The 72089-nt window shown below is 35.0% G+C and overlaps 1 protein-coding gene and 1 long non-coding RNA gene across 2 annotated transcripts; one reads left to right on the top strand and one right to left on the bottom strand.

Moving 5' to 3' along the window:
• Positions 1-13675: 13675 nt before the first annotated feature.
• Positions 13676-38169, bottom strand: LOC149805014 (galectin-4-like). The gene is made up of 8 exons (XM_089946519.1): positions 38012-38169; positions 35448-35530; positions 33502-33709; positions 28431-28553; positions 25870-25944; positions 25219-25307; positions 19406-19625; positions 13676-17318 (listed from the first exon to the last, which is right to left on the bottom strand). Exons 1-8 carry the CDS (start codon positions 38033-38035, stop codon positions 17202-17204), a joined length of 939 nt encoding a protein of 312 aa, XP_089802645.1. The 5' UTR covers positions 38036-38169; the 3' UTR covers positions 13676-17201.
• A 10664-nt stretch (positions 38170-48833) lies between these two features.
• On the top strand, positions 48834-63410 carry LOC149805013 (uncharacterized). The gene is made up of 2 exons (XR_016417397.1): positions 48834-49060; positions 59078-63410. It is a non-coding gene; the product is annotated as an uncharacterized LOC149805013 (long non-coding RNA).
• The last annotated feature ends 8679 nt before the right edge of the window (positions 63411-72089 follow it).

The following is a 72089-nucleotide window of genomic DNA, read 5'->3' as shown; positions in this document are numbered from 1 at the left end:
CATAAAATAGTTTTTATTTATTTTTTTTGGAAATGGAGGGGGGGCATCTGTCTGGTGCCCCCCCCCCCCCCCCCAAAGGAAGAATTATAAAGTATTTGGACCTTTATTTAATATCACATTGGTTAAATCTCCGGTCATTTGCAAGTTTGATGCAATATGTTCCCATGCGTTTACCGCTTATGGGAATCTATTTCAATTAATTATACTGACGGTAAATGTAAGAATGAATTACCAGTTACTAGCAAACGATTTAGGTAACTAACTAGCTATATGTCTAGCTGGCTAAGTAATGAACTAACGAGAGAACGAAGTTAAATATAATTATTAACATACAAACAAACAAAACAATAAATGAATTAGCAGGTTCAAATTCAACACCACAAATATAAATACACGTAGGCAACGTACATAACCGTAAGTGAACAGGCAAACGCGCAAACATTAAAAACAATAAATAAACAATAAAACAATAAATCTACTTCTAAACAGAGAAATAAATACTGAAAGAAAAAGTTTGACGATTATGAATACAGAAATATGTAAAATGTTAGCGTGAAAATAATGCCAGAGGAAGACGATAATGAATGACTAATAGCGTAACCTTGTAAACAAGGCTCAGCAAAAGATGATATGTTATATATATGTTATTGTTATTGATGTTGTTTTGTATTTTTTTCTTTTTCTTTTAAATGTATTCTTTATCCATGTTAAGTAAACAGATTGGAAACGTTGCAATGGTACAAGCGAGGACGTTCGCCGATTAGACTGCTGGTTTGAGTGATTTACTGTGCAATGTTCCACACATACTTTTTTGTGTGTACGCGGAGAGTAGTCCCATGAGACCTTTTTCATATTGCACGCTTCGAATACATCTTTAACTGCCGACTGCCAGATTACACCGTGTTGCACAAGAATCAAATTACCAATATACATGCCAACTTTAGTGAACTAAAACTCTTCGAGAAGAACTCTTCATGGTTAGAAAGGCTCAATCATGTGTTATTGGACAAGATGAACATATACGTATACAAGACCAGATGAAAATGACACGAGGCCCCTGAGCAATTTTGAAAGCGGCGTCCCCACACCAGCAATTGCTCCATTTTCTTCCTTTCTTTCTTAATCAGTACAATGCCGCCAAAGCAAGCGAGTGAGAGCAAGGATACCAAGTTTATCATCTAGAAAAGAAGACTCACTTTCCGGAGAAAATACGCCCTTGCTCTAGAAACTGCAACGGAATACGATAGCAACACGGAAAGAAAGAAAGAAACGAGAGTAACAAGTAATAAGGATTTGGACACAACAACAGGACACTAAGTGCTCATCAAACTGCGTGCAACACGGAGTACATGTAGCATCATACAACCATTGCTGGAAAATGGCTGAACTGGAAATATATTTTATGACAAGAAAGATAGAAACTGAAAAAGGGCCATTCTTAGAATGTATGTACTCAGAGGGAACACAGGAAATTCATATGTCAGCAATATGAATTGGACAAAGACCTCACACTGGCGGAAATGTTTAGCAGCTTTAACAGCAAGAATAAAATTTTTTCATATATATGGCAAAGGCACGAAATATAAAGAGAAATAGCAGATGACTTCTACGACCCAAAGGGTAAACAAGACTTCTATCATATGGACCCATGAAGATTCAAAGTGAAACAGTTGCTTTTACAGAATCCGAACCAATCATGATGAAATTAAGTAGAAGACGGGAGAACTTCACAAAATATATCTACCATCGGAGATACCACTGGAAGCCAAAGTAGCAAGATTATAACAAAAATTTGATATAAAAACATACAGCGCTAGAAGGTGAACACTTTAAGGATATGAGATTAAAAACAGAGCAAGAATTATTGAGAAAGAAGAGATGAAGAAAGTGAAACTGGTGTTCTTTTTATATGGCTTCCAAGTAAAATTTGGTATACGGATGCATTTTCCATAAAAATATATAAACATTGTGGGAACACAGGTCATACGCCCGACAAATGTCAGACGAGAACAGAGAGAAAAAAAGAGTCACAAGCAAGAAAATGAGATAAGGGAAAATGGGGAGAGATACAAAACCAAATCCATATAAGCGAGCTGACAGTTTTTTTTTTTTTAAAGAGTCAAACCCCATGAACACACAATGAAAGGGAATCTAAAGAAGAGAGTCAAATGTCGAGAACAAACAGTTGACAAACCCCGAGAACAACAACGACAGAGAATTTGGAGAAGATCAGAAAAATCCATGCCGCGCCCCAAATGAGAAAAGAATTACCAACAGTGGTGGCGTGGGCGGCGGTGGGAAAGGATAAAGAAGAAGAAAGAGCCCCCCCCCCCCCCCGACCTAAAGAAACACATCGAACCAGGAAAGCCTCAAAAGAATCACCAAAAAAGAATACATCGCCGGAAGAAACAGAAAGGGAAACGAAAGGAAAGAAGAAACAAAAGGAAGAAAAGAAACCAAGAAGCAGCCATAGAAATTACAAATTGTACTTTGATGAGGAACGAGAGGAAGACATATAAGTGAATCAGAAAACTTACTTCGACAGCTTTGCCAATTCTGTTGATACTGTTTGAGTAATACCATAAATATGTAATCATCTATTTAATTAACAAAAACGGGAAAACCAATAACAAACAAAGGAAAAAAAAAAAGAATTATCACCATCAAAAGATAACGAGAAAGAAATAAATACTCAAATTCTGAGCTCAACCAATACAGCAGAGTTGGGGGATGTGGCACCATGCTCTTTTATTTGTACTCTCCTTGGGAGCTGCGGACAGAACAAAAAAGTGTTCGTGTAAACATTTTTATACTGGACATGCCTCCGAGCCCCACTGTGAGTCTGACACGTTTACGTTCGAGGATAGCGAAAGGAACTGTGGTGGTTTTATCAGCCAGGACGAAGTATCACGCTTATCAAATTCGCCCTCTTGCATTATTGATTATTATTACGCGTCTGCCTGAAATAAATTGGCTGGGGCTTACATCACCCAGTCTGGTTATGTACAGTTATATATAAACTGAAGGTCAACTTGACGAATGTAGCGATCACTTTAATTATACCCCCAGTCATTAGTTAGCTTGGGCGTTGTGAAGGGGGTTAGTTTGCTTGAGCATAGTACTAGCAGCTGCCTCGCTTGGCACTCAGCGTTAAGAGATTAGCGTTAGGTCTGGTCCGTCTGGTGTCAGGATAATGTGACTGGGTGGGACATCATGCTACATGTCTACGACATGATGCCCCATTGCTAGACATAACTATAAACTGCCGCACTGCAGACATCGTAGCGGCATGACTGAAAACTTGCTAAAGCTACGTTAAAAATAAAAATAACACAAACACACACTCTTCTATTAATGTTCTTGCATGTAGGGCTTCTAAAACTTCCGCGATTGTTGGTCTGGGTGCAGTGGGTTTCTCGGGCTGTTCCTCCACCAGATATATTTCCCGCAAGGTGTGGTCTATCATAACAAACAACATGTATTTCTAATACTCAACGGTCACATAGAGGAAAAATGACAAGTTTAAATAGTTGGAACAATTAGTTCCTTAAGATTATCAAAGCGCAGTCACGCAATTAACATCGATTAACCAGATATTCACACATTGTTGGGCTTGTATAATATCACTGGACAACAAATTTTTACAAAAGTCATGTTACTGAAATAAAATTAGTCAATTCTTATCAATTTTTATGTGCTGAACACGAATATGACAGTCAAATTGCAAAATTGGCTCTAGTTTTTTTGTAATCTGCAAGAAATTAATGTTTACATAACGAAATGCATTCCAATAGTAAAAGGTCAACTGTAATAGCCTACCTATAAAAAATCAAGTCATTGACTACATCTTAGATTTCTTCGCCTGTCTCTTGTACAGCTGTTCGGGAGCATCTCTGAGGAGTGTCCAGCAGTAGTCAGCCAGCATTGTAGTGGACCATTTTCCCTGGTATCTTTGTTCCATTGTTGCGATATCTTGATGAAAACGTTCGCCGTGTTCATCACTAACAATACCACAGTTGCTAGGAAAGAAATCCAAATGGGAATGAAGGAAGTGAATCTTTAGAGACATATTGCAGCCAAGTTTCTTATACTTCATCAACATGTCTTCTACTAGTTCCTTATAGTTTTCTGCCCTAACATTTCCGAGGAAGTTTGTAGAAACTAGGCGAAAAGCATTCCATGCTTGTTTCGCGTCACCTTCCAGCAAGTTGTTGAACCGGTCATCTTTGAAAAGCTCTCGAATCTGAGGACCCACAAAAACTCCCTCTTTAATCTTTGCTTCGCTGAGTCGAGGGAATTTTTCATGCAGGTATCGGAATGCTGGCAAAGTCCGGTCAATGGCTTTCACGAAGTTCTTCATCAAACCTAGTTTGATGTGAAGGGGTGGTAGCAAGATTTTCTGAGCCTCAACCAGAGCTGGGTGTTGGATATTCTTCTCTCCAGTGGCTACATTCTGCCTGTGAGTCCATTCCTTCCTCATGTAGTGCATTTCCCTTGCTCGGCTATCCCACTCGCATAAGAAACACATGTATTTTGTATATCCTTGCTGCAGTCCCATTAAAAGGGCAACTACCTTCAAATCACCACAGAGGTGCCAGCTGTACTTGTTATACTCAATGGAATTCAGTAGCTGCCTTAAGTTATCGTATGTCTCTTTCATGTGGACAGCATACGCTACTGGAATAGATGGAAGAATGTTTCCATTGTGCAAAAGCACAGCCTTGAGACTCAGTTTCGAAGAGTCCACAAATAGTCTCCATTCTTGTGGGTCATGAGTGATTTTTAAAGCATTCATGAGGCCCTCAATATCGGAACAGAATATCAGATTACTTTCCTTTCTGAAGAAAGGCTCCAATTGCTGGTGGCGCTTTCGATATGCAGTAATTGTGACATCTTCTTCTAGAAGATTCCATTGTTGGAGTCTTGATCCTAGCAATTCTGCCTTGTTCTTTAATAAGTCCAAATCATGAATCAGGTCATTTAGTTCTTCCTGTGTTATTCTGTGTGGGGTTGATGATGCACCACAGTGAAAATCTGGATCACTGCATGCTGATGGACCAGGAGAAGAACAGGTCGACTCACCTTTGTCTTCGTCAGATGAATCAAGAGAATATTCTGCTGGAGGTTCTGGAATAGGAAGTCCCTCACCATGTGGAACTGGTCTCAATGCAGACGGAATGTTTGGGTAGACTATTCTCGACTTCTTTCGCTTCGTTATTCCGCCGGAAAGAGGAGGAACCAAGCAGAAGTAACAGTCATTTAGGTGGTTGCTTGGCTCTCTCCACACCATTGGGACTGCAAACGGCATTGATGACCTTTTGCAATTCAACCACTGTGAAAGCTGTGTTGTACATGTAGCACAGCATATATGCGGAGCCCAAGGCTTGTCTTGGTCACCAACCTTGCATCCGAAGTAAAGATGATATGCCTTCTTCACTTGAGAATTGATACTTTTCTTCTGGTTGGCAAATGTCACTTCCCCACAAATATAGCAAAAATTGTCCGCGGTATTAACACACTTTCGAGGCATTACTGTTCTTTATTGTACGTAAATGGATAAAATAATAAGTTTTATGTAACAGTAGCTTGAACTGTCTCGCACAACGTCTAAAATATTTTAAATGCTGAACCTATCTGATTGGGCTTTATATAGTACACTGCTTACGTCAGCTTCAGCAGCCGCCTGGCATTAGTATAATAGGCCTACACATGTATAGTACACTGCTGACGTCAACTTACTTCAGCAGCCGCATGGCATTAGTATTGCATTGCATCAGAAAATGATGCAATCAGCTGTGGATGATGTGAGCATGATGGTATTATGCAATGTTACATCATTATTCCGGATGTTGCTGCAGTCCTACTGGAGAAATTTACACAGTGAAACATAGAAAATGAGGTATATGAATATCTTCAAAACGAGAGCCAATACAAATTTTTCACGGTTATATTCGTGTTCGGCACACCAAAATACTACAGATTAGGGCCTTTTCAAGTCAGTAATGATTTCACTGTTGACCAGTGTATTCAATCATAGCATTTGAACAACCACTAAATGGATGTAAATTATTTGCCAGCGTTTCATGTCTTAGCGTTTACATGAGTGGCATGTATAGTGAACTGAGTTAAAAGGGCACAAAAGATTTTCCAAACATGCTTATGGTGGTGTCATTGCACAAGTATTTACAATGTAAACAAATAAAAGAAAACAAGCTGTTGGAGTTGTCAACCTGTATGTGATCGTTCTCAGTGGATTCCGAGACTAATCGGCCCATGGCAGAGTCAGCGCATCAGCGTTATCGGCCCATAACGAACTCGGCGTACCCAAATCGGCCAATAACGTGCCCGGCCTATAACGTATTCGTCCCATAATTTTATATAATAGTAATGTTCATGTAATGTTCTTTTTTTCAGCGGTTATATATTACATTTAATCAATTTTTCTTTCCTTTGAACGATCATCTAATTTGCAATGAAAATATAGGTAAAATCATAAACCCTGACTAATTAGCGTATATCTTATATAATTAACATTTTGAAACCGTCCTTGTCCTGCCACTGTTGACAGCATACCTACCTGGAGGATCGGAGGGCAATACATACTAAAATACACGAAAATACACCCGAATGTGCCCATATATCCATTTAATATTCAATCAAGTATAAAGTTTTCCTAAATCGTCAAATGAAATTTTTAAAATTGTTTATATTTTTAAACGTTTTCAGAATGACAAGTCGAAATATTTCAAATAAAATATCTGGTTACGGAGATAAGGACGCTCAAATCTTTTAAAGAATAACCTGCACTGTTGATCATGCCCCGGACTCGGTTTCATTGAAGAATGTGAGCATAAGGGTTGTGTGTGCGCGTCTCTGTGTGTGTGTGTGTGTGTGAGTGAGTGTGTGTGTGTATGCGTGTGTGCGTGCTAACTGGAAAAATGTATACACATTCAACAAGATTTTCATTGAGAAGTTGTTCTATGTGTGATTTACTTTGGTATTTTGAAGTTAACACTCATATTTCATAACTAAGTAGACATCAGCTTTCCTATTATGAAAGACGTTTGTATCCATTTCCATTATACATTATTTTATTGTTTATACTAAATGAGCACTGTGCAAATCTTGTGTCCAATATGGTTGCCACCGTGTCCATCTTGGAAATCTTGTTATTCGTATTCCACCCGATTTGATCACCAAAATGCTTCTTATGATGTCTAATGGATCCTAACATAAAATGGTACCGATTTTTGACGTAAAATGCTCCCCTTCAAGCCATCTCGGAATTTTGTTTTAATTGATGAAGTATATCAGATATGGTTTCAACACTCAGCGAATAAATAGAAGAAAAATAATCGAGTCATCTTGGATTCAAATGGCTCTTATTGAATGAGCCCCATAAATAACCAGTTGAAATATAGCATTTGCTTGCTCCAAAATCAATATTAAGGGATACTACGTCCATACAATTTTCTTGGACTTACCTTAAATTTTAAAATGGCCCATTTATTTTCTTAACTTTGCATTGCTTCATATAGGCAAATGGGCGACTGGCCCATCACAGTGGCTCACTGGTTTTCTGACATTGATCTCTTTTCTTTGCACTACTGTTGTGTTGTAATGAAGTTTCTTAAGGAGTTTGTACCGAATATTGAAGTTGTTAAGTATCCTATTTTTAACTCGCATTGCGGCATTTATGTAATAAATCGTGAGCAGTCGCACCAGGCCATAGAAGGGCGAACGTAAATCAGTAATGGGATATCACTCCGGGTCTGACCTAAATTCGTGTACCAGCAAAACAATACACAAGCTGCTCCGTTACAGACCCAATTCGTTAGAAAGATTTCTTTTTAGAACTGGCTGTTAACTGAAACACGATATTTATATTTACACTAAGAAGTACGAAATTTGTCCGATAGCTAAATGATCTGACAATTTCCATTGACGTTTTACCTGCCCTACTTCTGCTGTTTCGTAATGATTTATTTCTTCATTAATTAGCTGAAATGCAAATGCCAAAACTTCCTGTATACTTGTATTTGGGGTCTTGCTGCCCATATAGGTATATCATGTTTTAGTCTCATTCTATATTATATGCTTCTTTTCAGTAAATATCAGTAAGGTACCTTGCTCATTCATACACAAACTGATGCCGATCCGAACTGATCAATGGTGTGAATCAAACGTTTACCCTTCTAGTCTCCAGTTCAACTCCTTAGCATTGAAGCAACGCGGGCCCTACACGGTTGGGCTCTTATATATGACTGTCAATACATGAATAGGTCCATAAATTGGGATCTCACTTTTATTACTTTGAACATGGTACCTAATTCAACTAAACCCTACTTGAAACGTTGAGGAAGTAGTTTAACCATTATAAACGCCGATCACTTCGCGACCTGGGGCTTTGTAGTTTGGCTTAAAAGCAAGAATGTGGAGTAGGGTGGTCCATTGTATATTTGGATAGGGGTGAGCAGCGCAGGGTTTCAAAAAGGAACCCAATAATATATTACAGCAAATATAAAAGAATATACAAATTCATGTAATAGACTGGAACACACACACACACACACACACACACACAGATATAGACCCGGCTAACTCTGACCTTATAATGTTTATCTTTGTGTTAATATATCCATATAATAGCGGATTTGCAAAGAGATAATCATTCCCTCAGGGTTTAATATTAGGAGGGAAGTTGTGTGTGTGTGTGTGTGTGTGTGTGATTTGGATTTTGAACATAGCCTCAACAATTTTTCAGCCATATCGCTACGATGTCTGCAGTATGATAGTTTATAGTGATGTCTAGCACTGTGGTGTGCCATTTTCTGTAATTAGTTTTATTTCTTTCCACTCAAACAATGGTGTATATTTTTTTACCTTGAACTTAACTTATACTGACAAAAGCGTCTTTATTTATAAACACATCGCAAGTCATGCATATGGAAATCTATCTCTTTACCGTTACTTAACAGTGTATAATTTGTACGGAAGCACTTCAGGTTAATTTGGAAATAAATATAACAGTCTCGAGATTAATATCACTTAAAGAAAGATTCTGAAATGTAACGTTTTCCTCTCGTATAATGTGCAAAATATTTTGCAATTAGAAATGGTATTAGTAACTAGTATAAAGAATTCACATTAATAATAGCAACAACAGCAACAATCAACACGTCGACGATGTTGATGATCATGATTATGATGATTATCCTAATCAACATTAGATTTAGTTCATGACTATAAAAAGACCCATTATTATTATCATTAAAAATATGTTTTATATCAAATATATAAAGTTAGGAAATGCCAAGGAGAATAGTATACAAATGCCATTTACTGAACCAGTTGACGCGATTAAACCAGACGATACTAGAAAGTATTTTCTTATCGTCGCTTATTATCATCTCGTTGAGATATGAGATAATTTCTGAACAAATCACTATAAGTACTGGATCATTCGCACAATAAAACCAATTAGTAATGTCTAACACAACCTTTATTGACTATTTGTCTTTTTAGTTTTGTTGAAAATGAACACGAATACATAGTCAAGGGAGATAAATACTCTCGTGTTTTTGCTACGCCTTGTAAGTTGTTTGTACATTGGGATTTCTAACAACCAGGATATTTGTTTGATAGATTTAAAACTATAAAGAATGAAGTCGTCGAAAATTCAAAAAATAAAATAAAATAAAATAAAATAGAACGAATATAAAGTATTAAATTGTACCTAAATTGTGCAAACGATTCCAATCAATGGCATGCCTGCTTTTAATGAAAGGTAAACCGAAAAGAAATACGTTTTAAATAAACCACATGATGTTGAAAGTTAACAGTGACGAGATTGGCATAGAATCCAGTGCCAACTTACGCAGAGCGAGCTGTATGGACGCGGTTTTGGATTCTCTAGAACCTGCAACCCGTCAGAGGGTAAGACCTAACCTCCACTGTTGTCATGGTCTCAAGGGGTTGAAAGGTCATTGCCGCAACATTGACTGGATGTATGTTTCTTAGTGCTGGGGTAGTAAAAAGTAGCATATAGGAGTAGAGTTGTTCTTTAAACTGTCTAAAAAATAAAATCAGCAGCAAAGCCAAACACGTGGTCACCAAATTGACTTTTATACAAATACACTACAAAGTTCAAAAGGTTAAAATGTTCAAGATTACATTTGTTAAAGATATCTTTGTTTAAGAGCTCTAAAATGAGTAGGTAAAGATACATTAAATATTTCATGTTAAATGAAGCAGAAACGATTGAATATCTATTGAAACATTTGTAGATAAACAAAATACTAGATAGTAAATTTCACAATGAAGTAATTATATCAGGCACAACTTTAAGAAACCGAGTTTCTGATAAGCTTGATCAGAAATCCTTACATCTTACTACTTGTACCTATTGCAAGAAGAAAGGACACGTTATTTCGGACTTCCGATTGCTACATATTCAACAATAAGCATCAGAATCAAGACAGACCTATTCCAAATGCTCTTATTTCTAAGAGGTCAAGGTCATGTATTGAAAACAATACATTTGATGGATCCTATAAGCCACATTCTGATTTTATTATGGAGAATTATGAACCATTCATATCAGAGTTCTATATCACTCATGGGTGATTCGGCCAATCCTATCCCTATTGGAATTTTAAGGGACACTGGAGCTTCTCAGAGTCTTTTAGTATCAGTTACTTTGCCTGTTTTGAGAAGTCTTCTTCTAACGAGAGTGTTCTTGTTCAGGGAGTAGAGTGAGCCTTTGTTAATGTTCCTCTCCATTGTTTAAATTTTTCATCAGACTTAGTTTCAAGACCCGTGACAGTCGGAACAGTTTATGCTTTACGCATTGATGGCAGTCATTTGTTACTAGGAAATAACGTCGCTGCAGATAAGGTTGTAGTTAATACACTTGCTACTGGCAAGCTTTGTTTGGATCAGAAAGTCGATGCTATTGAAACAATCATGTTTATACCCAGCTTGTGCAGTTACTAGAGTTATAGCAAAGAAAGCTCTTGAGAATGATGTTGATCAGGAAAGTATTCCTTTAGCTGACACATGTATTGGTCAGGCTTTTTGATGAGGTTATTTCCACTCCTTGTTTGGATCAGTCAAAAGGTATTGATCACAGTGATCATCTTTTAAATACTCATTATCTTTATTCTAATCAGGTTGACAAACGTCAGTCACTTGTCGTCCTAGAGGACAAAGATCCTGAGATATGCTGTTTTTTCAAAAGGCCATTAATGAAACTGAAGCCACAGAAGTACTTGTTTGTTATTTCATTTAAAATGGGATTCTAGTGAGAAAATCGAGACGTTCCGCGGTATCTGTTGATGACAAGTGGTCAATGAAATATCAAATTGTAGTTGTTCCAAAATCGTACAGACAGGAAATACTTAATCTGGCCAATGAAACTCCTTTGGCTGGTCATTTAGGGAAAAATAAGACTTATCAGAAGATCTTGACTCACTTCTATTGGCTAAAATTTAAAAGTGATGTTTGTAAATACAGCAGATCTTTATATACTTGTCAAATGGTAGAAAACCCCAATCAGAAGATATCTAAGGCTCATCTACAACCTATTCCTTCATTTGACGAACCATTTAGCAGAATAATTATAGACTGTGTCTGTCCCTTACCTAAGACCGAATCAGGTAACCAATACTTGTTGACATTAATGTGTGTGATACCTTTTAAAGACGTCTTTTAAGTTCGTTTTATAAGTTCAGTTGTCGATCAGGATAATTTGCAGACCAACTGTATTACTGCATGCAACAAAACATCTGATAATGGCTGTATCATTTTAGCATCTCGAGCACTGATAAATATTTTAAATGTTTTCTTTACTTTTTAGTTCATATTTTCAAACTCTTTTAAGCTTATATTTTAACAATTATATCTTTTTATGATTCAGTTGCAATGTCTATGCTCTTTCATATTGTTTAATTTTCTTTAGATGATTGATCATACTTTGCATACTTATCTAGAATAAATCTAATACTTTTTCATCACCAGTGCCTAATTCTTATATCTTTGTATGTTCTATTTGCAATGGCTATGCTCTTTCATATTTTTTAATTTTCCAGTTCTTTAGATCATTGATCATACTTTGCATGCTTATCTAGAATCAATCTGATACTTTTTCATCACCAGGGCCTATGCTGGTAAATTTTTGGAACACAATCGGGGACGTTATATAAATTTTTGATCCAACTGAATGTGGTAATTGTTCGCAACAGCGTCTCGACTAGCAAGGGAAGGGGGCATAAATGAATAACTTGGAATGAGTGAAGTATTGTAACTGGAAAGCAATAGCTTCTATAATAGAAACAAAATACTCTAATTTCTACAAAAAGCTAAAATTCTGAGGAAAGACATACTATTGATAGCACCCAGCACTATAACCATCCAGACTGGAAAGATGATTCTGACCGCGTTTGTTTAGACAAAACAAGACGACAAGTTGGAGTATACATTTGTTGTTGCTCCTTCTGAACACTTCATCTACGGTGGTTGATACAGAATCTAATATTCTTAACGCCAGCTGTTACTTTCTTTAAGGCATATAAGTAGAGTAAATATGTAAGCTTTATGGCCCAGAAAGACACCAATAATGTTATAAGACCTTGTTCTCTTTAAATAAATATACACCTATTTATCATTAAAAGACCATTGTCTGTATTTATCATATAAGTTTATAAAAGCATACATTTATACCTACATGATGTTATTAAGGGAACATAATTTTCTTTGTTAGGAATAGTAACTGAAATGTTTACTAATAAGCGAGATAAGTGATTTAGTGTACCAGTGTGTGCTACCATTTAGATGCAATGGAAGCAATTGACTTTGATCCTGAACTAGTGTACAACTTTAATTGTAATTATAAATGATAAGACCATTCATGTTTGTAGATGAAAAGTTATAAACATGTAACTTTCTTTATATAAGAAAATTCTTGCCACATCACACGCTGAAATGAGGAGGGGTAGGATAGCATAAAGATATCATGGATGTATTAATGTGTGTCTGTCTTGTGTACCAGAGAGAAAATATTTTAATTATGCCACTTATGAAAGCCATGTAGTCAAAGTAAATCTACAGTACGTTCAGGTTAGAGAGAGTGAAAGTTGGAAACACGCTTAAATAATCCTTTTCTTTATGTATGAATGCTAAATGTTGGTTTATATTAAATATCTGGCATTCATTTAGACTCATGTCATTAGGGTTTTAAAACAATTCCATGCCTTTAACGACATAAATCATGCTTTTCAAAGCTGGTTTTAAGTTTCGTATTGATTCAGATATGTCATTGACTTCTCGTCTATATTCAAAGATTGTTTGATTTATAATTCCTAAATATATCTGTTATAGACAACTTTTATATCAAATGATTATGTTGCTAACGTAGTTATTGTTTTGTTTTGTTGCTTTTAGGTGAGCTTTATTGGTTATTTCAAGATCTCTGATGGCCTCGACAGGTATCGAATCCGTGATTATTGGATTTCTAGTCCAATGCTCTGTCAAATGAGTTACTCCTGCTCCTCTTTCTTAAATTAAAAATGAGATGTGTGATGTAAGGATTACTTAAAACAGGCCATTGCATCATCCGTATTGACATCGAGGAGGGTGGAGCTGCAGTTTTATAGAACACAAGAGCATAAACAAAACGTATTGGATTATATGTTTAATGTTAGTATATTGAAGTGTCATTTATATAGACAAAAGATGTCAATAACTAATTTCACAACATGCATAATGTATGACTAAATACGTTCAATTTAAATTCAGCAGTCGTATCTAACTATTCACACTGGTCAGATGTATACGATAATAAGACACAAAGAAATCCCACAATCGATCTCATGCTGCACGCAGTGCCTTCTCCAACTTTAGAATTGTGTGAATATATTTATTTGTGCACATTTTTACGTTCCTATATGCAGTAAATCAATGTTTATACAAACTGCTGAAAAACAATTTCATTTTTCTTGTATGTTTTTTTCTGTATATTATAAGCGTTTTCGTTTGTCTTCCTTAATACTACATCATGACTTCCTATCTCATGAAACAGCATGAAATACTAGCGTTATGATACAACATAACATTCCTGCCATTTGATACAGCATGACTTTCTTGTCTTATCAAACGGCATAACTTTCCTGCCTTATCAAACAAAATGACTTTCCTGCCTTATCAAACAGGATGACTTTCCTGCCTTATCAAACAGCATAACTTTCCTGTCTTATGATACAGCATGAATTTTCCTGCCTTATGCAACAGGATAACGTTCCAGCTTTATGATACAGCATGACTTTCCTGCGTTACGAAACAGCATAACTTTCCTGTCTTATGTTACTGTATGGCGTTCCTGCCTTATCATACAGTATGGCTTTCAGGGGAGAAACAAAATGACCGTGGTGGCCTTATTTGTAATATGCTAAATAGACTTAGGTTAATAAATAATGCTTTCGCAAATGGAACGTGCATCCTTTATTTAAAATTTGAAAAATAAGGTTTCCACAGGAATTATCCTATGGGTTCGTTGTTTAGTTCACAAGGTAGTAACATCAGCATTCACTCTTTCTTTGGAGGGGACGGGATCGTTCATTCCCATAATGAATTTTAAAATTTGCTTAAGAGTGCAAACGTACGAATGGGATAAGGCAAATATTTGTTCTAGACCTTAATTTGACGTGCACAGAGCTTCTTAGATAAGTCATTTGGACCAATCGGACTACATAAGCAATAAATGAATCAGATGAATTGTTTGTGTGTGTGTGTGATTTTTAACGTAGCTTTAACAATGTTTCAGTCATATCGTTACGATATCTGAAATGTGGCAGTTTATAGTGTTGTCTAGCACTGGGACATCATGCCGCAGACATGTAGCATGATGTCCCATCCAGTCACATTATCCTGACACCAGACCGACCAGTGCTAACACTAACCTCTTAATGCTGAGCGCCTAGCGAGGCAACTGTTAGTACCATTTTTGTAAGTCCATGGTCAAATAAATTAATGAATTAAACAACCAACCATTATTCAAGCAATTGTTCAATTAATCAATATGATAATGATTTCTTGAATGAATAAGTTATTTCAATAATTAGTGCATTCATTTTAGTTTAATATCCAGTAATAAAGATGCAATCTAGATTAGCAAAGAGTAGGGGTAATGAATCAAAGATGACTGGCATTTTTGTTGATCGATGTTATCAAAGATATATCGGGAGAACAGATGTTAAATTTGAATCTATCCAATGCTGAGTTAATGCTTACTGTTAAAACCGTATGAGTAAAGTTGGTGTTATAGGAAATATGAGTTCTTTATTATTTGATTGTAACTTTGACATTTCATCATTTAACTGCAAAACTAGGTCATTAATGCAGACAATAGGCATGATATAAAAGCAAAACCACTGTTTTAAGTAGACTATACCTTGCAAGGTAAAACTGATATAAACGTGACTAATGGAAAAAACAATAAATAACATTTTTGATCTGTTAAAACAAAACAATATTTCACTTTTCATCGACAAATTTATAACTAGAACAAACAACTTTGAAAAGTTATATACAGATTCTAACAAAACTGTTAGATTGTAAGACCTTTAAGTTTGAAAACAACAAAAGAGAAATAATGAGAAATATTTTGTCAACAACATATACAAACTGGAGATGGGGTGGGGTGCTAAATTGTTCTAAAAATTAAATATTCATTTTGGTTTATGCCCATACAGTCATATTGTCCACAAGATTCGTTCATACTTCCACTGCATTCTAGAAAAAATGTAAAACAATGAGAGTTTATATACTCAGATAATGTGATGGTGTTTGCCGTTTTAACTACGTTGTGGCTTATACGCAATAATTTGAATACCACATGGGAGCATGAATCGCAGAGTGACCGATACCAGTTAAAATCACTATTTTTGGTCTTTATGTGATTTTAAATGCATTGGTTGATGTCTGATTCCTTCATGTTGCATACTTCACACTACTACTCATATAATTCGGATATTTCAATCAAGATTGCAGTATCAAGTTTACTGCATGCTACTAGAACCTTCTGCACATTTTATCATCTGAATAATCCTCAAATTTGTAACTGTTCACAGTGCCATCTATATTAGCTTATAAGTTGAATCATCTGCAAACAGCAAAGATTCTGATTGGCCGTCGCATAATGCACATGCTGATTAGGGTCTATGCTGTTTGTTCCACTGATTTCTCCTAACAAACGGCATAGACCCAGATCTGTAGTATGTATTGAAATGCATAAAAGCTTTAGCTGAGATTATTTTCTTTCTTTTTTGAGGGGTGGTGGTCTTGGAATTGATTGAAGTAAGTATGCTATTACTAATTAATATTACAGAATATCATTATATATTTGAAGTTATTCCAAGTGATTTTATAATGATTTCACGCAGAGTCAGCCTATGGTTTGCTTTGAGGACTGTATTTCATTCTTTTCAATCTGCTTTTATTTAGTTCTAATGATGTATTTTATAATAAAACAAAAGCAATCATGAGCCCTACGTATATACCAAACATGATGATATCCTTGCAAAAAATGCTTTTTGTCAGCTGTAATTTAACTGAGACTATGAACATACAAATTTACCTAACCTATAGATGTAAAAACAATGAACTATGTGTCTTTGAAAAACAATATTTCGTCCTGATTGTTTAAAGGATCCTTGACTAAAAGACTTCATTCCAAATGAGTTAAGCTGGCTTATAGTGTTTGTGCATGTGTGTATGTATGTAAATAATATATGTGTACTTTATTTAACTATTAAATTAATTTATTTGACACTTTTTTGGCAATACACAATACGTTTATATGAGCAGTAACCAAACCTGACATTGTTAAAGAAATTGGCTAATTTACTAAAGGAGACAAACGTTCATGACAGATACTGGAGCTACAAGCTTACTCTTAGTCAATAGCAGTGCAATGTAGTTTAGTGTTAAATTGCATAGTAATATAATAATAATGTTTAGTGACTGGTTAATTTCATTAACGTGCAGTAAAGGAATTAGTAAAAAGTGTGCAGTTTTAACAGTTTACAAAAATCTGTTGAAAGTTTTATATGTGTTCTATAGGTACACCAAGACTTGTTTAAAAATAAAGGATTTCTGCTGCAAATCTAATGCAGTTTGTTCACCGGTAACTCCCACAATGCATCACTCTACTGGAAGCGGATCTGGGTCAATGCCACACTTCCGTCAATCCTTAGGGTGTCAATGCTAGACAGCTGCTTGATTCGGTGATGAAACTCCAGGAGATGCTGGTTGTTCACAGCAACCTACATAGAGAATTTTAACTGAGTAAAGGGTTCATAATGTTTTTCTCTCAGTTGAATTCATTACAATATGCTTTATTTTAAAGAAATATTTAACCCCAAAAAAAGAGAATATAACGACATTTAAAATTCATATTTCTTGAAAAATGAATGAAACTGATACCGATTACTACTATAATTTTTATAACTTATACAAACTGTACAATGTAACGTCGTTTATAAGTCGGGTCAAACTGAACATAACAAAGGTCTTGATCTCCCGTAGCATAAAGCACGTGCAGATCAGGGACTATAATGTTTGTTCTACTGACTATTCCTAATAAACTGCAAAGCCTCTGATCTGCTGGTGCATTATGCAATGGCAGATCTGGGTCTGGGAAGTTTGTAGCTGGACTCTTGTTATACATGAGTGTAGACGGTATTCACATATCATTGACTGAGCATCATTTTTCTGTTATTATATTTTCTACTTACTGAAAATATGCATTTAAAAAGTCCAATGAAGCTATTCATAGATTGAATATGTCCAAGAGTTTGCTAAGTGTTTCTAGAGGAGTATATTGATCTATATATTATGACAAGTTTGTCTATGCACACTAGGAGATGCAGGGAATACCTCAGTGGAGGTGACGTATACGTCTTTATCAAATACCACAGGAGGGATCTTTAACTTAAATAGGGTGCGACTCTCCTTGTACACGGGATCACTATTCAATCTCGATGCCAAGCAAGATACTGAGTCTTTAAATTCGTGCACTGGAGAAGGGATCCTATTGTTTCTCCTGAACCTTATTGTGTAATTGGGTGTTATATATGTGCATTGGAGGAAGAGTTACTATTGTTCCCCTTGAGGATTTCTTGTATATTTGATCCTTGAACTGGTGGCTTGGGGGAAAGGATCCAATAGTTTCCCTTGAGGGCTTATTGTGCATTGGGTCTTCAAATTCATGCATTGGGGAGGGGATACTATTGCTTGTCTTATCGGGTCCGTTGGGTCAATAAATTCGTAGATCAGGGAAGAGATCATACTGTTTCCTTTCAAAGCCTAGTATACATTGGGTTCTCATATTGGTGGATTGGGGAAGGGATCTTATTCTTTCCATTGAAGGTGAATTGTGCATTGAGTCCTTAAATGAATTGATTGGCATAACATATCGAAAGTGTTTTGAAATTTGAGTACATATGGCCTTCGAACACAATTCCGTGTTTAATAGCAAGGCATACATATGACCTCCTGACCCAATTCCAGGACCGAAAAGGAAGAAACTAAAATATAATCCTGCTATGTATACCCCCAAACATAGAAAGCAGTCTGGGGTATGGATGAAGAAATGGAAGGTTGGATGAAACGTAGGGTATCAAAATGTTTATGTGTTTAGTATGTAGCCAACGCCGGCATAGCTAACATCATATATTACGATAACCAACCCAAAGCAGACTCAACATTTTACTGTGGATTGCAATAGATAGAACCTTATATATGTAGATGCTTGGTGTGTTTAAACATAGAGTAATATGTTTTTTCTTTTTATTATGTCGCCAAGGTGGTACGGTTTAATAATGACCAATTAGCTCCAATGCATTGGTCTTCTTGCTATTTGTTTCATTCTGGATCAAATGGTTAGCACGACCTCTGACCTTGACATTCTAATAGGTGCCCAGTTGTTATTGCAGGCTGGAATTAGATGGTGTACACATCTCATAAAATCTGAACAAAACATTCGGCAGAGTCATATATAGGGTAGGCTACCTTTTGGAATAAAATGCCAACCAGGTAGTTCAGATATTTTATCGTTGCCGCTTTTGACAACAGCGTAAAACATCTGAAGGTCCAGAATACCGACTTTATGAACAAACTGATGAAGTCGAGGCAGACGTCTCATTAACTATTGGATTTCATTAATCTAATTTCTGGATGAAAAGGAAATCAAAACATGTATAGTCAGAAAACTGTGATAATGTGCAGTATTGACTATCAAATTACTGATATTATCATTGGATTTGGTACATTAATTAATTGAAACAATAATAGTCATTAACGACGAATTAGCAGGAAAAAAGGGTATTATACATTCAGTGTGTTTTAATACCTTATACTGGTGGTCTTCAATCAATATTATCATATCAAATGGTGCATTTGGAATGAAAGGGAAGTGCGACACATCTCTTTCCTCTCTTCCCCAGTTACCATGCTCCCGGTGATTCCGAACTAAGACGTTTCTATCGGAATTGAAACTAAAGCGTGCATCAACCACCAGCCCAATGTGTCCTGGCTCATAGTTAGTTCCATTTTGAAGATAAATAGAAAATCTGTGAATGAAATATTTCCATACACTATAAACTTGAAATATTAAAAAAAATTCACAATTACGTCACTTTAAATAGCAAGGTGTGTGAGTGTGTGTGTGTCTGTGTGTGTATGAGAGAGAGAGAGAGAGAGAGAGAGAGAGAGATCACAATAAGAATGATGTAATATCATAAATCATTTTCAAGTATTACTGACTTTAATATTGTTCTTATTAAACAGCCTACATACTACGGGTTAATATATGCGAGCATCAAACATTCCTTTGCATAAACCTACTGAAAGTATATTTCTCTTGAAGCTAACGCCAAAGAAGCCAATAATTTGGAAGCAAGATGATTACAAAGAAAACTTAATTAGATCTAACATTGAAAGTAAAGTTAAAATTCACGCAAAACACATACATAATAAATCTCAAAATAAAACACAATTTTGCATCATATTAGTATATATTTTTTATCTGAAAAACAATGCATATATTTCGGCAGATGGGGCAATTTTCCCCTCTGGCTGTTGTTGTTGTTGTGTATATGCATCCGTTTCATCTTCAGAATACCCCAGTTCAATGGGTGCTTGCAGACTATTTTGAAAGAACTATTATTCAAACTTTACTAAAAGTTTCTATCATTTAAAAAGTATAAGGAAAGTATTTTTCAGCCCATAGAAGGTTACTTTTATACATTATAGATGTAAACTTATATTTCTTTTCTCCTATAACAACACTAAAAGCAAAAAATAACCTACAATAATAATTTTATCAAGAATTAAAAACAAATTCGAAGAATGATCACTGTGAATACTGTGTAGTTTTCTCTGCAAGTAAAATAGCGTATCCATTCCCACCAAAGAAACTAATATGCGTAAACACCTGGCATTACACTGTAACAAAGAAAACAATGACATCTTCATTCCCACAAAAGAAAAGAGTAAACAGCTGGTATTACACTGTACCACTGTACCAAGTAAAATAGCGTTTCCATTCCCACCAAAGCAGACTTAGTGGTAAGGTCGTTCGCGGCGGATGCGAGACATCGCGGGTTCCATCCTCAATAATTATTTTAAAAAATGGTACAAACAGCTACCTCGCTTGTCGTTCAGCATTAAGAGGTTAGTGCTAGGCCTGCTCGGCCTGGTGCCGGGATAATTTGACTGGGTGGGACGTCATGCTACGTCTCGGCGGCATGATGCCCCAGTACTAGACATCACTTCAAACTGCTACAATTCATACATCGTAGCGATATGACTGAAACATTGTTAAAGTTACGTTACAATTCCAAATACCACACAAATACACACCCCACCAAAGCACTCCACGTGAGTAACTAGCTGGCATTACACTGTACCAAGTAAATTAACATCTCCATTCCCACCAAAGCACTCACATCATTACACCGTACCATGTAAAATAGCACCTACATATCCAGCAAAGCACTCACATGAGTTAACACCTGGCATTATACTGTGGTTAATATATAAATGAGAATTACCACCATTAAATGAAACAAAGAAGCAGTGAAAAAATGCCATGCAGCATATGGGCAAGTAAGCGCAACTAATTGAAAATATGTATGTTAATTAGCAGTGTTAATTGCCCTAAGAGTTGACCTTAAGGAATAAATGTGGGATATAACATGAGCTCTTTCAGAAAAGATGAAATAATCGTTGTGTAAGTTCATTACCGAAATACATGTAGCTTAATACTGCTTTGAACTGTTGTCAAGATAAATTCACTCAAGTTTTAGATGTTATTACTAAAATATCGCCAGTCAATTGGAACTTTCGCCTATTTGTTTTCCCTTTCGTGGCATTAGTGCCATTTTGATCACAATTCTGTTTCTCGAGAAAAGAAAATATATTTTGCTGACTCGTTTTTGATAATGTATTGCTCTGTAGAGATCACGTGCATTTATCTAGTTGTTATTATTAATTATGGCATATCGATAATTTCACATTGTTCAAATCAGACTCTGAGAAACCTTTGATTCCTTTCATGACAGTAGCACATAATAGGGTATCGTTTATTTGCCAACCAATGACAGATGTTATTTACGTACCCGTTAGAACACGGTTTATTTAAATATGTTCCGAACAGCCTTCGGAGGGCAGTCCTTTAGCCAGTATAATTACAAAGATAAGGATTACTTTTCAATTAGTAGCAGTGGCTATTTGACCTGTTTATTTACATAAAGCCTTTAGCTATTCTGCAGATTAGCCTTTGCTGACCAAAATATGAAAGGGGAGCGTCCTGGGTTTATATGAGGCTCGTCACTGGGACGGGTTACAGGGAGAAATGGTGCGTTCTTAGGGAATTTCACTCTGTGTGTGTGTGTGTGTGTGTGTGTGTGTGTATATAAATTACTGTATCTGCAACGCACATTATAATCAGTCCGGCAAAATATGGTACAGCGAACTAAATACATCTAGGCAGCAAGACTCAGGCATCACATATACATACATAGCTACAGAAGCATATGAATAGTATATAAGTTGTCAGTGTAAAATAACTGGTCCTACATTACTATTCATGAAAAAGAACATAGTACTGCTGCTGGAACATAGAATCTGGAAGCTTACACACTAATGTACATGAGATGAAAACTGCACAACTTTTCATATATTCATAGGCACTCATCTGTCTTTAATATTACCTTGAGGCCACTTTACTCAATCAAGGTGCATTTTGTATTGTCTTCGTGCGATGCAATTTATGTATTAGCAGTCTACTACTCCTTTCTATTTCAAGGTTTTTCTCGTTGTCAAAAATCTAGGATTGCAACAGTAAAAACTCATTGTAAAGTCAGTCTTGATTGATTGTAATATTATTAACTGCTTTTTCTTTACATTCAGTCCTAAGGGCCCTAATCACGAAGCTAAGACAGATATTTGGTGTGTGCTGGATCTAGAGTTTTCTGCCTTCTAGAGGTCTTATATTTTATGGCCTTCAACTTGGAATTGGCATAGGGTACAGCTAAGGGAAACATAATGTTGGTTGAATTTATGGCCATTTGATTACAAAGGGCACGTGACAGCCATGAATCTGGAGTTATTTGCCTCTGATATACGTAACGGGTGTAGATTTCCAAGTGGATTTTCCGGGATATGAAGAAATCTAAGAGAAGGCTTGTTTCCTCTTTTGTTTATCATTTGTAGCACAATATATTCATGGCACTGGTGATCTGTCTTTTACAATCGTCATCTTTGGTCAGTGGTTTTTTATCTTCGTACGAGCAAATGATTATGGTAGTGTGTATTTGGAGAGCAATTTGATTACATGTAGAAAAACAAGTTTAGCTTGGTTCGTCATTAAGAGCCAATTGCCTGGATGCAATTTCATATTCTAATGTATCTTTCTGGAACGTAATACGTCCAAATAACGTTAAGCTTATCATTTCAGTGTCAGCTGACATAGGGACCAGTCCAATCGGAGTATGTACCTAAATTAGTGCATATCTGTCGTGCAAAAACTGGCTCTGGCTCAAGACATTTGTTTTATATTTGACAAGAACAACAACATCTTCAGCTTTTAATACCAATGCATGAAAACCTTAGACAACATTTGGGTCCAGCAAGGATGATATAGACCTAGTTGGAAAGAAATGAATTAATTACATTTCTTTTATGCCGTCCTGAATCTAGAGTGCTTTGCAGCCTTTCTGTATGCATTCTTCTGTGTCCTGATAGATGACAAGATGCACTGAAGATTAAGAATTTTACTTGCTGTCGTTATTGCAAAACAATCACTTCACTTTTAGTGGTGTTGATGGTTAATAAGATCATTGGAGCTAACGTGGTGTATTAGCGCTTGACTGTAGTTCCAGCAAATATTCACCACAAACGTCTCAATGATGTTATTAATTTTCTACAGCTGAATTCCAAATTGAAACAGCACTATTGTAAATGTCAACCTGTATCACTGATATTTTGAGCACAACCAACGACTGGCCACGTGATCACCTGATTGGTTAGCCCATTACAAGCTTTCCACTGGTTTGCATCATTATGCATCACTACTGAAGGGCATTTTTTAGCATATGATTTTTATTTAAGTTATATTTTTCAACGAAAATACATTTCTATTGGATGTATATACTGTCACTGTGAGGCAGTTGGCACAACAACACTCTTTGTGGCAATGGTATCCAGCCGTACATGATCACATAACTAGTCATAACCTGTGTTCAAAATGTTGACGGTATTGGTCAATTTACATTAAGGCTTGTTTCAGTTTGGAATTATCAGCAAAGGTAGCATATTGTAATGTTGAAGGTGTGTGAGAAAAAAAGTATCATATATCAATAACTTCTGGTTTTTATGCTTTTTCCTAACGATGAAATTTGTCAAAATGTTTAAGGGGGCGAATGGACAATGTTCTCAGACACTTTCTTTGGAGACTGAAAAGGTACTTCAAAGTGGGTAAATAAAACAATTCCTTAAAAAAATACCGGGAGTCATAAAATAAGAAGCAAAGGGAGTTCGATGCTTATAAACAAAGAAAATAGTAACCGAGAGTTAAACGTCCAGCAGGGATTACCAACAAGCATACAAACTGTTTCTTTATAAATAACATATCTACGCACATGCACTCTAATTCAAAGAGGTTTCGTCCCTCACGCTATATCAGATTTACTTCAAAGTAATTTTTGAAAAAAAATATTACTCTATGTACGTTTTCTTTAGTGTTTATACCGATGAGCTTACCCATAATATAGATGGATTATTAATCAAAATAACCCCAACAAAAACCATATTATATTCTGCCCCGCCCCCATTTCTAAATAAAAACAAGTGCCAACGTTTGACTTAGTTAACTTCAATAAAGAAATAGTATTAACAAAGCACAATTTACATCCATTAGCATGCCTAATTGTATGCATAAGGTCTCATAGGATAAATGAATTTAACACAAAAACTTTAAGCATGACCTTACTGGTGACATACCAGCTTGGCTTTTACAGTTCTTCTCAGTTCACATGTAAGCTAGAAGATGACAACATCAATATTTTGTTTAGTTTCCAGACTGTGTTCATGTTTTTATATTATGTTTTTTGTGAGCATAACAACAATTGACTTCTTTGAAGTACATGTACCTAACAGTGCATCCAGGGAAAGCAAGATATGTAAATCTAAAACTAAGGGACCCTGCTCATTTACTGCCACACACTCGGCATATCTATTTTCACAACATGATAATAAAAGTGTTTTAAAGTTATTTACGTATATTTAATCAATGTTTAGTGAACATCTAGAATAAAGGATAATACAAAAATACACAAAACAGTTGTTCGTTAACAAAGAGCATATCCTACAACGGATTCGTGCAAAAGAAACAAGAGATACTTGTACTGCAAACATGAGCAAAACTGCATTTTTCTTTTTGTTTATTTAAGTGTGCAATACTGACGTGCTACATATGATATAGAGGGCAATTATTGCGATACAAAATAGTTGGCGATATCCAGCTGTGCTCAGGTCTGCGAAAAGAATGTATGAACATGACATCGGCTGCACTAAAGATAACAACCTTGACTGGGCTGTCACATGCATGTGGACAAGGGTGAGAGGCCAAATTACATATACATCTGTACTAAATTCACTTACCTTGTGGGGTTGGAGCTTGGAACTCCACTTATGAAGATCATTTTGCCCGGGTAGATGCCACCTGGGATATTTTGCACAAAGGGTGTTGGCTGAAACATATATTAAAAAAATTCTGGAATGATATGAACAATAATGGTTTTAAATTAAGACTTGATTTCATTCCGTATGCAGATAGGAAACAGACGTGGATATCACCTCATCGGAATATACCAGCAGCATCCTCACACAAGAGTAAGGTTTACACTCTCCCTTTATGTTATTCTGTCTTACCTTGCTATTAACATTTACACCAAGTTATGTCCTAAAAATCGATCTTGCTGATGTCGCATTTAATGCTGTGTAGATACTGTCTTCAACTTTACAATAAATACAAATGACTTACATTAAAAAACCACAAGACGAGTGAAAAATGTTAATAATGTTGGTGGGTATCCAAAACAAAGCCATGACGTATGTGGTTAATTTATCAATGCGAAAATAACCGCACGTTCTCTCTGTAAGGCTATGGACTATGCCATTAGGGACAAGCGCAGTTATTCAGTTGAAGAGAAAGGTATTGGCTACACTACTGCTTGACTGAGTTCACATAGCTTTAGGTAAGGTTGTGCAGAAAACGCTAAAGCTACGAAGACTGGAGTAAAAGGTACTTACAGGATTAAAGATTGGTGCTGCCAGGTACATCATTGGGCCTGGTGGAGGTGGGTATCCACCTGCCACCCCAGGAAACTGGAAAGACAATGATTTTGTGTCCAGAAATATGCCATGCTAGTAACATTATAAAAAAATATGTGTTTATATAATGGAAATAAAATATATTTGGATTAGTACCTAGAACAGTTTTGAACACATTTTTTACTGGACATGTATTATTATTGAAACTAAATTCTCCTATATTCATCTTGAAGTATTTCTTTATAATAAAACACGGTCAACATATTTTCAAAAGTGCTGTCATTATTTCAAATCATCTTATTTGTCAGATATGATATATTACAATTTCACAAAAAATATTTAGTATAAGAAAATAACAAGACTGATATGTAAGATGATGTAGTAATTTAAATTTATAACGTGAAGGCACATTTTAATTGGTACAGAAATTAACATTAACCAATGAGATTTTTAAGATTAATTCTCTGCATTTAAATGTGTAGGGCATACATTAAACTAATTATTAATTTATTTCGTACTGTTATATTGAGGTGCATGCTAAAATAAAGCAATATTCATCACTGAATTGTATCTTATCATATAGTGAAAAATAATATTGATTGAACACTATATACGGTACACAACATATCTCTTCTAAGGAATTTATACACCAGTTTCTTACCATATAAGTCGAGTCCACTGTAAACAACAAATATCCTGAACTGTTACCGCATAATGCGCCAGCAAATCAGGGTCTCTGATGTTTGTTCTACTGGTTACTCATAATAAACTATATAAACCAAGATCTGCAGGCACATATACGACGGCATATTTGGGTCTGTGCTGTTTGCAGTTTGACTCAATTTATAAACGTTTATAGACAATAATGCACAGGACCAAACGTTACCATTTATCTCAAATAATTTGGATAATTGTAACGGGAACAAAATAGGAGCGGTAAATGAATGAATACAATATCTAATCTTGTTATCTCTGTTTGTTTTTTGGGTGGTTGGGGTTGGGGGATGGGGTAATTGTTGCTAAAGATGTATATGACAAGAACTTATTTATACAAATATTCTGGATCCAAAAGTGTACATTTTGGCGTCAAAAGATGATGAAAATAGATTTCTCAAGTCCCTAATAAAACATTTACGCATTTAAAATGCATGTAATAAATGACATTTAGAAAATAAAAATGGCTTCAAATGCAAGTTTATGTTGGTAATTAAATACTCCGATTATGCTTTTGATCATCTGAGTTTATTAACGGAAGTGATTTAGATATTCAAATTTCTTTACGGATATCCAAGAGATGTAATCTCTTCTACTTGTGAAAGAAATGTAACGGACACAACTTTCCGTCAACGTGTTTACAGACAAAAACAACTTGTGATATATGCTCCGTAAAGACTCATTGGTCATTACACATTGGGAACAGAAACCATTTACAGGATATTTTTCCCCATAAATTTGTTAAAGAAAAATACAACATAAGTATAAATGTGCGCATGGAACACAAATATTCACCGTCCACCAGTCGAAATATTACATGTAATTAGACACGTCTCTGAATTATGAAATATCAAGCATTCACTGAAAATATTAGTGGTGTTGAACTGCACATCATGTGACGAAAGGCTATATCAAATACATCTATGCCGAGCTGACCTGGTTTGGGAATGACTTCAACCCGTACCTATCCGGTTGCAAGTCTGGTGTGCGAACTAATGAGCCACTGTGGCTCCTACAATTTAATAAATATTACTTAATTGGTCACAACGACCGATATTAAGGGTAATGGTACATTCATCGAATTTTTGCATTCATCATCATATTTCCTGACTTTGGCGAAACAGAAGTAAACATGCGAACTATTTTAAAAGTCACTTAAGCGAGCGCTGGATATGATGGGCTTCTAGAAATATATTCTTTCAATAAGCTTATTGGCTTCGATATTAACTGAGGACAGGGAATATATTACTTTAAAGAAAGATCTAACCTTGGTTAACGCCATAGTTAGAATATTTTGGCACTCTTGTATGCATGTACCCAAATAAACAGAACCCTAAAACAGTACACCCCTTCCAGCCAAAGAGACCATGAACAAATCAAGCATTTTGATCTAACTGCATGCCCAGGAGGAAAGACAGTTTTGACAAAATAATCCACCAGAAATGAGCAAAGTTCAATATGGACTCGAACACTCCACGGATAGAAAAATATTCTCAAAGCACTTTTAACGTTAACGAAACGAATGTAGAGGCACATGATTTGTTTGAAATACATGAATACATCTATACATATGTCTTCGAGTGGTATGTGCAGTTGTAACACACTTGCTTTGCGCCACAAAGGCCCCAGGTTCAGTCACTATCTGCTGGATGTGCGTAGGTCCGTAGTTACCCTTACAAAATTATTGTTTCTTGTCTATTAGTTCTAATGCTTACAACAAAATAATAGAGTATACTACGCCAATATCTAAGCCCTTGAGATTGCTATGTACAATTTATGCAATCTTGTTGGAAGATCAACGTAAAATAAATAAAATAAATGTTTACCAGAGACGGGCTTTCAAAGTGGATCTGGTGGATTTTGACGCCTCCTTCAACTACGAGATGAGTAACAGCTGAAATCGGTGTTCTGTGCCTATATTTTCCAAAATGTTGTCCATTGACAGCGATCTGTAAAACAGTATTAGGTTAAAATAAATGCTTTAAGTATAGCTTGCTTGTGGAGAAAAACATAAAAACCATCTGCTGCCTGAAAAGCATTTGATATGTCACAAGAAAACTTTCCGAATCATGTACACTATCATTGATTCCTTGGCCTATCTATAAACAGCGTAGAAACAAATCCTTTCGATAATGAATATTGGGTAAAATGCTCAATTAAATCTACGAAACAGTGAAAAACGCAATATGAGGGCTAAAACATGGCAAATAAACTAGACGTAACTCTGACATACTTTTTTTTACCAATGCACCGGAAAATGGAAAATCAACCCCTTCAACAATTGTGAACCGATTACATTTATGATATCTACAGTCTCTGTTGTGAATATGTATGTCACTTAAATAAACATAATTAATTTTACGTTGTAAGAAACGCTGTTATGAACCATGTCATTATATACAGTGGTGACAAAACAAAGTCTGATTAGCCTTGCTAATTTCAAGACTAAAATATGATCGTACGTTTCATGTTTCATATCCATATACGCAATGGTTCAGTCTAATGTAAGTCCAAATACATTACCTACAGTGGCTATAAGCAGCATAGGTCTCCTGAAATTTGCAGGTTTGGTACAATTCTAAACCTTGGTCGGAGCAAAGAAGTTATTTTCTTTTCGGAAGAACTATTTTTTTCAGAATTTGTTTCAAATAAGACCTATGTGTTCTTTTCAAGGTTGTATAATTTTACATTTCTTAATGTAAGTCAAAAACAGGTGGCAATTGTTCAGTTTAATGTAAGATTTAGAGATGAAGTAATGGTTCAGTGTAATGTACTCTAAAACATTTAGTAATGGTTCAATCTATTGTAAAGTCTAAAATATATAGTAGTGCTTCGGTCTAATGTAAGACTATAACATTGTAGTAATGCTTCAGTTTCAAATAAGTTTAAACATGTAGTATTGGTTCAGTCTCATGTAAGGCTAAAGCATGCAGCAATGATTCAGTGTAATGTAAATCTAAAACATGTAATGGTTCTGTCTAGTGTAGATAGAAAACATGTACTATTGGCTCAGTCTAATGTAAGTTTTAAACATGAAGCAATGGTCCAGTCTAATGTAAAACTAACCCATGTAGTAATGGCTCAGTGTAAGTCTAAAACATTTAGTAATGGTTCACTGTTACGAGCATGTGACTTGGAAATTAAACAGACGAATGCTTGTGTAGTGCTTGGTCAGATGGTACGTCTAGAAGTTACACATTCATAAAAGCGATTTTAGCTAGTAAATTTTTTACATACTAGTTCTTACGTGAGGATCAATTAGTCTTTCTGCTATCTTTGCAAATGTCGGACAGAGATCAGTACAAAATCAATATGAGCTATCACACTTAGCTTTTTAAACCAAATGTCCTTGCAATGTATTATGAGTTCATCAGTCTTATAAATTTCGCTCTTGCTCCCCTCAGTTTTAGTATAAAGGATAGATTCATACATTGTTATACTTTTATTCTACCAAATGACATCCTCCTACCCATTAACCATCCAAACATTCATTATCGATCCTATCTCATGCTTCTAAATAGATTTTTTTTTTTACTCCCACTTGTCCCGTTCGAAATAAAAATATATCGACACCTCCAATCGCGTAAATTTAACCCTCCAAAATGTTCAAAATCTCGATTTTAGACAAAGTCCAATCGCGTAAATTTAACCCTCCAAAATGTTCAAAATCTCGATTTTAGACAAAGTGGCTGAAAATTTTGCGCGCGTTTGTTTATATTTAGAAATCATAAGAATCATTTTTTCTTTGATTTATTAACAAAACACGCATTAAGATATAACTTCAAAACTTTTTTTTTAAAGAAGTAGTAGAATTGAAAAGAACACATTATCGTTGAGAATATTATTTAAATTTTACTTTTGTTGTTTCACTAAGGTAATATTTGATTTATCTGTTTTCGGAAAAATGATATGTGCTCCAAACTTTAATGAAGTACCATGCAAGATCAAAACGATTTTAACGACTGAAGATCGGTTACACGTCTAGTTAGTATCTGACATGAAGTGTCTTTTTATTCATTTGGTAGCTGTTGAATGATTAAGTGTTACAAGTACTATCCAATAGTTTGTCAACGCATTGTATTATCAAATAATACCAGTACATTATAAGTCTATTCTAAGAGCTAGTAATCGTTGAAAGCATGTTGTACAGTGAGTTACCTCCCATGGAACGCGTAACTGCCAGAACACGACAAGCCACGATTGAAACACTATTTTATGATCTCATACCACTCGGCATGGGCGTGGTGTGTGTGTGTGAGAGAGAGGGAGAGAGAGTTCTTTATATCATGATATATGCCCGTTGTTGTTTTTCTGGTTTAACGCCATTGATCAGTGCACTACAGGTTATACATAATTGCAACCTGTATAACAGATGTAGAATGAATCCGGAAAACCCAGGTAAGACCCACTTATCCGTGGGAAGCTACTGGCAAGCTTACTCACATACCGACACTGGCCGAGCCCGAAACTCCAACCCACGCAGAGGTGAGATGGCAATGATCGGTAAAAGCGAGCGCTTTTGACCACTCGGCCACCTGGCATATATTCCTGAAATCTGTATAACAGTAAAACCTGGTACTGAATGTACATGGAAAAATATCACTTGGAGGCAGTTTATACAGTGGATTGTCACAGGGGTCATTATAAGTTAAGGCGGTCACAGATAAACAACCACCATTGCACTGCACTTATTACTTAGCTGACACAAATAGCCAGGGTAATTTAGTATCGTGCATATTTAAACCATCTTTCATACAGATTATCGATTATTTCGTGGTTAGAACCTTTGTTTGTATTTATATAGCTTGTTCGTTAAGGTCAAAATTTTTACTCAGTATTTTGATACATGACAAACGTGTTGATTTCAATATTTGGAATAGAGTAGAAATGGGATTCATGTTTTAAAAGAAAAATGTTGAAATGCAGCTGTAATTCAGGGATGGATGATCCATCTGTGAAGCGAACACACAGGAAAATTAAATTTTAGAACTTTTAGATGACTGAGTTTGACTTTATCAAGCAGCAAAGCAATACAACAATGACTATCATTTTAATTTTGCATGCACTGCAAACTCATGATTGAAATTAAGCAATTCTGGAGTGTATGACATCTGTTAACATAGTAAAGGACCGACGAATTGGTGGAGGGTGTTCTTTGCGGAGGAAGGGGGCTCAGATTGTGTTGAAAAGCAACTTTCGGGCAAGATATCGCTTGAAAAGCTATTCTTGCTCAGATTTGTTTTACACCAAAAAGCTAATTATGTCCAGTATTTCAGTGGATGGGGATCTTGAGGTAAACAAAAACAAAATTCTGGGCTGAAACAAACTCAAACAACACATACACACCACCACCCGCTGACCAACCATCCACCCCATCCCGGTGGAAAATAACAAATGAATTAATCTGTCAATAATATCACATATCAGATTGACAATGCAGTCATGCAAAGTTCAATTCCACAGTAAATAGTAGATGTTCAACGATACGCCCCAAACCGTAGTGGCGTATATTGCATATAGCAAACTCACAGTACAGAAACTTAGAAGGAAAACAATCAAATGGTAGTGAAATGAACATATAAAATTAATACCAAAATGAAACAGTCTACAAACACCTGCAAGCAGTCAAAGTATCAGCAAATCAAAATCTCACTGCCATGTGTAGTCTGTATTTTAAAATTCCCAACTGCATATTTTATTTTTATTTTTTGTTGTTGTTGGGAATAATTTCAAAAATCAATTGCTTTCAAGGCGCCCGGTGGCTAAGTTTGCAATAGTAAATAGTTTTTACGTCAGTTACCAACTTCTCCCGTCTCCCAAACCACCATTTAACAAAATCTTTTGTGAAGAATTACCCCAATTACACTAAAATGATGTTGAAATACTATGAACATTTCAGATGCAGAAAACCTCTCGACTGCTCCTCCACCTGGCGCCCGGGAGAACATGTCCACCATCACACCATCCCTCGCGCCGCTACTGGCAATGACTTAAGTGCAGAAAGTGTTGTTCATATCTAATAACTAGGAGACAAAATGTTATGATTCTTTACTTACCAATGTACTACAAAATGTAAGAAATGAAAAAAAAAAAAAAAAAAAAAAACCCAGCAATTATGACTGGGTCAGCTAATGTGGTTTGTATCTTGGCAAGGCACTTTACTCCAATTGCCTCAGCAGTAAATAACCTACTTGTGTTGATGTGCCATAAAGCACCAAGCCAAACCAAAATACCATTAACGCCGACATGGAGCGTACATAGTCGTTTTGTAGTAGGCTTGAATATGTGATTAGAAAAGGCACGCATGATCCAGTCAATGCTTTCTTGTGCAAATACGAGTAGATGATAGGCTAAAGTTTATATGACCCAGGGGCCAACCAAACCTATGGAAGCGATATCTTCTGAAAAAGTATGAGCTGTAAGTTGACTGATTATCCCAAGCGTGTATAGACATTATATTTATATTGTACTTCCAATTTTCTGTCATTAGCCCTTGTTCACGCTTTGCCGCCATTTTGAACACTGTGTTGAATGAATCACGCTTATCATAGTACATTAAAATGATCGATTCGCAACTTTTACATATGTTTTATGCGAGAAATTTTACTCCAGTGCATCGTCCATGCAATTATGAATGTGCGTTTTTCAATCAAAATGTGCAAACATGAAATGATAACAAAAACCAAAGTATATAATAATAAGTATTCTTCTCCGAATTATACATTATTTAGTAGGGAATAGTATCTTCAGTGAAATTATTTGATGCTAGAATGTGAATATAAACCATTTGCATACTAAACACAATGTAGTGCAAGAGAGAGAGAGAGAGAGAGAGAGAGAGAGAGAGAGAGATGTAAAAATGATTATATCTAGTTGTAAACAACTGGATGCAAATACCTTATACTTATTATCTCTGACCAGTATTTGGACATCAAATATCTGGCCTTGTTGGAACGGAAATCCTCCATGTCGTTCTTCAGGACCCCAGGAATTTCTTGATAGGGTGTTTCTCACGACCTGATTCTCGTTAAAACGAGGATTGAACCAAAAGGGTATCTCACTCCGTTGATTTATGTTAGAGCCAATTTGCAAAGCAATAACGAATCTGAAATACAGATAATGGTAACTAACTACCTGCGAATTTAATATAGAATACATGCAGAAAGCAATAATAGACTTGGTTCATGGTAAACAATTTTTAAATAACTAAACACATATACAATAATACACTAATTCACATAGGCAAAATTGCAAAATGTTCTTGACATCACTCAGTATTCAACTTAACATTAATCAATGGGTTGATACCCTAGGTAGGGATTTTCTCCACCAAAGAAAGTATATAACATAATGCATTTAGACATTTAGAACCTTAAAGGATATTTACCTGAGTCAAACTATGCCTAATTGATTTCCTACATAAAATGAACGAACCTTTTATAAACATTTCTTAATTTATTTCATTAGGTTCACAATAATATTATTAATACAATGTTTCTAATGGTGCTTTGAGAGGATTAAAAGTACAGAAAAATAGTCATCATTAAAAGAATAACAGTAAATGTCGCATGTGATTGCAGGATATGGCGATTGAAGCAAGTTCACTACAGGAAGGAAGAAACTGAACTAGTAAACTGTTCGATGTACAGGAAGAAAATTAATTGATTCTAGTGCGTGGGAATTTTTCCTATCTGTTTTCAGCTTATGAATCATGGTTAAAATGCCTTGTTTCCTTGACTCTTGAATCATATTACAGCACGGAAGTATTGTATGTGCTTCCTTAAACATGCAAATTATTAATCATTATTTGGTCGGTGCAAGACCTTATCTGGTTTATATATATGGTTTAAAGGAATATAATACACAAGAATAACATTGGTTTCTCTCTTTTTTTTAAACCAGTGAAAATGGACTTGAAATGGATATATAAGTTTCCAAAAGCTAATTTTTTCTATTTTCAAAATAAACAATGTCTTAAAACATTGTAATGCACCCACCCCATTTTTAGATATTTTTTTTGTTGGGGGGTGGGTGGGGTGGCAAAGAATCATGTCATTTTAACAAATGAACATCTGGCTCATTGAATACGTATCTCAGTTTCCACTCAATAATAGTATATTACAGTTTTAATAATAGATTTAAATGCAGTACCTTTTTGAAATTATAACTACAACTGCAGATCAAGAATGATGATAGTTGTTTAGTAAAATTGGAATCACATATTTTATGTAAACCATCGTCTCTTGAGACTTATACAAAGATGTTGATTTTATATTAAAAATGTTCTCTTTCGATCCTCAATGTTAATTTAATATTAAACATTTTCCGTTTCAGTCCTCGATGTGAATTTTATATTAAAAAATTAGCATTTAGGTGCTAGATGCCGATTTTATATTAGACATTTTCTATTTCGGTCCTCGATTATAATGTACAGAATGAATTAAATAAAAGAACTATTTTCACAGAAAGAAGGTGTAAAATCAAGATCATAGAAAATTCGAATCTCCTAAATACTGATACTATAAAGAAAGAGAAAGAATTTTTTAACATTCATTCTCCACCTGAGGAAAAAGGGCCAACATACTGTTGTGATACACCATGATCAAGAAGTATTGAACACACAAAATAATTGTCAAATAGCAGCAAAGCAACGTGTTAGATATATATAGCTTGAACACCATTTTTTTTTTACAGAGAATACAACCGTAATCCCGTTAATTAACCGTGAAGTCTATGTATTCAAGGACAACTAGATCCATGACATAAAAAATTTCATCTAATAAAAGAACACGAGATATGTCACATCAAAACCAGCAAAATAAACGCCAGAATATAATACTTACTGTGTCTGGTGATATTCAGGAACTCCCTGAATGTTAATTTCACTCCCATCCTGTAAACTGATTGAACCAACATATGGAGTTGGCTGAAATATTGAAAGTATTCATGGACAGTTACAATCGAATTTCACAAACCTATATGGATTATCAATACAGTTATAACTGTATGCCATCTCGTACCCATTGCTGGATAAGATAAATTATTTATTCAACATTATAGTAAGTTGACATATAAAGGTTTCATTGATCCATCAAGTAAACAATTTTCTTGATCAAAGAAAACTCTCTCAGGCATCTCAGTTTATAAAATTTATATTTTTGAGACTTTATTCATTTTGACCATATCTTTAGGAATTTTGTGCTGATGACTGTCTAATTTCGCTATTAGTACCAGGTGCGTTTCTGACCGGAATTATCGCTGCTCATGTACAACCTGAGTAGTATGTGAGCGGGTTATAAACAGACCAGTTATATTTTGAAATCTTTGTGCTTTCATGGACTTATCAGACGAGAGACAAGCTTACATGTACACATTTGTGCAGACAAAAGAGTTCTTGCTTTCCAACTGCCTGATGATCAATAGTAAATCATGGATAAGATTATTCATGTGGTATATATTGGTCTCAGTGACCTACATTTGGTATGGTGGTCTGAAACCTTTATAACGCATGCCTTCTCTAATCATTTTTTATAATTAAACAGGTTACTCTGTCCAATATCAGACGTAACGATACCAGAAGTGTATGGTAACTGAAGTTAAAAAGGTAATTTACATGGACCAACTTTTGTAAATATTGTTGTATTTCTCAGGATGAGTACACATATTAGGTTTCATAATTGTTAAAGCATCAGAGCTCAAGAAATTGACATAAACATTAAAGGTTTACATGGTCATTTTAGTATGGAATAGGTCACAGAAACCTACCTCCTTATGGGAATGTAGTACTCTTTATATGTTGTGTACGCGTCAAGTATAATACCTAAACAAGCTTTAGAGTCTACGAAACTTGCATAAACTGAAATGAGTACAAATGGACAATAGAGTATGAAAAGTAGCCCGATTTATCTTTATAGTATGGTATATTGTAACAAATTATCAGAAAAAAAACTAGACAGAATCGTACCTTGAAAAGAATGTCACAGTGTCCTCATTTCGGTTTCAGTGGCGTGTTAGGATGCATAAGCTAATACAGTTTCAGGATTGTTCCAGAGACAGTGCCTATGAAACTGACTTAACCATAAAATATGAGCACTGTCAATGAGCGTGAAAGGAAAAATATGATATATACTCTCGGTATGGTCGTATTGTAATTCTCAGGATGCAAACACTTGCGTAGATGGTCACTGGAACGTTACAAAAAGGTCACATTAGTCTTTTTTGTTGTGGTGATGTAGTATTTTACAAAGAGGTTTTTATTTTGTGGTATCTGATGCACGATGCATGTTGGAAGTCTACAGGCAACCGTCTATTACAAGTTGTAATGACTGCAAGCAACATCGTACGAAAAACGTTTCATGACTGCAAACAACAAGTGCAAAACGTTTCACAATAGTGAAAGAAACAGTGTATGAAAATGTTTCATCATAGCGGAAGCAACAGTTTATGTAAACGTTTAATATCCGTGCAAGCAATAGTGCAAGAAAACGTTTCATAACTATGCAAACAACAGTTTATGTCAACATTTCATAACAGTATAAGCTAGTGTATGGAGACGTTTCATGATTGTGGAAGCAACAGTGTATGAAAACTGAACCAAAGCTTATATTGTGTGCAAACTAGCAGCAACGACGCCAATGATGACAACGCCGAGAGTATTGTATACTGTACCTGCTTTTTGAGCAACGAAAAGTGACAGTTATTTGTTATGTCATCAGAATGAAGCAGGGACAATTGATGAAATTATACAAGTTAAGGCTGCATAGAAATACTAAGCTGGATGATATTGTAGTATATTTGCATAGTAATTTTGGTAATATCTGGGCATGCTTGCATAATATATGGGTATATTTATCTTGCATTAAGGTCTATTTACGTCTGTTCCCGTTGAAAATTGTTAGTTGCTCCCATATGCAATCGTCTGCAATCGTCATGCAGTGTGGAAGCGAGACCTTGAATATTCATTTCAGATAATTATGCTTAACACGAGGAGATTAGGGAGAAAGGGATCAGTGAGATGGAGAGAAAGAGATAGAAACATAGTTACTCCGATTTAGAGAAAACAAGGGATAGGTATCCTGCAATGTTGTATCCTCCATTTTTATGTGTAATTCCATTCATTAAACGAAGTAAATACCTAGGAGACCGTGTGTTATTACATCCCAAACATGTTAAATACAATTATAATGCAAGGCTATTTGTTTGAGACCTGTTTTATCGTTGAAGAATTTACTTCAAATGGCTTTACCAGGAAGTTCACAAGGAAGTTCTGATTTAAAACACAAGTATTAACCGGGAATGCAATATGAATTCTAGCGTGTATTGTGAGTCTTAGGTAGAACGATAAAACAAGATCCAGCATTGTAGAGGCAATGTACAAGAATAGTCAACCGTTTTGAAGAGTACTTACCGGATTAGAAATCGTTCCCGACATTTTAGTGCTGTAACTGTCAGTGAATTCGTTAAATATTTTCAGCGCCGCTTGCTGTCATGTATGAAAAACAAGTTATTATTATTCATGCGGAAATGGTCACGTGGGCAAGACTTAACGCTCCAAATACACATCAGTTCAAGGTAAACATCACCAGCATAATGCCTCACCTTTACACAAGAGTGTACTTTACCTTAACCAGGGGAACTGGGTTGCGTTAAGTACATAACCAAGAACCAATATATTTTCTTTTATTCTTATTATTTATCTATCGCTTTTATCACGTTACATAAACTTAACCACTTGGATATGGTATCTTTATTTAATTTGCTCTTTCTCGTACTGAAATGGTGAAATGTATATAGACAGTGTAAAAGTTTTTAAAGACAGTTTTAAATGGATTATTTGTGTCGGGTTTTCGCCATTTTTCAAGGCATGATAGGCTTATACATGACGGCTAGAATATTTTAGTGAAGGAAGGACCCGGTAAGAACCACCGACTCAGGGCAAGGTGTCTCACATACCCACGTTCGAAGAGCACCTTAGACCATTCGGCCACCCGGGGCTCCTCGAATGGATTAAAACAATATCACATCCAGTACTAAACTAGTGATGGAAACGACAGATTAAATATTCTTTCTCCCATAATGTTTTATGTTCAGCGCTGGTTTTTCAGCTCACTCACAGTGCCATGTACATCGTTAGACTTAATCTTCTTCAAACATTTCGTAACCTGTCGCGGTTAACAGTCTAACATATAGTTCTGTATGCTATGGGCCTTTTTAATAATGGGTGTATGCAAAAGCCAGGTTTTTATAAATGGGTATATGCAAAAGCCAGGTTTTATTAGAGGGTATATGCAAAAGCAATGTTTTTATTAGTGGGTATGTGTAAAAAGCCAGGTTTTTATTAGCTAGTATATACAAAAGCTAGGTTTTTCGAAGTGCGTATATACAAAACCTAAGTAGGCGTACACGATTGAAAATTATACCGCCGACTAACATTATACCGCCGACTAAAAGGTAATGCAAAATAAAAAATGGTTCTAGATCTGTCATCTTTCGTCTTTTACTGAACCGTCCGCCATGGTCACTCTATTAAATATTAGTAACATGACTCTTAGGGCTTTTGTTATCTCTACTGCTATCATTTGAGGTTACTCAACTTTTTTTCCTTTAGTTATTCATTTCTTTATATGAATGTCCCTTCTATTTATAAATAATACAGACTTTTTTGTACTGGAGATAACGTTATCTATAGTTCAAATAACGTAATTCTATAACTAGTTTTTTTGGGACGCTGCCTTCTATCCTTCTAAAATCATTGCACTGTTTCTCCCATTTATAAGGCACACTTTATATTGCAATTATCTTAGACAATATTTACCTCATGCACGAACCATTTATTCTTTGCGAACCTATAATGCACAGAGATTACTCGTGGGGTGGGTGGTTGGAATTATGCATTTCCAATGTGACATGCTGGAAAACGCATGACGTAGCAGACCAAATCGGTCAACACTCATTTATTTTCAATATTCTTGTACACTTCATTCATATCAACGTTGAATTTCTGTCTCTAGCAAAATAAATAAAAATGCACCATTCTTTCACCAGAGATACTGTGAACCATATTATAGTTAGATTGTACTTTACATGAATGTTGCATATATACAATAGCTTACCTTATACTTGCCATCCAGACAATTATTTCCCGTGTCTCCAGTTAAGCCATTACCGAGGTAGTACTGGCGTACATTTTAGTCCATTCCTTTTCTTAACATAGAGCGGGCATCATAACTCATAGCAAACCAACTTACCAATCAGGTTAGTCAGTTGCCCAACCAGCAACCAGGGATTAGATTAGATTCACTTTAAGTAATAATGCAACTATATATTATAGATGTCAAGGGTACAGTGACCTAATTATTTAGCACACACACACACACACACACACACACACACACACACACACATATATATATATATATATATATATATATATATATATATATATATATATATATATATATATATATCGATAGAGAGAGAGTTACTACTCTCACCCTTAAAATACATAAAAGAAGTGAAACAATCAATTTAATTTAAGTAAAATTCCAAAAATATCTCAAATACACCGTGAATAAAGACGCTTACAGCATTGTGAATTTAATTCGAAATAATCCTAAATATTCTTTCTCAAGTCCAAAAGTATAGAATGTTCCGAATGTCTTGATGTAGCACTATACTGTAATCCAGAATGTCGTTGAGTAAATCCTCAATAATCCCAAAGTAGTGTTTAGTAAATAAAAGGTAATGAGGACATTTAATTCCAAGGAATACTTTAAATAAATAATTCCTCTTAAATTATATCTCAACACAACTGTACGTTATCCACAGACTGATTGATAACAAAACGAATGATCAATTTGTTGCCAAACCTCGATGTCTGTCTGTCTGCATCTCTCTCTCTCTGTCTATATATATATATATATATATATATATATATATATATATATATATATATATATATATATATATATATATATATATATATATAATACACAATATTGCACACTGAAATTCAGGAAATGTGAGTAGTTTCTAATGGAAGATTCCATCAAGCTAAAAATATGTAAATACGTTCGACTACAGCAGATTCTAAGTTTGTAAATACGGCAAGTGCTTTAACTCCATTTTTGTCAGCATATTGTTTACTTGTTTGAATTATGATATAAGTCAGACAAAATTAGGCACACAAGAGAGATATGAATAAGAATATATAAAAGTTATAATTGAATCATTTGGCCCCAACAAGTATTTCCGACGACAATCTTCCAATGAAGGATTAGCCTCCCCACCAGGCCCCATTGAAGCTATCCCAAACAGCACCACAAAATATGTACTATCCTCCCCTATAGCATAGGTCCCTTTTCTCTTAGCCACATTTCCTAACGTCCCCACTCCCATACCCGACCATTTAGTCCAACACATTTCGAAGGATATATTGCCCCACACACCATCGCTATGTGATGTATCGCGTAGTCACATTTCCCATTTCCCCACTCTCAAACCCTGACCACATATTTATACCACAACAATGACCTTCACATTTTGATATGCTGTGCTAGTTCCAACGTAATGCTAGTTCCAACATTCCCCTTCATTGCCAAATATGGACTCAACACAAGATGGATATTTTAGTCCACATGGACAAAGCTTTCGTCTAACTGAGCTACCTCAGAGAATCGTCTCGATAACAAATATTACTTGCAGCATCAAACTGTACACTGTAAATCAGAAAAATCAGAGCAAAATGTTTTCGTCACTTTTAGTTTCTCTCATAGAGAAAGCCTCAGTTGCAATCTATATACATGTTCTTACAAGCGCATCCCCCATGTCCATCTCGCGATGAAAACTCAGACACTTTATGTCATTATCACTAGGCAGCCGGAATCAGCGGAGTGTAATTGTGAGTACAGACAGCTGGCATTACAAAATGAGGGTAGCAGCAGCAGGTTTACATACTGAAACCCCTACAGAAATACTCCCTTTCTTCAGCCTTCGACCTCATTGATAATCCTCGGGCAAGAAATGCTAGAAAATTCTGGTTAGGAAGGAAATTAAATCAAACTGGCGCAAGATGTGTTAAGAGGTGAAACTATTAAAACCGCCACTCACATACATCCAATATGTCTGCTGCACACACACCACTTTCAAACATCCCCTTAAAAACCCAACAGCAGTAGCAAAATCATCCAGGCACATCACATTGCAAACCACTAGACCTAAATTCAACTTGCATTATCTTTACCGACCCACTCATCCTGCCCCTTTAGTACAGAAAAAAAAACTGAAGATTGAAGATAGTTCTTTTTCATATGCCTCTTCCTAACGAGCAAGCGTGATAAACTTATCGATACAATCCTACGATTTATTCATTCTTGCATGGCACATGCAGCTAATATCCTTAGAAATGACAGTGAACTCATGCTACAGTGTGTACTAGATTATGGTAGTCCAACCATTAAGATCGCTTTTGACTTGAGAACAATCAAATCTGGGAAATTCAATGTTTCGTTTCGAAGCTTCGTTTACGACCTGCATGCCTTAGAACAAATGTGTCCTCATCCTAATATTCCTACTATACGTACAATAACAATGTACTTATTTCCGGGTTCTAAGAATTGCCCTAGTCGCTTTCTTGGCATTTTTGCAATCAGTCTTCGTAATGGCTAGGAATAAATTTGCATATATATGTTTAGTTAATTGATATCTCGTATCAAATTCTTTGAAAGCATTTTGAATGTATTCGGTATTTCAATGTTTTCTTTACTTCTTTATAGTTCATATTTTCAGACTCTTTTGCAGCTCGTATTTTAACGATTATATCTTTGTATGTTACATTTCCAATGGCCACGCTTATTTCATATCTGTATTCTTCCAAAGATTTAGTGAACTTGTCATACTTTGGACGTTAATGAATATACAATTTGTTACTTTTTCATCCCCAAGGCCTAAATCGTTTTACTAGTTTTCCTGTGTCCATTTCATCGCTGTGTTTTGAAACCAAAGAATCCATGCGAGTGGTGATGTGCATGATTATTCTTTTGAACAGACTTCCTACGGAGCTGACTTATAATACGGACACTGATGGTGCTGGAAGTCATGCTATTGGATTTTCGGAAGAAAGTCGAGGGTAATATGAAAATATTGGCTAATGTGAACATGGTTCACGCGATTTGATACCGATCATGATGCAGAACATTAATATTCATTAACGTCCCCTGTTTCGCATTTATTTGCTTTTTTTGCATAAGGTGGTGTATTATGGAAGCGTTTTAACCCGAAAGACACCATTAACTTTGTAAGACCCGTTCTCTAAAAATGTAAATAGCTAAAATATATACACCATTATTAACAGTTTACACATCTTGTCTATATGTGCAATTTAAGTTTATATAATTTTATCCCTGGATGATGTTATTATGGGAAAAGGATCCTTTTTTATTGATTACATAACTGAAATGATGACAGAGATGTATACTAATAAGTAATATAGGAGATTTATTGGACTAGTGTGTGCTACCTATTAGATTCAATGGAAGCAACTGACTTCAATCCTGAAGTAGTGTACAACTTTTTCTGAAATCATAGATGATCAGACCATTCCACAGGGGCTTGTATCGTTGTTTACAATTGACCTGTCATACATGTACTATATAAGAACTAGAAGGGAGGACACTTGTCTCCTTTCTCGCACGACCTATTTAAAAATAAATGCTGATATTTCAAGCTAGGCTTTGCGTAGCTTAATAAATTGGTACCGATATTTAGCTCAGGCACTCGACTGTGTATCCCTCTTAAAAGTTTGACTTAATATCATACCTTTAAGGAATGTCAAAACAATTTCCCACGCTACCGCTCGACATGGTCCTGATCGCGCCTGCTTAATATGCAAGAACAATACGCTGAATGGAATATTACCTTCTCATTTGGCCAGCTGAAAATAAGTTATAAATAAGTACAAGACGTCATTTTCTTTTAACAAATGAGAGGACAGTATTCCATTCAGTGGGCTCTCACTTGAATAATCTTCTTTGTTAACAAATTCAGATAACACACACACACACACACACACACACACACACACACACATATGTATGTATGTATGTATGTATGTATGTATGTATGTATGTATGTATGTATGGCAGGAAATTAATGTTCAAATTAAAAGAAAGTTTTCCATATAATGAACCGTTATATCATCACAGATGCGAACAGAAAACTTAATTTGTAAGTATGTTTGAATCACAATTGGTTCATTCCTGATGATGTACTGCAACGAAGCAGATATGGCAAATATGGATATTGCACACAAATCATCCATAGACTGTTTCATGACGAACTGTTCTCTGAAAACAGTTGTTGTTGTTGTTTAACGCTATTTTTCAGTACACGATAGGCTATGTATGGCGGCCAGTATTAATGGTGGAGGAAGAACCCGGGAAAACCCCAGAAAGAACCACCGACCCTCGAGAATCTACTGGCAAGCTTTCTCACATATCCACATTGGCCGAATCCGAGACTCGAACCTAGGCAAACAGAGGTGAGATGGCAGTGATCCGTAACGGACAGCGCTTTAGACCATCAGCCACTCGGGGCCCCCACTGAAAACAGGGTTAATATGTGCTCTTTCGTCCATATAGACTTGTATATGCATCCCACCACTGTGTAAACAAAATGCGCGCCCATTGGTTTCCAGGTTGTAGTATACAATTTATAGCGTTTATCATCCCATACGTTTCAGTTTTCACAATGAATGATTATAGTATTTTATTTTCTATCAAACATACGTTTCAGTTTTCACAATGAATGATTATAGTATTTTATTTTCTATCAAACAAGTTGGCTGAAAATAAGACTTCCGCACCTTTAATGGCAAAATCTTCCCCAAATTTGTGCCTCTTTTTAAAATCAGCCAAATATCGTCATTAGGGACATGCACTGCTCGACCAACATCGCCATGAAGGGGTAAAGGCGCGTTGTTCATGAGTAAGCGAGAGAAGCGTTATAACTCGTGATTATGTCGTAAAGAATTAATAATAGTATGTCTGTTACATAATTAAATTATTTAGTATCAAACTGCCTTAACATTGATAACATTTATTTTTCAGGGTGTAGTTCAGTTTCTTTTTAACCTCCGATATCTAGTTCATGTTTCATTGTATTGTTCATTTGTACACTTTATGTTTTTAATAACCTGGAAAAGATAATATACGCAATTTTAGATTTATAAGAAGAAAATAATTTCACCGTAATCTTCAGGATATTCGTAATTGGAAGAAACGACTTTGAACATCGTTTGAATTGATTCTAACAAAATTCTTAGGTGAGTACTGTGAATATGAATAATGCCAACAGTTTTGAAAGACAAAAAAGCAAAAAAAAAACAACAACATAGAAACAATAATAAATATTTTGAAAACAGTATATACAAAGTGGAGCAGGGATGGGGTGCTAAGTTGTTACAAAAAGTAAACTTTAAATTTGGTATATGGCACATACACGGTCACACTGCCTACAGTATTCCATAAGACATCAACTGCATTCCAAGAACTAAATATTGTAAAATAAGGAGGCTTGTATATTCAGATAATGTAATGGTGCTGGCAGTTTTGAATATTCAAATCGAGTAATAATGTTTGCAGTTGTGTATATTCAGATATAGTAACTGTGCCGACAGTTTTGAATATTCAATTCAAGTAATAATATTTGCAGTTGTGTATATTCAGATAAAGTAATTGTGACGACAATTTTGAACATTCAATTCAAGTAATAATGTTTGCAGTTGTGTATATTCAGATAAAGTAATTGTGACGATAATTTTGAATATTCAATTCAAGTAATAATGTTTGCAGTTGTGTATATTCAGATAAAGTAATTGTGCCGACAGTTTTGACTATTCAAATCGAGTAATAATGTTTGCAGTTGTGTATATTCAGGTATAGTAATTGTGCCGACAGTTTTGAATATTCAATTCAAGTAATAATGTTTGCAGTTGTGTATATTCAGATAAAGTAATTGTGACGACAGTTTTGAATATTCAATTCAAATAATAATGTTTGCAGTTGTGTATATTCAGAGAAAGTAATTGTGCCGACAGTTTTGAATATTCAATTCAAGTAATAATGTTTGCAGTTGTTTATATTCAGATAAAGTAATTGTGCCGACAGTTTTGAATATCCAAATCGAGTAATAATGTTTGCAGTTCTGTATATTCAGATAAAGTAATGGTGCTGTCAGGTTTGTGTAGTCAGATTAAGTAATGGTGCTGGCAGGTTAGTGTAGTCAGATTAAGTAATGGTACTGGCAGATTTGTGGAGTCGGATTAAGTAACTGTGCTGGCAGGTTTGTGTAGTCAGATTAAGTAATTGTGCTGGCAGGTGTGTGTAGTCAAATTAAGTAATGGTGCTAGCAGGTTTGTGTAGTCAGATTAAGTAATGGTGCTGGCAGGTTTGTGTAGTCAGATTAAGTAATTGTGCTGGCAGGTGTGTGTAGTCAAATTAAGTAATGGTGTTGGCAGGTGTGTGTAGTCAGATTAAGTAATGGTGTTGGCAGGGTTGTGTAGTCAGATTAAGTAATTGTGCTGGCAGGTTTGTGGAGTCAGATTAAGTAATTGTGCTGGCAGGTGTGTGGAGTCAGATTAAGTAATTGTGCTGGCAGGTTTGTGGAGTCAGATTAAGTAATTGTGCTGGCAGGTTTGTGTAGTCAGATTAAGTAATTGTGCTGGCAGGTGTGTGTAGTCAGATTAAGTAATGGTGTTGGCAGGTTTGTGTAGTCATATCAAGTACTGTTTGTTTGCAGTTTACCTTCGTTGTGGCATTTAAGCTCTAACTTGACTATCTTGGGGAAACAAGAATCACTGCAAACAGTGTGACTGATGTGAGCTCAAATCACTATCTATGGTCTTTATGTGATTCTAAATGCATTGGTTTATATATATCTAAAGTGAACTCATTATGATGTTGTTAATTAATATTAGAGAATACCATTGTGTATTTGGTTTAAAAATGATTTCACGCAGACATCTGCTATGGTTTATTTTGGGGGCATATATTTCATTTGTTCTTTTAAATCCACATTCTTAATTATAATGTTGCATTTTGTGATAAAACAAAAGCAATCAAGAGGCACTCCATTTAAATAAAACTGGATGAAATCCTTGAAAAAAATATATTTTGTGAACAATATTGTAGCAGTGACCAAGAATGTAGAAACGTGCATGACCTGTTGATGGAAAAACATCCAACTTTGTGTCATTGATGAAAATAGTCATTCAGATTGTTTAAAAGATCCATGATTAGAAGCTGATTAAAATGTGTGTATGCTGTATGTTTGTGTTTGTGTGTGTTTCTGCGTGTGTAAATAATATATGTATATTTTATATCAATTAACAATTAGCTTACTTGGTAACTATTTTAACAATAAACAATCCCTTTATGTGCGCAGTAACCAACATGTGACATTATCAAAGAAATCAACTATCGAATATGCTGGCTTATAAGTCGACTGGCTTATAAGTCGAGTCAAACTGCAAACAACAAAGATCATGATATGCCATAGCATATTGCGCCTGCAAACCAGGGTACTGGTAGCTTGCCTTACAGAGGATTCCTATCTTGAATCGACTTATAAGCGACTTCATGCGGTAATCAATTGAGAGAGACAAACATTCATTAAAGATAACGAAGCTACACGCTTTGCTCTCCATCACTATCAATGTGGCTTTGTTTCCTGTTGTATTGCACATTAAACCAAGAATGACAATGTTTTGATAATTGCATTTAATTGCAATAAACGAATGTCTAGAAAGCATGCAATATTAACTTACTACACAATTCACAAAAATAGAATTAAAGTTTGAAAGTGAGTCAGTGTCACGTGGGGTTACGTCTGCCACCAAATGTGTTGTTTCTTAACAATTTTAGTTTTGCTGATGATATGTCATCGATAAGTCCTTCTATCGCAGGTTTAAGGAAATTATTAAATATATGTGAACAATACGAATTAGAGAATGATATCTATATAACATACAAATCAGTATTCATGGTCTTTCAGTCAACTTCTTTCAAATTACCAACTACTCTCTTGTACATCTTAATGGCAATGGTCTTACGTATGTCAACAGTTATACCATTTTGGGTAATATTTTAAAATTAAATCAGTCATCTGATTGAAGATAATATGAGACATTACATATTTTTGTGTACTCGAAATAAAGATGCCTCTACGTAAATTTAAGAATTGTAGGGCTCATATTGTTTCCTTAGAAGTTCTAATGTGGGTCGGGTTCCTACATTGGTGGATTCGAAAAGAAATCCTATCATATCCCTTAACGATTAATTGTGTATTGAGTTCTTAAATTTGTAGATCCAAGAAAAAAGTCCAATAATTTTCCTTGAAGGTTTACGGTGCATTGTTTCCTTAAATTCGTGGATCGGAGAATGGGTCATATTGTTTCCCTTGAAACTTACTATTTGGTCAACCGGGAGCTCCTAATGTCTGTACAAGAATCTGCGTCCAAGAAACTCACTTAACCTTAAAAGATATATATTGTCATTGAAGCATGTCATTGTGATTTTGGAAATGCAGTGCTTCTCTGTGTTAATGCATATATCATTTCATGACGGTACAAGTAGAGGTGTGTGCAAGACTGTCTAAAACACAAAAGATAAACATTTCGTGGTGACCATATTGACCATCAGATCCGCACCAGTTTCCTTTAAGATAAGCTTAAGGTTAAGTGAGTTTCTTCGACGCAATTGCTTGTACAGATATTAGGAGCTCCGGTTGACCAAATAGTCCGCTTTACAGATCACTCACACATCCCATCTTTTCCTGTGTGGGGTCGAGTCTTGGCTCGACCAACGTGGGTATGTGAGAAAGCTTTCCAGTAGTTTCCCGTGGGTCGGTGGTTCTTCCTCCACTAAATATACTGGCATCCATGTATATCATACCATGTGCTAAATAATTTTGTTAGACCCCACAAAACCAAATCAAACCCTGTACTGTCATGAAATCTGATTTTTGATAATTACGTAGAAGTTATACACCATGATACCAAAGTTACCTCACTGTAATCAACTTTTGACACTTCACTCACTATGTGCATTTTTGTTTTGCTGACGTGATGTGATAGGACTTTATTGCGTGTACGATCATGAAAGTTGGTACGAATATCTGTGACCTACATCTACCGTTTGGCTTGTGTTTCTCAACACAGTGTGATTCATCACGGGCATGATGACACACACAACCAGCTTGTTCCTGAATAAATATGTGCAGAACGGCTTTAATAGATATGTGCAGAACGGCTTTACTGTCTCGTAACAACTTTAGTTTTAATCTCTGTCTGCCTATTGTGTCGCTCTGTTGATTTTTCGATGGTCTTTAAATGTTTCATTTCTTTAGGATTACTGTCGGTCACAAGAAGGGACGTAATAGCATCGCAATTATTTCGAACAAGGTAATAGAATTACTATATAACTTAAATAACTTCATCTATCCCATGCAACGTTAATCGGAACAACCTCGGCATTTGCTGCCAATTTAGAAGATACACCTTTTTCTGAACTTTCATAGATTAAACAGAGGATAGAGAAACATATGCAAACAATGTAGTATGATCTTAACTGGCAGTATCTTTTGAATCTTTTTTTTTAAAATACAGAATCAAAAGATGAATATTATATACACAGTGATAGAGTATATCGTATTATGATCCGTCACGTACTAGACTAGTTTTTATTAATAAGATTCAAAATCGTTGCCGTTGTAACATTCACAAATTTTTTCTTGGCGATAAAGGACAAATTCCCGGAATCCAAATGGTTCAGCTAGACTGAGAAAAATGTTCTTATGCTGCTTTATATGAATCCTTTTCATTTACTAAGAGAATGCAATCCATTCATTGATGGTCTGATTTGATAATAAGATTAGTGTGTGAATAAGCATATGTTCACATGTAGTACTGTATTATATAAATTTTTTACAAAATTTCATTTTCTTTGAGCCTTTATTGCTCATTACCACACAGGTCTGTTGTTCTTACTTCTTTGCAGTTCTTTTTTGGTCTTTTTAAGTAATTACCTTCATCTGTGTTTAAGATTTATTATAACTTTGCAAAGTTTGCCGAGCATAAATCCACGGAGTCACACATCCTTTTGTGTTCAATCCTCGCTTTAACGAGTGTCAGGTGGTGAGGAACACCCATACAGTAATTTCCTGGGGCAACGAAGAGAGACATTGGGGATTCCCCTTCCAAAAGAGCCAGTGATATTCGGATCCTAGTACATGTACATGTATCTATTCATCATGATGGAAACAATTTCATCCTCATCTATCTGAAGTCATTCTCCATTATCTCCGAACTCTACATTCCATGATCTCTCTATGTGTTCATATGTCTAGCAAGATGCATTATTAATTTGTGTTTAAAATGTCTTCCTTCTGCTAAAGGCCAAGTCATACATGTTATGTACAGGTCCACCTATTCGGTTAATTGTGGTATTCGGTTATGTGTGGTATTCTGGTCCAGATTATTCCAGTTATAAATAAAAATGTGTTTACCTTTAAAGAGCGATTATTCATTAAATTTATTGCTCGTGGATCAATGTTCCGTGCAACCGCCCCAAGAAAATACATGAGATAAAATCAGTGTTAAACTATGTGAACAATTTAAGGTGAGGCCAACCAAAAGGTATAATTCAGTATAAAAAGTCACGTGCATTGCTAACAATGATATCGCAGAGGATTGCAAGAAAGCAAACTGTACTACCCCCGTACTAGTAATGACTAGGCTCGAAGTCTGACTTTCTTGATCCAGTTTAGTACTAATATTAATAACCATACCTCCTTCGTCGATAATACAATGATTTGCCAATAGAGCTGACGTGTGTGATTTGCTCTCGACGCTTTTCCTCCATACCGTCAGTACGGTGGAAGATATTGCATATTATATATCCTTAAATCAAATTGACCTCTTATGCAATGAATTCTCGATTTTCACCATAGAACCAAGTGTAAAGCAGACCAAAAGCTGAATTTTGTTGTTGATTTAATACTACTTCCGTTTTCAGTCTTTTTTCAGTGTGCTATATAAAGAAATTTCATCCTTTTTAAAAATATAAACGGCTGACGGTCGTAGTAAATATAGCGATTATCCAAATATGGTTTGGTGAACCTTATTTGGAAAGCGAATTATCGCGAAAAACTCATCTGTCATAGACAACAAAGTACGGATTGTGTATGCGTACCATATATTTTACGTTATATAGGCTTAGTAAGTTTATAATAAGCATAACGTCTTGAAAATTATAACTCTACCTAGGTAACATTTTTTGCACTCAGTTATTCTTTTTAGCTTTTATAGTAGTTTTATTGAATCCATCGCAAAGAATAGAATCAGTTCGTATCATCGACAAAGTCGAGTCTATGATATTGTCCATAGGCTCGTGTAGCACTTGGTTGCCATTGTAAAATTCCATAGAGGAAGCATTTATTTTGATGTGGAATTAGTTTCGATTTTTACACAAAAGGTGCAGGGTACTCTGCATACAAGAACTAATACACTTTGGTAAAAATACTTTAGAATATAATAACAACTAATATTTGTTTAAGATCAATGAAAGCGCCTACCTGACCAGGTTGACGTACTTTTTAAATGCTTACAATGATTTGTTGAACATAGATGTACATTTTGACAAAGTAGACATAACTATTGCAATTCGATGGCAAGTCTCAGGTTGTTTTTTGCAGATGAAACTTGCAAACAGTAATGTAATTTAGGATTGCTACAATCTTTAAGAATGCTTTCCGCTGTAAGGTACATTTTGCTTGGTACGCTATTGTTGTCAGTGTAAAACCAATGTAATGCTAGTTACTATTCATTATATTAGCAGATCTTAAAAAGTAGCTGTTTGTGACCAGTGTCCTTTAAGCCCGTTCTTCGCTTAGCAGTAATGTATGATCCGATCTCATCATAAAAGGTACTGAAAGAAATCATCAAGAAATCTGATCTTTTTTGGAGTTTCTTTCTTGATACCATCCCGTATTATCAGTTCTAATAAGGGGCGGAGTGTTTTTATAAATCAAAACATTTGACAGCACAGTACATAATATCAGTATGATGTAACTGAGAACGCAACAGATGATACGCTGACGCAATTGTCCGCAGTGACACTATGCGTAAAATACAAGATACAGCGCATTTGCCCCTATGGAGATTTGTCGAGTCAACAAATCGCCTATAAATGCTAGAATATATTTGAAAACAGTTACAAAGAGAGGTTATATTGCTCATAAGTTATTAAACATTTTTATGAATTGTGCATGAAACTTCTAGTAACGATGTAATACAATAAAAATATTGAAAATATATCGGGAAATTGTGAAATTTCAAAAGTCACCTGAGAGAAAAAATAAACAAAATAAAGATGCTCTTGAAGCAGTACTATTTCGATTTTTCATATCATTAACTTTTTTCAAGTTATCTCCTAATACTAGCTATGTTCATAAATAAAGAAAAGTTTGAAATAATTTGCAGATGTGTTACAAAAATATCTTCTCTTGCAAACAGCCTTGTACAAAGTTTTAGTTGTGGATAAAGTTAACCAATAAATATATGACTAAATAAATGAAGATACTTAATATTGTTGGGTATATTGCAGAGCATGCAAATAAATAAGCTTCATTCAGCCAGATGTGACCTATACATTTACATGTGCATGAGTCAGTAACAGTAAGCTTTTTATCTGCAGGAACAGGTTTTTATCTCACCTGGCCGAAGGTCAAGTGATCTTCTGTTAGGGCATTGTGTCCTTCGTGCGGTGTCTGTCTTGTTAAGTCAGTACATCTGTCAACACTTCATTGTAAACATTCCAGAGATTTCATTTCTAGTCAGATTTTGATCAGATTCGGTATGTAAATTTGAATCATCAGGACCTCGATGAGTTCCTTTATAAGCAACATCCACTTAAAAAAACGAGGTTTTCTGCATTAGATTTTCTAAGCCCATGAACACTATAAAGGTCATATATCTGATTTGTTCTGATCAAAATTGGAATGTGGAATGTGAGCTTGTGTCATCAAGGTCTCGGAAGTGTTCGGTTATGCGCGACATTCACCGATACAAATGTCTAATTGGCTTCGTCTGTGAAAACTCTAGAGGCCAAAGATCCGATTAGATTTTTATTATATTATGAATGTAAGCTGGTTCGAAGATCTTGGACAATCTAGATTTTAACAACACTATGGATACTAATAAGGTCATCTTATATCTGATTGGCTGAGCGTTTGAACACTGTAAAGGCCATATATTTTATCAGTTTTGTATCAGATTTTGGTGTTTACCCTTATATCATCACAGACTCGGATGAGTTCGATTATGAGCCAATCACCATATTAATGAAGTAATCTTACATGTGACCAGCTGAGCGTTTGAACACCGTGGATACCAAATTTCTTGTAAGATTTTAATCACATTGGTTTGTAAACTCTTGTTATCAAGGTCTCGGATGAGTTTGATTATGATCGGTATCTACGCGTATTAATGAGGTGATCTTGCATTTAATTGGCATGGATTTTAAGTTCACCAATATTGCTGCCTCTCCTTCATCCTGTTATATCCTGCCTCTCCTTCATCCTGTTATATCCCGAAAAAAAAAATTACATCAAATTACTCACGCATTCAAAATTCAGGAAAACGATTTTTTGTAATACGCATTAGGCAGGGCATACTTACATTTGTGCAAAGTATGCCAGAGATGCCTTTATAAAGAGGACGAGGCCATATAACGGTAAATTGGTATATGTTAGTCATGCCTTGTTCACATTGTAACTTGATCATGGTAAAAAAAAACAAAAAAACTTCAGCTCAATTTTACAAATCTTTGCAAAAGTCACTGTATTGTGTTTTCAATGTTAATTTAAAAAATGATCCAAATGTAAAAATTTCAATAAAAATGCCACATATACATACACATAATCAAGTGACACTGTTGTTACAGTATTGTGTCATCATCGTATTCACATTTGTGCTCATTGTTAATTAAATGTTTTTCCACAGGTTTTTGCCAATGGACACCATTTTGCAGACTATAGGCACAGGACACTAATTTTATTTGCAACTCATCTGATTGGGGACTGAGGTATCAGAATAAACCAAGTCCGTTTTGAAAACCCTTTACTGTTAGGCAAACATTTTTTTTGGTAAGAATTCATGCATGAATGCATGACAAAGAAAATACAAGCATGTTCCTTCAAATTATTTCAGTTGTACAAGGGGGTAAATAATCTTGGTGATAATTACTTTCCTGCAGACTGGTTAGTGATACGTTGAAGTTTGCTGTTTTATTTCTATTGATATGTTACGTCCCTTGTTATGTGTATGTAATTTATTTGCAGGCATGGATTTCCACTTTAACTAGTATTCTAGTTTCATTCACAAACTTATATAATTTAAGGGAGGTCACATCTTTAACAATTTCAGACGGGAACAGATTCTCGAAACTGAATTCAGTTCCAAACGTGTAATGCGCTAAACGTCGTTCCTGAACATGCTAAAACTGATGATGTCGTTTTGAATACTAGTTGTCCAAAAGACAATATATTGATATATAATTATACTAAGTTTATTTACAAGCGATACAAGCCATCTATATCTTACGTCTTTAAAGAAAAGTTGATAATTTAAGTGAGTATGCTAAAATGGAGTCTCTCAATTACTTCAAGAACTTTAAGTCCTGCCTTAAAATTACACGTGGAGCAAGGGATTGAAATTTTTGTCTTGAGAAACACAGCTGCCTTCAAATAATATAATATGCGTCATTCAGTGATTATTTTCGGTTCCATTTTGCTTCAAATTTATTATTCGTGATGCATGAGTACATGAAATTACATGACTCAGCAATAGAGAATTCATGATTATCATAAAACTGAACACAAATGGCTAGAATGAAAAAATATAGGTCACAGTTAAATACGTCTTTGTGAAAAGCGTATTATGTCAGATCTTCACAGTGGGTTACATAACTATGCAAGATAAAGTGTCTGACAAACTTATAAATATAATTTTCACACAGATCATTGAAGCATGACATATAGGTCATATTGAACTAGTTTTGTCTGAAGGATGTAATACTCTTAAGACTCACATTCAATTCAAGCTGCGTTAGTTTGAAGGGTGTCATGTCTGACAGTCGGCTAAACACAAACAATAACTAAGTGATAATGCCAGGTAAACGGATGGATGGAAAGACAAACAAATAGACATATATTATGATATTCGCTGTCTGTGAAGGCTATTTTTAGTGTTACCAATAGTTTTTTCAATGCAGTTCCTCTAGAAGACATAACAAGAGAAACTTATTAATAGTTCTAAAATGCCGGAAAATAATGAGAAAATCTTAAGGATTGTTTAAACTAACTATTTTGCAGTGTATATAAATATATATTGAAATATTTGCCATTACCTTGATGAATTTGTATACGGATGTAAAGTGTAAGAATTATTGCTGAAGTTTTGGACCTACTACCTGACACTTTGATTTATTGTAATATACATGTATTAGTTCACATTTCTTTACATGCTCTTCTTATGTTTTAATTTTTGGTCGGATAATCTATTTTTGTAGACCATGATGTCACATATAAATCATGATACTTTGTAATCAGTCATCGTTTTGTAAATTAGGTAATATGGTATATCTAATACATTACTATGACCTTGTTTATTGATGGAAGTATTGTCTTTTTCATCATATACTCTTTGATATATTTTAATGAATTTACTTTCCACACATCATCTTAATTGGATATATTGCATGGAAACTTTGTTAACTGTTCATCAGGATTATTGTGTTGAATTTATAAAAATGCAGTCCAGACCAAATATTGTCCGTACACCATGTTTATGTGAATAAAATATCTTTCTTCAGTATCCTAGATCGACAGTTAGCTATCCATCCCAACCGGTTCCGATCTCCTACCCTCATTCACCAATTTATAGCCCTGTAATTGCCTTCAGCCTCAGGCACATGCTTTCCTTATGATCTCATCAAACCAACATCATATATCTTTGTATTGTACTGATTTGAAGCTCTTCATTCAAGAATGTCTCCATAATTGTATCCAGGGCTGCCTCCATAATCGTATTCATTAAATGGGATAGAATGAAATAAGATTTGCAAATGTTTGGACAATTTATGAGTAAATTATCCCATAATATTCTTGAAATACGAAGGAGGGAATGGTTGTTAATTGCATATTATTAGGGCAAGAGGTGTTAACTTCATATCTTCCTAGTTTTGAAAACATTTTGCCTATATGCATTTTTGTTCACTGTTGCGTGCCACCTTAATTGACTTTACTTTTGTTTTACGTGCACAGTGTACAAGATAATCATCTATATTTTCAAAATACTTCGTCAGTATTAATTCAGCAAATATGCAACAAATATATTTGACATGTTTTAAGTTTCTAACATTGCATTAATATGTTGTTTGATATTTTAAGAGTCTACCATGATTCATCACAAGTAAAAAATATATATACATATAATGCGCATTAACTTCTGTAAAATGTTAGATAATACATTAAATCGTCATTGAGGCTTAAAGGAATAGATAGATGTGGCATACGCCTTTTTGAAACATTAAAAAAACCACATTGTTAGGGCTGACTTTTACTATATATATATACATTGGTTAGCTTGACTGTTGGAACTTAGAAAAAAATGTTTTAAAGATGTAATACGAGTATGAAATCTAAGGTATCAGTCCACAGTGCGATAATCTGTAAGATCCTGTGCTCGACTACCCCCAGTCATCATTTACTTTTCTAATTATCTCAACTCGATAAAGCACCCATATATTCTCACATTCACTTTCTGAAGAGTATTTTATGCAAATCATGATAATTTACTGTTGTTGTTGTTGGTGTTGGGTTTAACACCATTTTTCAGCACACGATAGGCTATACATGGCGGCCAGTATTATTGGTAGAGGAATGTCACCGAATTAGGCAACAAAATAACTTGGTTTTGCCTTAGAACTATTCGACTATTTCTCGTTGTACATGCGTACAACGTTATCTAGGGTGAATAAGTGTTTTTTTCAGGTAAGCGACTGTATTAAAATGTGCCTCGCCGAAAATTACTTGCGACGAAGGGACATTGATAACATGATATGCACGGGTATTTTACCCTGACTTTTGCTCTCTCTCCTTTTAAGTAAGATCGATTTCTAAACCAACACTGGTCTTTTGGGATCACCTCAAGGAGTGTACACTCTCCATTGTTCCCCAGCCATAGGGGTAAGTGTTAAATTTACATTTCATTTGATATGCGAAGCTTATTCGGTTTGTAATGTCTTATCGCGTAATAATGCATTTATTACAACGCAGATTTGAACTTTGAATTACAAGTCACTATTAGAGGTTAATGTATTAGCATATATCTAGACATTTTACAGAAACTATTATTTTGACCAATTTGGTTTTATTGTAGCTGTGATTGTGACTGTCGCTGTGATTGTGACTGTGACTAAAACTAGAGCTGACTAGAGTTTACTAGAGATGTCTTGAGCTGTCTAAAGTTGTTTAGAGATGTCTGGAGTTTCCAGAGTATTTAAGGCTGCGTGCTGTCGATACGTATGTATGTATGTACGTATGTCTGTGCCACGGACGTAGACGTAGCAAATTCAAATGGGTGCTGTATGCTGTCTGTACGTGTGTATACGTATGACTGTACATGTGGTGGATCCATAAAGGGTGCGAGCGGCCGATAAGAGTGTGGGCCAACCCAAGGAATCGTGCGACTGTACAAGGGGTCTAGAAGCATACGTTTGGTTCAATTATTTTTCCAATTGCATTTTTATTTCATAAGATTATGTTGAATCTTAGTTGTGTTCATAAGATTATTTTGAATCTTAATTGTGTTCATAAGATTATTTTGAATCTTAGTTGTGTTCATAAGATTTATTTGAATCTTAGTTGTGTTCATAAGATTATTTTGGATCTTAATCGGAGTTCATATCTGAGATCATGTGAATCTCTCTTGTTGGTATAATACTGTTTGAAACGTGTCTGAAGTCCATGAGGTTTCTTGGATCTGTACTTCATATTGATTTCATATTTTTGGTTTATTTTCAATGTGTGAATGTTTATAGAATGATTTGAGTCAATCGTATGTTGAGAGCGTGAGAGAATCATTGTATTTTTACATCACATATTTTTCTTTATTAATTCATTTCATAAATTTCCATCTTTCTCACATTGTGTTTGTCTTATTCATTTAGTCCAAAAACCCAGGTGACTAAAACCCAGGTTTCTATTCTGCGACAAGGAAAAACCCGAGAAAACACAGAAAGAACCACAGACCCACGAGAATAATTTACAGTTAAATGGAAGATATTTTCATTCAAATGAAATGCATTGCCTGCAAAAGTGACTTCCAGTAAATTACCTTAGTATTTTGGAATCAAAACGTTGTGACAAAATGTTCTAGAAGTCGAGTAATGACCCTATTTTTGTTTGACAATAGTGATGTTGCTGTTTGTAAGGTGGAAATCATGTCTGACCTCATCTTATAAATGAGAAAACAGTCATGTCTGAACTTAAAAGTTGTTTGATTATATGATTATTAGTTTTTTTTTAATCAAACATCAATTTATCAAATATTGCAGCCAGTACCCTTTGTGAAAAATATATCCGGTGGCATCTACTTGGGCAAACTGATCTTTATATGTGGAATTCCAAGCCCCAATCCTTCCAGTTAGTGGATATAAATATGTATGAATGCATATTGGCAATTGACACATCGGTCCTCTTGAAAAGCTAGTTATTGTTATTGCTATTCCTTTTCAATGGATGATTATGTCAACATCAAGTTTTCACTAGAAGACTTCTTGTGACATCTAGTTGATCCTGAATGAAAATGCATGCGATCTGATGTCCACTGTCGCCAACATCAGAGCAGTCACCATCAACAATATTGTTGTGGCTGCGCCTCCTGAACGGAAATTCTGATTGGCATGTATTTTTATATATAAAAAAGACGTCTTATGATCTCTACTTAGTCTGAAATTAATATGGTGATGATATGGAATGTAATATGGGTGCCACAGTACCCAGCAGGAAATTCTTTCACTAAAGATTTCTTACAATGTTCGTTTCGTCCTCTTAAATGGAAACACAGTTTGACATGAAGTTTTCACCAAAGGAGCTCTTATTATGTCTAGATGGTCCATATTGTAAATGACCAACGCCGAATATGGCTGCCATGGTGGCTATCTTCAAGAGATTTTAATCTCTACACCTCCAAAATTGATAGTTCAAGTAATAATAATTTTAAAGCATGGGAAATTTTTGTAACCTTGCAATTTTGTATACATTTAGTCCGAATTTAGTGAAATTGCTAATAAAACAAGGTTATTTCCAATCATTAATGAATACATGGCATGTAATACCATATATCATTGCATTCTAGTTGGATCCAGCCGCAAACTGCAAGCTGGTTATATGCAGTTTCTTAGGATTAATAAATAGAATCAACAATATGGACCCTGATCTGCCAGTGCATTTTGTGATCAGAGTATATGATGTTTGCAATTAGACCCGACGCGAACGTGAGTACATATGCTAAATGCTTTTTCGCTTCTTAAATATTGTTAGATTGTTTTCTTTATCCTGCTTTATTTGTAAATCAGTCACATTGCATCATTTCATTTCAACAGACAACACACTTCTTACATTACATTATAGGAAACATCTACTCTTTTTAACCGCCTCCACTATCTTTTATATTTTCAGCATTATTCCTTTCCAAATAATATTTCTTGTGAATCCTTATCGTATTCGGGGGGGGGGGGTACCAAAAAATAAATTGAAACTAAACATAATCATCACTTTATTGCCATGAAACGTTGCGCACACATTTTCCCCATAGTCTAGCTGGTCCTAGATGAAAGAGGTATCCGCGCACAACCAATATGGCCACCACAATTGAAATCTTGAAAATCAAGTTTATCGCTACTCCTTCTGAACGTATGGTCATATAAATTCGGGAATGTGACCAAAAAGGTCTTCTTATGATTTAGAGTTTGGAGTAAATGAAAATGACGCAGATCTGAACTCCACTATGGCCGCCACATCTGCCATTTTGAAAATCCTTTTATCGCTCTTCCTCCACATTCGATGTTCAAGTGAGCATGGGGTTTTTACTAAATGACTTATGATGTCCAAAAAGAAACTTCGCCGATCTGAAAGCGAATATGGGCGCCATTTTAGCATTTTAAAAATCTTATCGCAACTCTTCTTGAACAGAAAATTATATTGACGTGAAGTTTCAAAAAATGGCTGTATATCATGACCAGTTTTTCTTAAATGAATCTGGTGCCGATCTGAGATCCAATTTGGCTGCCACTCAGTGGCCATCTTGAAAATCTGTTATCGTTACTCGTATGGATGGTTGTATCAACATGATATTACACTGGTCGGTTCGAAATAAAAATGGAGTTGATCTGACGTTCAATATGGCCGCCGCAGCCATATTGAAAATTCATTATCACCACTCCTTCTGAACGGAAAGTGATGTTGACATGGGATTTTCATCAAATTACTTATAATGCACACTAGTCCTTGTTGGAAATGGTGCAGATATGGGGTCTAATGTAGATACTACTCTTACTACTTATCCAGAATGCATGATGATGTCATCATGTGGTTTCACTAAAAGACGGTTTATAAAGTTGTATTGACATTAAATTGAAATGGTGATGATCTAACGCCCAATACATGCTCATCTTGAAAATCTTCTTTTGCATACTCCTCTTAAAGGAAATGAATTCTCATAAGATGAGTTTTATCTACCTGGTCCTAGACAAACATGATTAGTCCACATTATTTCCACCCTTGGGGCTATCGTTGAAAGTGCAGCGAAAATCTTGTCGTCACTACTCCTCTTAATGAATAGTGATTTGGAGCAAACGACTTTTGATGTTCTTTTCTGTCTCCTAAAGAAACTGGTGTCAATCTGCCATCAAATATGTCCACAACAGTAGCGAATTTGTTAATCATGCTAATGCTGAAGAACTTCGACGGATTCTACATTCAGCAGTTTCAAGGATTAAATAGTCTTAAACCAAATTCATTAACCTGCTATTTGCCCAGTACAGCGTCTGTTCCTTCAAGTGGCTCGTATTTTATCTTGCATTTTCTGATTAACGAATTCCATGCTTAAAATAATTAAACACTATGTTTTCAATTTCATATATCCATAGCTTGATTTACAGAGCTAATATATATAATACACATGGTGACATGACTCTGTTAACACTGTCGTTTGGCAAGTAATGCTTAGTTTTTGTCATTATCATTATAAAGTTTTTATTCAAGAATTTACATGAACTTTGATTTTCATATTCATATTTTAATAGTTCTTACTGCATATTTACACGGATTGTTAGCATTGAGTTTTATTCTCATATTATTCTAAACATTCTATTAATACAAGCTAGGGGCAAGTTGAGCTGCAATTCCTGATCAGAACGGCTGTTATTCTTGGCCATCTGATGCATTAACCACCCGCCTTAAAACAAATTACGCACCTCTCCAGCCTGTCTACGGATCTAACTGACTGTTTTAAAAGCTAACATAACTAGTTTGTATTTCACATCAAAGTTGTCTTTTCTGAATGGAAGCCAAGTATATGTTTATTTTAAATTAATGACCGCTGTGGCATAACTGTATATTCTTGTCTACGATGTACTTTACATATTTTGCAATGAAAAAAATCACTTCCATGAAAAGGTATCTAAAATAAAATATAAACGAACTTTATTTATAACCATATATTTGTTGGCTTCTTTTTTACCATATATTTGTTGGCTTCTTTTTTGTCATGTGAGCAGGGTTATGTGTCCTTTTCTTAGAATCCTTTTAGAAAAATAAAACCACTACTTCTGACTGCATACTATTTGACTCAGACTGATAATACTCTAACTTAACAAATAATTATTATTACATTCTTTCTCCTTTTATCACTGGTGTTATTTTAATACCATTTCTATTTTATTCTGCCTTGTTCTGCATCAATCAATCTATCCATTTTTCTGTTAAGATGTTGGGTTTTTATTAGTTGAAATTACTTAACTTTATTAAACATTCATTTATAAAATGTACTTTTCTATTTAGTAACCATATTCAAGTAGAATACTATTTTTAAACTCTTAGCTTGAGGATTCCATATGGGTCCAGATGATTTAAATATTTCATGCCTAGCATTTATATGTACTGTCCTGACTGGAACACACTTTATTTGCCACAAAAGCTGGTTTATAAAATCTAGATCACAGTCCTGGGTAACGAGCACATCACGCCCTTTTAAATGAGAGATCGTGGGAGAGTCTGATCAGTTTAGTATAGTGTTTATTTAATCAATATAGATTAATTAAAGTTTCTATGAATTCCTTTGATTTTAAACTATTTTCTGATTTAAATATTATTTTAGTAAAACATTGGACTGCTTATTGTCTAAAATCCATATCACACGCAGAAGCTTTCATTATCAGTAGCAGATACCGAATATATACCATTATATAGAAAGGAATGTTGAGTTTCTGTAATAATTTGTCCTAGCAGTTCTTTTGTTTTAATTGCACACATTTGAGCTGATAAATGCTAGTATTAAGATCCCTATGAACACCGTGTGTTTATTTTTACCATTGCCAGTGTTGCCCATGCCAGTTTGGTGTTTGTGTTCGATCTGCATATTGTTAGGGCGCTGTCCCAGATCCGCTTCCAATCGAGTGATATGTTGGCTTTTGCTGGTGTACCTACAGTATTAGAGTTTGGTGCATTTAAAAGAAATGTCAGAAACGTTTCCAACCCTTCTTTGGATCTGAGTAGCAAAGAAATGTATATTTGTATTTTCTGCCCATTTCTTTTATTTGAAGACCTACCTATAATTCTTGTACAACTTCTAGAACTGGTATTTGTCCCAAATATGAACCTGCCTTGCTTGATTTTGTAACAATATTAATTGTGATTATTGATCATAAACACAGAGTGTTTGATCACAAAATTACAGTACTTTATCATTATAAAACTGTTCATGGTAGGCAAAGGATATACCATCTTATAGTGAGACTGTATTATCATGAAACACTTATAACACTGCCTATGTCATCCATACAGTATACTGTATTGTAGTTAGATCGTCTTAGAATGAGGCAAAGAATGCATAGTTTTTCTTCTAATACCATGCATGACCAGTCTGCCTTACAACAGAAACGGTTATAATGAAAGACATTATATTGAGGGAATGCTGTGGTCAGCAATTGAAGCAATTGCACTAGTGTGAATAATCTATAAATATCCATGTTTGTGGCATGTACATTAAATGAGAAATAAGACTTCATTTTCTTTTGATAAAATTCTACTTCGTGTCCTTGAACACGTTATTTTACTGTTACGGGTTTACATCAATAGACCAATACCATATGTACTTGCTTATAAGTGAAATCAAACTGCAAATGCAAGAAGATCAGTGTCTATGGTGCTTGTTCGACTGATTACTCCTAATGAAGTTTATAGATCCATATCTGTCAGCTGATTATGAGATGGCAGATCTGGGTATGTGCAGTTTGCAGTTGAATTTGAATTAGAAGCATGTATTCATGGTATTTCATTAAATAAGTGAAATTCTGCTTATATTTATCTATAGCCCATATCGTTATGCATATTCTCAGTCTCCGCTGAAATGAAGCAAAGAAGTCAAATTTCTCAAATTTTAAAATAAATTAAATTGTATTAACTGATCATGTGAGTGTTTTTCTTTTATTGGAAAGATGCGCATGAGAATGAGATGAAAATTTGTGAATTCAACAGAAAGAATGTAATTAGATGTAAGCTTCTGTAAGATGTGTAGTGCGTAAAATCATTATAAAGTCAATGGACATATTTTTAAATACATAGTGTTATTGTTAGTGCAATGCACTGTTCATTCTTTATTCCAATGAATCAGAACATAGTTAACTTTTATAATGCGTTTTACATATAAAGTGAAGTTAATATACATTTGAAAAGATATTGCCAAGAAAATATAAAAAAGAGTGGGTCTATTGGCAAGAATTTAAATTCTATATTCATTTGCTTGTTGCTTCTAGGGATATATGCTTTTCCGCAAAGTAAGTGATTTGACACTATTGCAACACGAGATAAACACCATGACCTTTATTTAGTCAATATAATAACATCCGTTTACAAGGGTCTGTGGGCAATGGGCAGATTATTTAAACAGCATTATCCGCATCGCAAGAACTCAGATAAACAAAGCTGAATTTTTGTTTAATCCTTTGTAAACACGACTGTTTGATAGGGTTTGTTCTAAACAAAATGAAAGCTTAGTCTGGATACCAGTTGTCTAAAACCTCCGGGTCATCCAGGTAATACGGTATGCTACAGACCTTAAACAAGACCAGTACATGTCACTAGCCACCATGTTAGTGGCAAAATAGTGTAAATCATAATTTAAATTAATCATTCCTTCTCGAAAGTGTGTGTGTGTGTGTGATTTAGACTTTTAACTTAGCATCAAGATTAAGCCAGATATACAATGGCTAAAACTAGATATTAACAAAATACAAATAACAAAATTATAAAACGAGCAACAAAAACAATTTCGAAGAAGACAGTAAACCGTTAAGACCTTCGCCGAGCAATAAGGAATAAACTACATGCATCTTTTTATGGCTACTGCTTATTATTTATATGTACTAAATGTTGGATGCTTTTCTCGTGGTAGTCAAGAAATTGTCTCTTGTTTTTCGTTCTATAATTGCTGAATAGAGTGCTTTTCCGAACATACCCCTTGTAAGATCGAGGAGGTCATTGTTGTTCACACTGGCGCGATATTCTCGGTTGGTAGTTGCTGTACATAAATATGTATACTGCATCAGATAAAGACTGAATGAAAACCTTTTCCTATTACATTGTAATTAACTGTGTAGCTTTCTGTGCAAGACGACATATAATAGAAAGTGATCTCTCAGGGATGAAATGGTTGATCCTGATAAATTAGGTCAGTGGGTAACGTATTGATCTGCATGAAGGTGCAACTACTTAGTTCATGATCAAAGGATGTGACATTGTTGACGATGCAAAGTAAGTAAAACAGCTTGTGAAAATTTTGAAACATCAGTATGGATGACCGTGCAAAGTATAGTTTATACAGTCGCTTCCTCACACAACAAAACACCAACAAAGATTCTTCTTTCCCATTTATCATCTTGCTGAAACTTGTGTAGTGAAACAGTGCGCATAATTTATATTAAGGCGTTCAATTGGCTGTTATCTTCAGAAAACGAATGGATACCCAAACAGAGAATACCACAATGACATCACCATTAAATATAAATATTTTAAATGTAAATTTTCACTTATGATAAAAATTTTACTAACAGCTGCCTCGCTTGGTGCTCAGCATTAAGAGATTAGTGTTAGGACTGGTCGGCCTGGTGTCAGGCTAATGTGACTGGCTCAGACATCATGGTACATGTCTGCGGCATGATACCCCAGTGCTAGGAATCACTATAGGCATCGTATAGATCTGACTGAAACATTGCTAAAGCTACGTTAAAAATCAAAATCACACGCACACACAGACATGCACACACTTACGAAGATTGAACATTTCTAATAATGCTTTGGTAAGTTATGCCATAATATACTGTGATAAAAAATCTCGTGCACATTTCCTACCGGTACGCATTACAGTGGACCAGTGTGTTTCCTGAATCTTTGAAAGTGGCAACTTAATTGGTTTTGAACTTGGGTGAGTTGTTAATCTTTGAAATAAGGAAAATATTCTATATGTGATTTGGTTGGTACTCTTCACAGGAACAGACTATAACTAAATCTAAAACCAGCCCGTCATTACTGTATATACTCTAAAGATTTATTTTTAGTAGCGAAGTGTTTTTCAAAAGCCACACAGAGGCAATTGACATTGGCTGACCTGGCTGGGTATCGAACCTGAGACCCTTGGATATAACGTCTGATGCTCTACCAACTGAGCTACCACAACTCCCATATGCAAAGAGAATGTACATGATGAAAATGAATGGAGGAAAATTATATATAACATAAAACTTTAACAAAAAGACCTAAACAGTAGGATCAGCCTTATACAAAACACGTGAGTTGTGGTTTAGCCAACTACAACAGTAAAAGCAAACAAATATGATTGATTCATTCTAAGTTGACATGTAGATTACCATAATTATAATTTCAAATTTTACTTCTACATGATAATATTGCAGCACATCTAAAGCTTTTATCAACCTATGTTCCATCTTTTACCAGCACGTACCGTTCCATTTTAAAGATTACATCTACCTAACTACCTGAGGTCCATCTTACCTGCTAAAATATTTGAAGACACTATAAAAATATGTCTTATAATATTATTGTAAAATAATTGGCATGAGCTGGTATTACATTGAGATGTTGTTTGACCGATGAATAACACGAATACCATGCCTATAGGATATCCAGCTCTGTTGGTAATCAATAATGCGTGGATGATCATGTCCAAACCTGCTCATAATTTTTATACTTTAGTTTATCCTCTTGCAATTACTGCTTTGATTTGTTCCCTGTCCTTATCTGTGACAGATATTTGTTAACTGCTTCTAATTCTAACTTTGTGAACAAATTGGTTTGATTAATTTTAAGACTCTCTTTCATAATAATTGTTGTTTCCAAAACTATATGTTGTTTGAAACTTAATATTTCCATTTTCAAGTTTCCTCCATGGCTTTTGGCATTAAGTCATTTCTTCACCCTCCAACAGTCCCGTGTGAGTGCCAGCATTGTATTCCATCATATATATATTTTGTGGAGCATTCTACAAAAGAATCATGATTGACAATGTTTGTTTTCTTTTCATTTGAGACTGGCAAATAAATAATTGATTAATAAATAAACTTTGTGTAAAAGCATACTATTACGTACATAATTTTTGGAACAACAAGGGAATAATCTGTATAGAAAAGGAAAGCTTGCGTAGTTTTATGTCCAACATTTGAGATCTGTGTCAGTATTTGAAATAAAAAATTTTGAGTACAAGCTTAGAGTTTTCATCAGCAGTTGATAATAAAAACTATAGTCCACATCACGCCATCATTACTATTCACGTTTTCTTATGTCAAATCACTATCCCAAGTGATATTGTTGTGAAAAGTTATTTATATCTATACAGGCATATGGACAATACACTGCTTCTCAAAAATCAAGCGTCCACAAATAATCACATAAACATTCATGAATATATCAACGATTTAATTAACCCACTTGCTCGTTGCATTATGCTCAGCTATCAGTTTTGCTGTCGTAATCTTTTGAGATTCCCATTGCATAATAAATCATTAGGTTACATTATTTGCCTGTATACTGCCCAAAACATGGTAACCGTAACTATCCATATACACACTGGTGAAAGTGAAGTTTCTGGAACATATATGCATGCGCAAGGCCATTTGGTCGCTACTACACTTTACGAGTAATAAAATCTTATCATTATCAATGAACAAGATCGAAACACTAGCATTCTGAATCAGACTTCACATTCTGCATTCTTAATCACACTGAAACAGACTTCACATTCTGCAGTCTTAATTGTGAAGCACATTTTCTACAGGAACAAAAAAATGTTGATGGGAAAGAGCAAAGGAATAATTGATGTGACTAAAATAATATAGATTGATGTAGTTTATTTAACTATTGTTATCTCTTTTGATTGATTATATCTATATAATTGCCATTTTGGTTCCAGTTAAAAATAAAAATGTCATTGTTGAAGAGCAATAATCAGCATGCAAAAATTATCTAATTCGGCAAAGTTTAGAAACATGCCAACTTTTCAACCATTGAAGAGGGACATGCATATAATGAACCAAACAAATATATTAATCGTGAATTATCTCATTATTTCTAAGTAAGGAACACCTGTCAGACAAAATATGTTTTATCTAAAAAAAATGGTTGTTGATGTTTAAGTAAAAAAATCGAAAACTTTAAAACTGGTTGTGCTAATTACATTTATTAAAGTTTGATCACCTCAAAGTCTTTGTTACTCAACTGCTGCAAGCTTGCAGTTTACAGCTCGATCTATAAGAAAAGACATATAAGAATCTTCAAATCAAGACTTACACATGCATTCTTTGTAACTAGCTTCTATTAATTCGTCCTTTTTCCTTTTTTGTAAATGATCTCTTGATGCATATATGATGTGATAGAATATATATATATGAGACTTTGAATACAATGAAGTTGTCTGATATCATTGTTCACATTAGAATAATTCTTCTGCTTATTTCATTGACTGAAATAAAAGTTTACTTACTATTTTCTGTCACATTAATCTCTATGTTGTAAGGACCGAATTAAATTGTTCCTCTTGCAAAGTTTTCAGTTTACTGAGGTTGCCACAAATTTAAAACAAATTATGATTTTTGGTATGCGTAGATGTACATGCATTTCATTATTGACACCAGGCTGCATTCGTTAGTCTAAGAAAAGATGCAAAATGTTAAAACCATTGAAACATTAATGTATTCCACGTGATGTTAGAGAAACAGAGAATTCATCGCATATTTGGTTACTTAAATATAGTGCTTCTTCTTTGAAAGTCAGTTAATTTAATTCTCTTTATTTTGGTGCATGATTGATGGGTGTAATATGGGTTATAGAGTATACAGCTTGGTCTTACTTCAGACTGATGAGCATCATTTTTTTAAACAACTGTTACCTTCGCTTGGTTGTTTTCATTTCCTGAAATTCAGAGGTAAATCGCAAAACAAAAGCGATAACTTTGCTGAGATTTTTATTTTTGGCAATTCATTCATTGCACTTTCAGAAGCTGGTATTTTAGTCAGGCAAAATTTTCACTATTTTAGTAAATGCTAAAGATAGTCTACCTTAAATAAATTCAGGCCAATCTTCTGAGCCCTGGGGGCAGTACTTCAAAGAAATTTCACCCTCAGTACATAAAAGTAACATAGAGGTGTGCCAACATTCCCTCCATTGTGCTAGTTGCAGATGCACACAACTTCACCTTACACCTGCCACTCTCTTAAAAGTTCATTATATCCATAGAATGCCAATTAAATGATGTGCAATCGCTTAGTTGTTGACATTTTACCTTAAAAGCTGCCAACCTACAATGTCTATATTTCAGATTAGTCTATTGTGGGCCATAATCGTTGTTGATATGTGTTGTGTATTGTTTTTACCATAGATGTCATTGGGACACTTATTGGCGATTGAATCATTGGTAATCCCTCTACATATCAATGATTCGTGTAATTTTGCATTGAAATGAGATTTTGTGTTTGTCTGTTTTTGGGGATGGGAATTTTAAGCTGAAATTTCATACAAAATGCTTCTGGTTTTCAGAGTAGACGAGCTTTATTTTAACTGAACAAATTGTCATATCAAAGAAGGAACAATGTTGATTTTAATCAATCGCATTTTGGTTTACTTGGGGTTTGATTTTGATGGGTTTCAATTATTACGACTCTATGGTCTTAAAATAAGTAATAGAAAAGAGTGAGAAACAACAAGCGTTTAAATATTTAACAAATAATTTAAGATGAATACAAGATGAAAATGCAAAAAAGAACATACGGTATCGCGAGTTAAATTCCAAATAATCCTAGTGTTACAGAGACAACTTATACTGATTTAAGTTCCTGATAAACTTTAGTGGAAATCCAATTAAATCCAACGCTGAATGTATTGATGTGCGTGTGATGGTCCCTGAAGTTGTGATGTGTTAACAGTCTTTAATCGGATCACGATAATACAATCCAAGATAATATCCTTATTTGAAATTTTACAATAAATTCAAGTTTCTGTTGCCAAGATTGTCATTTTTATGCACTTTGTATTTCCAGAAGAGAATCATTTAAGTTAAATTAATAAATTCTAGCCAAAATGAACTACTGGACACATCAATAATACAACTGATTCTGATACAAACGTACAGCATGAATAATACTTTCTAGAAAAATAAGATTATATAGTCCTCTACCTAACTGCAGGTCACAATTAGCCCCACCCTCCAAAAGCAATTACCTAATGAAAGTTTCCTTCTAGAAGGCTCCAAATGTTTGCTAAATTATTGTCATATCCACCCTATCCTGCGTAAAATATAATTTGATTAAGAAAAACCATACATTTGCTTCTAGCATGCATATCCTATAACATTGCTAACACAGTGATCAAAGATTAAACCGTCAATTGTTACACTCTTATGAACATCACACCTTCCTGTATAACAGGTTTAATGTTGTTGTTTTTTCTTTTTTCGAGATCTGCATTTCCACACCCGTCACCTGATCGGCTGCATTTATGTGGAAAGAAATTTCCGTGACGATGATTTTCCGCGACCACCACATCAGCGATTACTATGTAACAACGTTGGTATGAAGATAAGAGTACTACGCGCAAGTATAAAACTAAAATCCTGTTAATTTAATGCGTTAAGTAAAGATAAAATCTAGATTTCTGTTATTGAGCAAAGAAACAAATCCTTAAAATGTACAATAATTTATTCTCAAAGTCAGGCAGAAAGTATGAATAAATGAAACAATCAAAAGAAGCATAAGAAACAGAAAACATTGTTAATAATTATTGAATGAAGTGAAATTTCGGTTGTTAAGCAATCTAAGCTAATTGTTATTTTAATGTGCAACAATTGTTATCAAAATAATCATGACAACAACTGTCAACTTTGTACGTATCTGAGGGAGATATGAGTTGGTGCAAACGGATGCATAAAGTAAACCGAGAGGCTAGACTTCGATAATGGAACAAAATGGCGAATCATTTTAGTTGCAATAATAATAAACAACGTTATTTTAAAACCAAGTGTGTACTTTGAATAGATCTGTTTGATGTACGAGTCGAAAATAAAGGGCGCGGAAAGAAAGTAACCTTTTTATTTCATTAAATCTAAATTTTATTCCTTTTCTTACTGACCTTCTTATTGCCTCTTTCGGTTTAATTTAATGTTTGATTTTGTTTAGATCTTTATTTATTTGTCGCCCATCTGCCTGACGCATTAATGACAATTAGACGAAACGCAGTACGCGAATACCTGTCCTACAAATGCCTGATGCGGAAAGGCCAGTAGCTGAAAAACAGGCTTTCATTATAACATAACCGCAAGCAAACTATTAATTGCTAAACTATTGTCAAAACCACACCATCATGCCTAACACAACAGTTCCCAGTACTGTGTAATATCTTGTTTCATCATTATTAATGCTATCATTTCGAGCATAAAAGTTTATCAAGTGTAATATTTTGTCCTTTAACGTTTGTCCTTCCTGTTCATCATAACAATAAAGGTATTAATTTCGACCTTTCGTCCTGTGACATTTTGATCTACTGTTCATCATATCATTACAGATCTAAATTGTGACGTTTTGTCCTATGTTCGTTTATTGCAATTAAATGTAATTATGAAAACACTAACTAACATTCTTGTGTTAATGTGCAATACAACAGGAGAAAAAACCACACTATTATTAATGGAGATCAAAGCGTGTAGCTTCGTTATCTCTAATATAAAGAATTTGAGCGTCAACCATTAGCAGCAATTTAACCTGTCTCTATGGATTTCGTACGTACAGTCGTGATGAAGAGTGCACCAAAGTCATGTGAACTTGATCCAATTCCAACATCACTGCTGCTTGAGTGCTTAGATCCAGCATTGCCTTCACGAACTGATGTTATTAATACCTCTCTCTCATCTAGGGAATTCCCATCATTTTTCAAAACTGCCATTGTAAAGCCTCTGCTGAAGAAACCAACACTAGACCATTACGATTTAAAGAACTACCACCCAGTTTCTAATCTCCCATTCATATCAAAAATCTTAGAAAAGGTGGTTCTATCCCAGCTTGTATCTCATCTGAATTCAAACAGTCCTTTTTAGCAATGTACAATCTGTATATCGCCTTTGCCACAGCTCTGAAACTACTCTCTAAAAGTAGTTAATGACATTCTCTTTGCGTTGGATAGCTGAAAGATTACAGTCCTCACCCTCCTTGATTTGTCTGCAGCATTTGATACAATAGACCATGATATATTACTTCACCGTCTGCAGAATTTATTTGACATTCATGATACAGCCTTACTGTAGTTCAAGTCCTTCTTGGTCAACAGGACACAAATTGTACCTGCAAATGGAATACACTCCAGCCCAGTTGATCTATGTTGTGGTGTTCCACAGGGGTCTGTTCTTGGACCTGTTCTCTTCATTATATACACTCAGTCGCTTTCAAGTGTCATAGATCATCATCCAGTGTCTCATCAATTGCACGCTGATGACACCAAAATATACAAATCTAGCCACCCAACTGAAGTTGATGCTACCATCCAAGGTGTAGAGAGGTGCATTTCTGATGTGAAATCATGGATGACATATAACA

This window comes from Sinohyriopsis cumingii, chromosome 2 (assembly GCF_028554795.1).
Source record: "Sinohyriopsis cumingii isolate HCF-2022 chromosome 2, ASM2855479v2, whole genome shotgun sequence".
In the NCBI taxonomy this organism is placed as follows: domain Eukaryota; kingdom Metazoa; phylum Mollusca; class Bivalvia; order Unionida; family Unionidae; genus Sinohyriopsis; species Sinohyriopsis cumingii.
This window is presented reverse-complemented; position numbering and strand designations above follow the sequence as displayed.

Coding starts and splice junctions, on each gene's coding strand:
- LOC149805014 (XM_089946519.1), bottom strand. CDS start 38,035: ATGTCGGGAACGATTTCTAATCCG. Junction 25,308..25,869: donor CAGCACCAATCTTTAATCCT/GTAAGTACCTTT, acceptor TATATGTTTCAG/CCAACACCCTTTGTGCAAAA. Junction 17,319..19,405: donor TTGAAGACCACCAGTATAAG/GTATTAAAACAC, acceptor TTCTCTATGTAG/GTTGCTGTGAACAACCAGCA.